At 60.3% G+C, this 69,041-nt stretch overlaps 2 protein-coding genes across 2 annotated transcripts; both read right to left on the reverse strand.

Moving 5' to 3' along the window:
- Positions 1-1,777: 1,777 nt before the first annotated feature.
- On the reverse strand, positions 1,778-33,971 carry LOC144275137 (major histocompatibility complex class I-related protein 1-like). The gene is made up of 9 exons (XM_077834274.1): positions 33,819-33,971; positions 21,204-21,467; positions 6,902-7,177; positions 6,086-6,364; positions 5,656-5,745; positions 4,334-4,366; positions 3,958-3,981; positions 3,102-3,134; positions 1,778-2,662 (listed from the first exon to the last, which is right to left on the reverse strand). Exons 1-9 carry the CDS (start codon positions 33,880-33,882, stop codon positions 2,658-2,660), a joined length of 1,068 nt encoding a protein of 355 aa, XP_077690400.1. The 5' UTR covers positions 33,883-33,971; the 3' UTR covers positions 1,778-2,657.
- A 20,884-nt stretch (positions 33,972-54,855) lies between these two features.
- Positions 54,856-67,174, reverse strand: LOC144274474 (class I histocompatibility antigen, F10 alpha chain-like). The gene is made up of 7 exons (XM_077833320.1): positions 67,006-67,174; positions 64,457-64,717; positions 61,417-61,695; positions 59,294-59,572; positions 58,722-58,838; positions 58,323-58,355; positions 54,856-56,748 (listed from the first exon to the last, which is right to left on the reverse strand). Exons 1-7 carry the CDS (start codon positions 67,064-67,066, stop codon positions 56,711-56,713), a joined length of 1,068 nt encoding a protein of 355 aa, XP_077689446.1. The 5' UTR covers positions 67,067-67,174; the 3' UTR covers positions 54,856-56,710.
- Positions 67,175-69,041: the final 1,867 nt, after the last annotated feature.

Here is a 69,041-nt window from a genome sequence, read left to right on the forward strand (position 1 = left end):
GAATGCTCCGAGGTCAGACCCAGGAAGGTGGAAGCCAGGTGAGCTGTGTGCCCTGCAGACAGGCTGCTCACAGAAAGGCGACTGCCCCAGAGTCCTGCCTGGCTTCATGGGGAGCAGTTCCAGAGCATCGCCCGGGGACTCCGTGACAGTGACTTTGGAAAGTTCACCAAGGCACAGTTCATCGTGCAGCTGGAGGAGGATGACTGCTCTAAGGAGCAGATTCCTGACCCCAAATGGGGCTATAGCAGGATCTGGGAGCAGCTGGAGTGGGAGCCAGGCATCCCCAAGACTCCTGTCCCCAACCAGACGACGGTCTTCACGATCGGGTTCCCCATCGAGGGATCGGAGATGGACGGGATTGGAGCTGAGTCCGAGAGAGCAAGAGGACTGTGAGAGACAGCGAGAGCCCGAGAAAGAGCTGCGGAAGCAGCAGCAGCATGAACTGGCGGTGGTGGAGCGGAGAGGGTTAGGGGACCTCCCCGGGGTGAGTGGGGATAGACCCCGGGGGGCCAGTTCCACAGGGAACCTGGAGACTAAATTGCTGCCCCTGGTTAAGGAGAGGGGGATGTGGATGCCCACTTCACTGCCTTTGAGCAGGCTGGAGATTTGAACCCTGCGGAAAAGCCCCAGTGTCTAGCTCCCTTGCTGGGTCCCAAGGCCATAGACTCCGTCAGCCAGATGGGTGGGGAGGTGGATGGGCTCCCACTCCTGACCCCAACCTATATGTCTGTGTGGAGTTTCCTGGGGCCAGGCCCCTCGGACCCCCAGTGTGGCTCAGGCCTTAGCAGGCGAGGGTTTCCTCACCCCACGGGCAAGCGTCCGTATGAAACCCCCAAGCAGCCCAGAGCACAGCGCACGTCACGCACCGTATTTATTGCGGGGGGGGGAAGACTGGTAAAGGCGAAGAAACCCCCCCAAACCAACATCCTGTGTGAGCTGCCCGCCCCTCAGACCCGTTAGCGACAGGGGGAAAAGGCCACAGAGAGGTGCTGCCCTCTGAAGAATTCATTCTCCCCAGCCGGCCCCAGTCGGCTGTCAGAGCCCCCAGGCCAGCCCCCCAGCCCCATTCCAGGATCTGAACCCTGTCCTAGCCCGGGGGTTACTGTGTGCAGGGCCCAGGCTGCGTGGCCCCACACAGGGCAGACTGGCACTCGGACCCTAGAGCAATGGTGGCTGCAAACAGCCTCCTGCATCTCAGCCTGGCTTAGCTCCCCCGTTCAAAGGGCCTGTCAGCCCCCGACCCAGCTTGGCTGCCCCACTCCCCACCCCTCCCCATGCTCCCTGCTGCAGCTGGAGGAGGGGTTAAGGGGCTGGCTGCTCATTTGAACCTGCGTTTAAAGGGATCTGTGAGGAGGCTTTCCAAAGCACTAAGGGATTTAGGAGCATCAGGTTCATTGCCTATTCCTGGTAGACATACTCCTAAATCCCTTAGGCACTCTGGAAACTCTCCTCCTGAGTCCCTGTAATGTTCCTAACCCATCATCTCTGCCCTGTATCCGATGAGCAGTCAGCAGGGGCAGCCTGGCCTGTCTTGGCCCCTTGGTCAGCTGGTCACACAGGGCAGGGCGGCTCTGGGCAGCTGCGTCTCATCTGTGTTGCTGCTGCCCAGCCCCGCCCCTGCCCAACGCCCATTATTCACCCCCCCAAACACTTCCAACCACCCCAAACCCAACGTACACGCGCCAGCCCCTTCCTGCCAGGTCCCTGCACGCCTCAGCCCTGCGATACACCCTCCCATTCCCTGGCCTGCCACCGACAAAGAATCCTCCAAACGGGCTGACGAGAGTAAAAATCACAAATTTATTGTGTCCCCATGAAAATCGCCAGGAGATTTACAATGTTACTATTTAAAACAGTTGTTAAAACCTTAACAAAAGAAAAAAATTACATCCGTCACACATAAAATCAACCCATTTGGGAGCAGAATCGGAGCCCGCTTAGGCTTTGTCTACACACAAACGTGCACCAGATCAGTGAGCGGACACGGATTGATTCTGGTAGAAGAGGTGTGGCTTTTTCTGGTTTCACTTGTCAGTTTAAATCAAAACAAGCCCCGTCTTACACCAGATTAAGCATGTCCATACAGGGATTTAACTAGCCCACTTTAAGTTCACAGCTTTGTAGTTACACCAGTGCAAATCGCAATGTAGACAAGGCCTTACACTGGCGTGACCATTGCCCTGACAGCAGGATTTATCCCATTACACAGGAAGCTGCAGCAGCAAAAAGAATAATATTTTAATACCTTAATCACCGCAGAAACAGAATCTGGGTCTGTTACAATGGAAGCAGACAGAACAGTGTGTGCTGGGTAATGATTCATTCCAGCCCACGCTGGTTACTCTTCTATACAAACAAGATCCTCAGCGATACAAGTTTTCATTTTGTCAAAAAAAAAAAAAAAAAAAAAGAAAAAAGAGAGAGTTCTGTAGAAATCAAACAGTACGCGACCCCGACCAGCCCCGGCAGTCTGCAGCCACGAAGAGTTAAATTCTCTCACAGCCGGGCGTTTAGCTCGGGTACAATCAAGGCAAAGGGCTTTAAGCAGGCTGTGGAAGGTGCTGATGAGCTGTTGCATGCCCAGGAGCCTGATCTGCTCCGGTCTCTCCTCGCGCCTGGGTCCCCCCAGCAGGCCGCGCAGGGGCCGACGGGCTCCGTCACGCTGCAGAAACGAGACGGGGAGAGTCAGTGCTGGGGTCCAGGTGAGCAGAGTCGGCAGCGCCAGCCACGATACCGGGCGCTCACCTGGCGCTCGGGGTAAAGCCCTGACGGGTCGCCACACCCCGCGCCGGGGGGGGACCGTAAAGCCGTTCACCGCACCCACCGAGCTACAGCGATCACTGCTCCCGGCGGCCAGCGCGGCATCCGTGACGCATCCCGGCCCCTTCCCCTGGAGCCGGACACACCCCACACCCCCTCCCCGAGTCCCTGCCGCCTGCAGAGGGGAGATGCAGACCCGCCCCCACACGCAGCACCCCCTGACTGCAGGGAGATCGGGGCAGGGCTCCCCACGCCTGGCTGGTCAGAGGGGCAGGGCTGGGGGACTCTGGGCAGGGGTCTCCCCCCACGGAACCCCCCTGGCTGGTCTCCCCCTCGCTTACCCTTGATGCCGGTGTGGGATCCCTGGTTGCTTCCTGGGAGGGGAGAAGGAGAAGGGGGGTGTTAGCGTCTCCGGCCCCGATCCCCGCCCGGCCCCTCGTGTCGGCGTTTACCCTGCTGCAGGGCGGGGGTGACGCTGCCCCAGCCGAGCAGCTGCACTTTGCCCTGGTGCGAGGGACGACGAGGGGGCAGCCAGAGGGAGTCAGGGCTGGTCACTGCTCCCCGGGGCTAAGATCCCTGAGCCGCCCCCCCACTGGGGACATGGACATACGGGGGTGGGACTCTCAGAAGCACCTTAGTGACTCGGGAGTCCAAACCCCATTGAAATCAGTGGGGCCGAGGCTCCTACATCCCCCCCCCCCGGTGTACAACACGTCCCATCGGCGCCAAACCCAGCTCCCAGCCGCAGCAGGAGGGGGTGGGGTTAGACCCAGGCCAGACCCTGCCAGGGCGAAATGCTGCTCCGAGGGGTCAGACGCCCCCAACCCCACGGGGAACACACACGGCCGGTCCGGCATGAGGTGTGTGCCCCGCTACCGACTTCACGGGCGGCTGCAGAGCGCGGGCTGGAAATTTCTAAGCAGCCGAGCGGAGTTGGGTGCTGACACTCCCCCGACTCCCCTAGGTTCCTTTGAACTCAGCCTAATCAGGGGAAATCCACCAGCACAGCTGTGACTGAATAATTTAGCTCTGCCGGTCAATCTCCCCATGCAGCCAAACCCCCAGTGTCACCGAAACACCAGGGACCCCCCCACCCCACAGAGGGACCCCGAGGTCCGTTAACACGTCCTGTGCCTCCCCCCGAGGCCTCAGGCCCCAGCACGTCCCCTGGGCTAGCGTCACCCGCCCGTCACCTACCGGAGCTGGCAGAGCCTTCGTAAGCTGTGAGGGAGAAGGAAGCCGGGGTCAGTGTCTCGTGGAACGCAGGGTCCCTGTTCTCCCTGCCCCACACTCATCATATACGTACACAGCCCCGTGACTCTGAGCCAGGTGTTGGTGTTTTACCACTGTGCCCAGATACCATGGTGATGGGCGACCTGTACAGAGCACCCAGGCCCAGCCAGGGCATTAGTGTCACTGCCCAGGACTGTCGCTGGCCAGTCCCGCTGCTGCAGCTCCCCAGCCTCAGAGGCCGTGGGGAGCTAGGGGAGGTCTCTGGGTGCTGGCCCCAGGCTGCCATGTACCGGGTCACCCAGCGACAGGAACAGGGGCACAAAGAGGGCTCAGCACTTACCTGCAGCCGCTTTGTAGCCGTCTTTCTTCTTCCCTGCAGAGACAAGGCAGATTGCAATGAGCACGGCTGCTCCCAGGGCAGGAACTGGCTCCCATCTGTCCCAAGGGGCCCGGCCCATTGCAGGGGCAGGACGACAGGCTCTGTACGGACCATTTTCCGGTGGCTCTGGCCCAGCCAGGGCCACACAGAGTTTTGGGGGGTGTGACGGGGTCTGCTGACCCTGAACTAGCCCAGACAGGGTTAAGCCCGTATTATTGACAGCAGAAGTCCCACCTCCCCAGCGGTGCTGGCATGCTCCCCACGCTCTCGCAGTATAAAGGGAGGGAGCCCAGCTCCTTCTGGGCTGGCGGCCGCAGGGGAAGGACCTGCCTGGGAAGGGCCGGCGGAGGGCCAGCCCACAGCCCTGACTGTGCTGGGAATCAGAGTCTCCCTGGGCCCACTTGAACCCCGGCGATTGGAGGAGCCACAGGCCCGACCCACCAGGGAGAATCCGAAGGCTCATGGGAGACCCCAGCGCAGGCTCCGGTCGGGAGTGACCCAGGGAGGGTGATGGAGTGGTACCTCCCACCCGGGAAAGCTCGGCGTGTCTCGGTAGGACCCCCCCGCTGAGTCAGTGGCAGACTGGGTCGGGGCCCCCGTACTGGGGCTGCACATCCCTTGGTGGGTGCCCCCCCCCACTGAACTCTGGCCACCAGGCCACGCTGCCCTGCTTCCCCCATCACCTGTGTTTTGGACCTTAGACCCTGACCTGGCCATCTGGAAAGCTGTGGAAAGGACTCGTAGGCGGTGCTCTTCTGCCCTCTACCCCCGTTTGTGTGACTGGGGGGGGGCGCACAGACTGTCACGGGGGGCCTGGGGCAGAGTCTGAGGCCCCCCACCATTGCAAGGGTGTCAACACGCAGGGGGAGACCCAGATGGTGAGGGGCAGAGAGCGACCCTGCCCCACACTCAGCCTGCCTCGGGGGCGCCTGTCCTGGGGGGCTGGGCCCGGCTCCCCACTCTGGGCCCTGCGACCTGGCGCACGGGGTCACAGCACAGACTCAGGTGGGGCGCTGCGACCCCACATGCCAGCTCAGCACTCCTCAGCTTCTGCGGCTAGGGGGCCCAGAGCAAACTGCCCCTTTGCTCCCCACCGGGCAGCCCTGGGCCCAGCAGCAGAGCGGGGCAGCCACACAGCACTGACGCCTGGGGCTGTAGGGGCGGGTGCAGGGGCCCAGCCAGTCCAGAGCAGCCCAGCAATCTCCCAGCCCCGGCACCAGGGTGATGGGCACGTCACCACGGCCTGGCACAGATGGCGTGTTGGTGCCCCACCCGGCACTTACTGAGGAAGACAACGGCTCCAGCGACGGCAGCGACCAGCACGAGAACCCCAATGACGATACCCACGATCAGCATCACGCTGGACTTGGGCTCTGAAAAGGAAACAGGAATGGGACAGTGAACGGGGGAACCCCAAACCCGCATGCTCTGTTACATGGGTCAGTCACCTCACCCCACATTGGTGCCCCATAACCCCCCAAAATCCCCTCCCCCCCATTACGGGGGGTCAATCTCCTGGCTCCCCTACTAGTGTCCTGTATCCCCCCCACCCCCATCACAGAGGTCAGTCACCCCAACCCCCCACTAGAGCCCCACAACCCCACTGAATTCCCCTCCCCCACATCCCAGGGGTCAGTCACTTCACCCCCGCATTAGTATCCTGGGTTTTCCCCCCGCCCCCTTCCTCCCATCCCAGGGCCAGTCCCCCCTTACTCCAGGGCACTCTCAGATCCTCCGCCAGGCTGGGGTGCTCCACGCAGCAGGTATAATCGGTCTCTCTGCTGGGGTCGATGTCGATGGTGGCCCGGGTCTGGTAGGTCCCGTCCCCGCTGGGAACCACGGTCCCACGGTTCGTCTCCTGCTGCATGGCCACCCCCTTCTTCAGCCACACGACGGCCACGTTCCGCGGGTAGAAGCCGTGGACCCGGCAGGAGAGGGTGGTGAGACCCGCATCCCGGCTCGGCCGGTCGCTCACCTGCACCCGCGGTGGCTCTGGGGGAAGGAGACACGGAGCTAGAGAGAAACTCCCCGCGCTGGATTCCCCGGGGCGGCAGCAGCCGAGGGGGCTGGAACCCCCCGTGGGAGGCACCGGCTCAGACCCCTGCACAGGGAGACCCAGCACCTGAGCCCCCCCGGCCTCTCTCAGCCCAGTGACCCCAGACGGCTCCCCCTTCCGGCCGGAGCAGGCAGCGCTCGGGCAATGCACCGCAGGGGACAGCACGGCCCCGGCCTGGCCAGAGGGACGGGGCCTGGGGCAGCCGCGCTCTCACGTCAGATTCGGATACACGTGGCCCATGGCCAGGGCGCAGACACCCCGAGGGGCTCCGCTCAGCTGGGGGGGGGGGGCGGGGGCTGAACGGGGCAGGGCGACGAACGGCGGCTCCTGCAGCGATGCTGGGGCCTCACCTCACGGGGGGACAGAAACGTCCTGCCAGGGACGACGCTCAGCACGACGGACGTGGGGGAGCGATCTCTGCAGTGAGGATACATCCCGCTCAGTGAGCCCCGGGTCTGACGAGCCCCCCTCACCTCTCCTCTGCAGCGTCTCCTTCCCGTACTCCAGGTACTTCCCCAGCCACTCGATGCAGGTCTCCTCCAGGTAGGCTCTCTGTCTCTGAGCGATGCTCTTGTCACCATCCCATTTCCGTTTGGTGATCTGAGCCCCGTCATCTGCCGCCACCCAGGTCTCCCGGTCCTTATCCAGGCTGATGAAGTCTCGCCCATCGTATGCATACTGAAAAAACCCCCCTTTGGAGCCGTCACCCCGGAGCTCACAGCCGCACATCAGTTGGAAAGTGTGAAGTCCTGAAACACACGGAGCCGGGGCCCAAGGCTGGGTCATGATTTGAGCCACAGGGAGCAGCTCGAGATTCTCGAACACCCCCAGCCGCCCTGCGATGGGGGCACCAGACCCTGAGACCCTCTGCTCATCACACCCTGCCCCAGGTAAACAGCAGTAGAGGTGAGTCCTCCAAGCTGTCTGGAGAGGCTGGGGGAACAGCCAATCAGAGACCAGCAGGATCCTAAAAAAGGAGCCGCTGGGCAGAGGAGTTCAGTTGCTGGCTGGAGCCGAGGAGACGGGGCTCCTGGCTGGCTGGCTGGCTGCAGGGCTGGGCAGATCAGTGCTGGCTGGAGCCAGAGGAGCAGGCGAAGTCCTGGGGCTGTGGGGAAGGGGCCCGGGGATATGCAATAGCAAACGGTTAAAGGAAAGCAGCAGGCAGCTGCTACTTATCGGGCCCCTGAGTTGGGACCCGGAATAGCGGGTGGGTGGGCCTGGGTCACCCCTATCGGTCACAGCGGGTGACAAACTCTGAGCGAGGAGTAGCCCAGAGGGTGCTGAAAACCCAGAAGAGTCACGACTTGTTAAGCTTTGTTACCCCCCCCCAAAGGCAGCTGAACTATTAACCGTGACGGAGCTGGGGCCCCCGGCGAAGAGCCCCCAGGGAGGAAGCCGAGGGGTCACTGCTCCGTACCAGAGCAGGGGACCACACTTGAGCGAGCCCAGGAGGGGCTGTAAGCAGGGTGCTGTGACAGGCCCTGTTGGACGGCGTACCCCAGAAGGGGGTTAGTTTCCGTGGGTTTCACATACGGACTGAGAGAGACTCGGCCAGAGGGGTGAGTCACTGAAAACCTGCCTGAGAAGGTGAACTGCTGGCCGGGGTCACCGCAAATCAGGGCAAAGTTGGGGAAAAGTGCAGACACACACCTGGCCGGCAGGGGCGCTAACGAGAGGCGAGTGGGCCCCGCCACACCCCCCTACGGTAAGCTGTCTGCAGCCTGGCCACCCTGGGGTCCCCTCAGCCCTGTGCCCACCAGAGCTCACACAGCCCCACATGTACCCCCCTCAGTGGCAGGTGGGTTTCCCAGTGCAGGGGGTGCTCTGGCTGTGGCAGGGAAAGGCCCCCCCCGGCATTGTTCGCATCCCTGGTCCCCTCACACTGCGGTCACTGCCTCTGGCCAGCCCAGTGCCCCACCTGCTCTGGGGGCCAGTCCCTCCATCCCCAGCCCAGCCCCTGCTCTCTGGAGGGAGCCCCCAACACACTTGGGTTGCAGCCAGAGGGGTTGTCAGGGGAGCCCCCCCATGAAGAGAGAGAATGGGGCCCCCCACCCTTAACCCTGCTCTGGCTAGAGCAACCATGCAGGGTCCCTCTGCCCCCTCCCTGTTCACACTGACCCCACCCAGCAGGGCCCCCGCCCCACAAGTGCCCGATGTTCCCATTATCTACTGTTCCAGTTTCTAGCGCAAAGCTCCAGGTGCCGTCCAGCGCTCCGGGGCGTGACCATGGCCCAGGGACCCCCAGGAGCAAACTCCGGTGGTTTCGCTCCTTTTCAGACTGGCCGCCCTCTCCCGCTGCTCTCAGGGCTGGAGCTGCAGGACGCCCTGTGTTAAGGGCGTTTGCCGTCTGCCTGGCTGTAGGGAGAGACACTGCCCTTGGCTAAGGTGGCTCCCCCTGCCCGGGTTGGCCGGGAACCCAAAGCAGGGCTGCCCTTGGAACATGGCTGCACCCTGGGCTGCCAGGAGGTGTGGAGGGACATGGGGCATTGGGGGCAGGAAAGAGAAGCTCGGGGCAGGGAGGGCGACTAGCTCAGCAAACAGAAGCAGGGAGCCCGTGGGTGCAGCGGGGGGAGGGGGAGGTACGAGAACAGCCCAGCCGGGGTCCCAAACACCCTCACACGCCCCCATCCCACCCAGAGAAAAGCACAGTCTGGGCTGCGTGTTCACCCGTGACAGGCAATTTGGGGGAGGGGCCCAGCCCGAGACACTGAAAAGGGCCCAACGCCCAGGCAGAGCAGAGCATGTCCCCCCCCACCACCCTGAACCAGGCCCCTGTACAGCGTCCAGCCAGCCCCCCCACCTCCATGGGTCACTGCGGGGGTTCACGCCAAGCCATTAATGGCAGTTCAGTGCCTGCTGGGGGCGGGAGCCGACCCCATTAACCATCTTCGCAGCTGGCACCAGCCTGAGCTCAGCGCAGGTTGGACACAATTAGCCCCCAGCTGCACAGCGAACCCCAGAAGCTGGGCAGGCTGCCTGGGTCCCCTCAGCACGGCACATCCCACAGCCCTGGGGCCATGGCAGCCAGGGGATGAACTAGCTAAAACGGCCCCCTCTCCCCCCCTCCAGGCACCGGGGTCCCCTCCCCGGGCTCACCCCATTCCCCGGGTCTCTCCTCCTGATCTTGTCCTCCTGCCTTTTGGTGTCTGCTCCCCGTTGAGTCCCACCCAGGGGAGGCTCACCTCCAGCCCCTGCACTGCCCCCCAGTGCACCCCTCTCGATGCCATCTTGGCCCTGCACCCTGTGTAACCCCTCTGCACCCACTGCCACCCTACAACAGCCCCTTCCTCCAGCCTGCTTCTGAAACTGCTTCGTGCCGGTCTGTCCTCCTCTGCCCCAGTCCCCTCCATCCCCTGCCTGCTCTGTCCCCCCCCCCCCCCCCCCGCCTCAGCAGCAGCCCCCTCTGCACCTTCTGTGCCCCCACCCCAGCTCCTTCTGCACCAGCCCCCTCGGTCCCCCAACCCAGCTCCCCTCAAGACGCTGCCCTCCTGGGTCACCCCCACTCCCGGCTCTGCACTAAGATGGGAGCGGAGCCTCCTGCCCTGCAAGGGAACAGCCTGAGCTCGGCACGGCCGGGACATGCAGGCAGCTGGGGGTGCGGGAAGCTCAGCACAGACAGGACAGGGAGAGGCCCGGGGATGTGGGCTGGGGGGGGGGCACAGAATTAATGAATGAGGACGCTGGGTTTGGGGAGAAGGGGGAAGTTCCTGGAGTGGGGCCAGAACCACCCGACTTTGGGCTAGTACGGGGTAGGGGAGCCCTGGGGTCGCGTGTGCATTCCTGGTTACAGTGTGACCCCGGATGCTCTCTCACGCCCTGGGATGGGGGGTGTCCCCCAAACGCCTCAGCCACGAGAAGGCAAAACAAACTATTCCCGCGTTTGAAAAGTGATTCCGACTGACTGACAGTTTCTGCTCCGTTTTACCGGGGCCGCAGCTCTGTCCCCCAAGCCAGGCCGGCTGCAGCTCCATGGGCACGAACAGACCCGGCAGGTGGTGCCTGGTAAGGACCGGGCCAGCTGCCCCCAGAGCCTGCCTGCCGAGACAGCTCCCCACGTACAGGACACCGGCCGCTGTGGGCTGAGCGTCAGGAATGAGCCTTTAGCATTACAGAGAGAAACGGTGAGTTCCTGCTGCAGAGGAACTGGGCTAGGATGGACCCGCCAGGGCTTTTTATCCAGCCGGCCAGAGAAATGCTCCAAAGGGGGGTGGGGGGGGTTGGGTCATGGACCTCGTGACTCAGAGAAAGGAAATGGACAATCTCTCAGGACAGGTTTTCCGTTTCTCTCCCAGCTACACGGGCGCAGACCCGGACCCCAGGGGATTCCCACAGCAGGGAGCTGTCAGGGCTGTTCCGACAGAACGACAACCGGGGTGCTCAGCCCCTTCTCTGCTACCGGCAGACACAGCACAGGGCCCCCTGCCACCGACAGCAGCATGGGCTGGTGCCGGCGTGTCCAGCTATGACACGGTGGGAAGCTCTCACCATACGGGGCAGCACAAACCCGCAGCCCCGGGGCTGCTGCAGCTCTCAGCGAGGGGGGCGGATGCTGGGGCGGCTCTGACTTGTAGGCTGCGGGATGCACCATCTCAGCCATCCTGGCATGGCAGATTTTGATGCTGGTTTTCCTTCAGATGTCAAATGGCAGAGAACAAACTGAGCCCTGGACGCGCACACAGCCCGTGTGCAGTGGGTGTGGATCTCGAGGGCTCCACGAACACCCAGCATTTGCCAGAGCTCCTCCCTCGGTGAGACGGTGCTGGACAAGAGAAGAGGGAAATCGCCATTCCTTGGGCCCGGGGACAAACAGGGATCATCTTTGGGGAAAAAGCCAAGTCTCCATTTGAAGAACCCCCTGATTGCTGGGGAAATAACCGCTACTAACCTTTCTGTAACTGCAGGTCTTCGAGATGTGCTGCACACGTCCATTCCCAGGTAGGGGCGTTTGCACCCGAGCACCGCTGCCGGAATATTTCCCCCTAGCGCTACCCATCGGGTGGGCTCGGGCGCCCCCGTACGCTCCTAGAGCCGGTAGAAGGGGCCCCACCGCGCCCCTCAGTTCCTTCTCATCGATCAGTAGCCGTTGTTCCTGATTCCAGCGCTTGCTCGCGTCCATTCCGATTTCGGTGACTCAAGCCGCGGCACCGGAGGTGGGCCCGGAGTTCAAGGACAAGCCGGCTGCAGCTCAGCGGGGCCAGAGCGTGCGTCGTCTCTGGCCTGCTGAGTGAGGGCCCAGCGCGCTGGGACCGTGCGCGCCGAGGAGCAGGTCGCAGCGCTGCAGGTACCCCGAGCAGGGACTTGCGCTAGAAGGGCCAGTGAAGAGGCCTGAGACACTGTGAAATGAGCAGTTACGTTCGGCAGACGGGGAATCCCCGTGAGGTCAGGACACACCTGGATGCGCGATGTAACCCAAGACGAAATCCTCTGGGCGGAGATGGGGAGCTCCTTCATTCTTCCCGCTAGAGCTAAGAAAAGCTGCGGGGATTTACGGGAAGGGGTTAGTCCCCGAATGTCAAATGCCATCGCCCGTCTGACGTCCAGTGAGCGCAGGCGTTGTCCTTCCCGGTCTGCGTGCAGCTTAGGGTAAAAGACTGGGAGAAAAACCAGCTGGTTCAAGTGGAATTGGGGACCCCACGTTTGGGAGGAACTTTGGAGATGGGCGTAGCTGGACTTTGTGTCTAAAGGAGATCGTGTCTGGGGGCTCCGCAGCGAGGGCTTGGATCTCTGACCCTCTTCTGGCCGACGTGATGGGCGCCGGAAAGGCGACCTTGCCACAGAGGTGCAGCAATCAGCATGGAGCTAGAGGCTTGAAGGCTGAGCCCGTCAGTTTTCAGAGCACAAGGTTCAGGTCCTCAGGGGGGAGCGGTTCCTTCATCTGAGGGAAATACCCCCTCCAGGCCTCTGAGGAAACGAATTACCATTCCCCGGTGAGAAAACCTTTGGACGGCCGGCTGAGACGGCCACTAGCTGGACTTTGACTGAAGGGAAGGCCAGGCCTTGCTGGTTCAGGGATCGGAGGTAACCCAGAATGAGCTGCAGCGAGGACTGCACGGGTGTAATGCCGCATTGGGTGGAGCAGATGGAGAATCATTTCCGCTTTGCCCCATCTCAGTCGCCCTCATGGAGGGTTTCCCACTGCCAAGCAGAACTCTACAAACTGGCTCTGAACAAGCCGGATCCTCAGGGTTTAGCCAGGAAGATTCCAGGCCCGCAGGTGCTGCGAGCGAAGGTTCGGGTGGAGCAGCTGGCCATGGTCCTGAGTGATCAGGTCCGGGTGCAGTGGGATCCGGAGCGGGGCCTCTACCGGAAGGGGTACGAGCGTGGTGCACCAGTGTCGTCTGGGCCACGCTGGGGCTATCGGGATGACCCGGGCTCGGTCCTGCTTGCTCTTCGTCAGACCCTTGTGTATCAACGGAATGGGGGAAAGGCGCAGAACAGGTCAGTTGACCACGTCCGCAGGAAGGCGTCCGTAAGGGGCTGTGACCCCTCAGGGAGGAGAGCTGCTGGCATGGCCTGTTGGCGTGGGTGCAAACAGGTCTACGGGGGAAATCCCCGCCTGTGGAAGGGTCATTGGCGATATCTGGGTGACAGGACCACTCATGGTGAGTGGAAAAGGACCTGCGGAGACGATCCGCAGGCTGGTTCTGCGCCCCTGGTAGAGGAGAGGTTTCGAGGTCGGTGGAACGTGCGATGCAGAAACCCCACGGACGAGCTGCCTCCCGGCATGGGGGGGGAAGAGCGAGCGCCGCCCTGCCCGTTGATGTAGCACGTGGCTGTTGTATTGTCCATGAGAACGGAGATAGTCCGGCTTGCGATCTGGGCCAAGAACGCACGATATGGGAAAACGTGGACTCTCTTTCTCAGAAAGGCCCCTGCTACTGCCATACACTTGGTGAAGACTGCCAGGGCGGACGACAGACCGAATGGCAGGGCCGCAAATTGGTAATGGGTCTAGTTTACCGCAAATCTTAGACACCTTCTGTGGCCTTGGAAAATTGATATGTGGAAGTCTGAATCTTTCAAGTCGAGGGCGGCAGACCAACCCCCTGGATTCAGCCACAGGATGATGGAGGCCAAGGAGACCATGCAGAACTTCCACTTTCTGAGATAGCGATTGAGCCGAGGAAGGTCTAGGATCGGTCTGAGACCTCCCCTGGCTTTGGAGATCAGGACGCAACGGGAACAGAGCCCCTTTCCCCTTAGCGGGTAAGGAACCTCTGCCACAGCTCCCATCCGAAGGAGGGATTTTACCTCCTGCTCCAACCGCTGCTTGTGAGAAGGGTCCCTGAAGAGGGATGGGAGGGTGGGTAGGAAGGTGAGGTAGACAAAAATTGGAGGCTATACCCAGATTCCACTGTGTTTAGGACCCAGTTCTCCGAGATAAATGTGTTTCCAGGCCCTGAGGAAATAGCACGGTTGGAAGATACAGGGGTGACTGGATCCTGGTGTGGAGGGACTGGTGTGGACGAGAGCTTCGAGGTGCCGAAATGACGAGGAGCCGACTGGGATGGCCCCGTGGAGGAGGGGGGCGGAGGGGGCCTGCACCCAAACCCCTTGTTCTTTCTCCTCCGCTGGTCGTGCCTGGGCGGTGGAGAATAGCATCGCCCGTATTGTTGGGGCCCATAGCACCTTCCAGCTTGTGCGGGCAAGTGCAGGCCCAGGGATTTCAGCGCTGCCTTAGAGCCTGTAAGGCCCTGCAGACTAGCATCTGTCTGCTCTGAACAGAGCAAGGAACCTTTGAATGGAAGGTCCTGGGTCGTCTGCTGCACTTCCCGTGGAAATCCCGAAGATTGTAACCACGAGCTACTGCGCATGGTAACAACCATGGCCACTGACCTGGCCGCAGAACCTGCGACATCCAGGGCTGCCTGCAGGGAGGCCCAGGCCACCGCTCTCCCTTCCTGCACAAGGGCAGAGACCTCCAGCCGGGTGCCCTGGGGGAGCATGTCCTCCCATTTCTGCATTGCTTCCCGCCAGGCTTGCTGGGTCGCTATGTGGAGCTGCAATCCCCCGGCGAGGAGGCTTTCCTCCTGAACAAGGCCAACTTTGGGGCATCTTTTGCCTTTGGTTTGGGCCTCAGGGTAGGGGTGTGAGAATAAAATTCTCAGCCCTTGGCAGGTACAAAATATTCCCGCTCCGTTCGCTTAGGAGGGAGGGAGGCTGGGTTCTGCCAGAGCCTCCATGGGCTCCGCGATCGCCGCATGTAGGGGAAGAGCGACGAGGGGCCTGCTGCTGCCCAGATATCCGGGAAGGCCTGAGTGACTCTTTCACCACCTCCGCCTGGACACCCAGATTTGAGCCACTCGCTTCATTAAGTCCTGGTGGGCTTTGTGCTCATCCTGGAGTGGGGGATACCTCTGGGGCCACCAGCGCCTCATCCGGCGAAGAGGAGGAGGTGGGTAAAGCTGGTAAGGCCTCTGCTCTCTCCTCTGAGTGGGGAACCTGCTTCAGTTGCTCGGCACCGGGATTCGGGTCTGGTGTCTCGCGGTGCAGTACCGGAGGGGCGCTGCTCTCTGAGGCCACCGAGTAAGAGCGCTGCGAGCCGGTGCCCTGAGCCGGGGGAAACCCCCACGGGTTCCAGAAGGTCCCCTGCATGGGTGTCGGCCCCCCCGGTCCCAGTGCTCGGGGCACCATTGCACCAGATGTCCCTGTTGTGTAAGGTGGCCACGGAGAAGAGCGTGGATGGTCCTGATGGTGTGAATAACAGGACCCCACGTCCAACTCCGAGGAAGAGGAGGGAGGAGACCATGGCGGTGCCGACCCTCCCGGTGCCGTGCGGACACCCTGGGCGAAGTGACCCGAGGGGGTTTCCCCTGGAGAGCGGTCTCGGTGCTGTTCTACGGCCGGGTGGGGGCTCTTTGCCACCCGATGCTGCTGGCGATGCCAAGTCCAGGACCTCCGGGGACCCTGGTACCGGCAGCGTAAGCAGGTCTCTAGCTGCCGCGTACGCCCCTGGGGTGGCTGGTACCACGAAGTGTCTGATACGCTGCCTGCAGGAGGGCGGCACGTCCCTTGGCGGGGTACGCGGGGCCGGCGTGGGTGTCTTTAGCGGGGGCTGCAGCAGTGCCGGCGAGGGAGAGCAGCCCAGCACAGCTCTCGCACTGTCCCAGTCTCCTCGCCTGGCCCCTTTCAGTGCCGGGGAGCGGCTCTGGTCTCGGTACCCGCAGTGCCGGTCCTTGGGCACCGGTGAAGAGGGGCGGTGCCGCGAGCCCCGACTGGTGGGAGCCACGCTCTGCACCGAAGCGGAGCTGCTTGGTGCCAAGTCCGATCTCGGGTCCGATGCCGGCCTTCACGCTGCCTCCGTCAGGAGAACTTTCGGTCCCACTGCCCAGTCGGTCTTGGTGGGGGGTTGAATTCCCTGCAGATCTGACAGCGACCCATCCTGTGAGCTGCCCCCAACCCCTGAGACAGCTCAGGTGCGGGTCACTCGTTGGCATGGATTTGCCGCAGGAAGAGCAGGGCTTGAAGCCCAGTGAGCGAGGCGTACCCCGGCCCCGGGGAGCGGGCAGCCTCTCCAGCGAGGGGAAAGGTGTCCGAGCACTCGCACTACTAAAAACGACTTCCAACATGACGAATCTAGAGAAAACCACCAGAAAATTGGCCGAAGCAAGGAGGGAAGTTCCAGCAGCCGCCACGAGAGGTAAGAAGGAACTGAGGGGCGCGGGCTTGGCAGGGCCCCTTATACCCACGCTGGGAGCGCACGGCACCGGGGGGTGCCAGAGCCGACCAGCTGGGTACCACTAGGGGGAAATTCCAGCCGCGGTGCTCGGGCGCGCACACCCCGACATGGGAATGGACGTGTGCAACACACCTGCATGAAGAACGTGCAGGACGGATCCTTAAGGGATAAGGCCCCGAACTCCTACACCCCCCGGGGGGAGGGGAGGGCTACGAGAAAGGCCTCCTTGATGGAGAGGAAATACTGGGACGTCGTCCTGAGGGGCTCAAAGGGGCCCCGAGTCAGGGTGGGAGGGTCCCACACCGGCGCCCAACGGGCCTGAGAGGATGAAGCAGGGATGCAGCTGTGAGGAAACGCTGAACATCCCAGTGTACAGAGACCCTCTGCCTGCCTGGGGAGATCAGCCCCCTGACGTGACACTGAGACTGCCAAGCCTGGGTCCGAATTCCAAGAGCTGCATCAGAGCCGGGGAAGAAGCAGGGACGCTACGTCTCCTGCAGCACGGCTTGGGCGGCCCCCGGTTCTGGATCACGCGGACCCCGTGGGCCCTGGATGCCAGCGGAGAGATGACGATGCCTCGTGAGCATCACACGGGGCCGCTCAAAGGCCAGGCTGTCAGTCTGGGGAGCGCTGGCTCTGGGGGACAGAGCGGGCCCTGGGACAGCACATCCTAAAGGAGGACAAGGGGGTCAGACTGAGCCAGGCTGAGATCGGGGAACCAGGGCCCCTGCAGCTTGGGGAGAGGCAAACGGGTCTCTCGGGGAGACTGGAAATTCCCTGGCGAGGAACAGGACCAGGTGCAGGCTCCGGAGCCGGCTCTTCCCTGCGTCGCCCGTCACCCGCCAGGCCTCATTCCTCGACCACGCCGCGCTCGGCCGCGCTGGGGGCTTCGCTCCACACAGGACATCAGGGGGTCGGCTTCCTCCTGCCGGGGCGACGACCCTGTTCCCCGACGCAGGGCGCTGAGCTGTTGTCGGTTCGGAGTCGGGAGCTGCTCGCCCCTGGGGACGGGGCCGGATCCGCAGCCAATCCCCCTGCGCTGCAGCCAGTTCGTGCCAGGCTCCCTCCCCTGCTCCGTACTGAGCTCATCGCCACGCGAGTGCCCCCCGCCTGGCACTGCCCGAAGCGCTCCCCTGTCCGGCCCGGCTGTGGGAAACGACGGGCGCTGAGCCCATCCGCGAGGTGCTGAGGCTCCGGGGAAGCCGGACTCTCCGGTCGGACGCCCCGAGGCGTGAGCAGGCAGGGACAGCAGGACCCACTGGGGCGCTCCCGTGAGCGCTGTCACGGCCGCGTGTCCACACTCAGCACCCCCCAGCAGAGACGCCGGGGCAGGCGGAGACCTCCCGCAGGCTGCTGGCCGTCCTGCGCAAAGCAGGGAATTGTCCCACCTCTCCTGAGCAATAACCCCTGTGGGACCGTGTGCAGCCTGGCTGCACCCGAGCGGAGCCTGCCCGGGGGGCCGCCTGCACCGTGCGTCTCGGCTGGGGCTGCAGCCCCGCGTTCAGCACCGGGGATCATCGCCTCCCCCTCACGCTCAGTCTCGCTCACTGGCCCCGGGCGGCCGCCCCTCTGCTAACCGCGGTGGGGGAGATCTGTGTGTGGGAGACACCAACTGGGAACCTGCCACCCCCAGTCCTGGGGGGGCCCTCATCCCAGGGCGAGGGGTGGGAGTTTGGGAGACTCAGAGGGAGCCCCCCACCCAGGAGCCGGAGGAGAAGCAGGGGGCTGTGGGAGGGGTAGGAGGGAACTTGGGGGGGAGAACAGGGGCTGTGGGGGGGGAGCAGGGGGCTGTGCGAAGGGGTAGGAGGGAACCAGAGGGGGGAGGCAGGGGGCTGTGGGGGGAGCACAGGGCTGTGGGAGGGGTAGGAGGGAACAGGGGGGAACAGGGGCATTGCGGGGGAACAGGGGGCTGTGGGAGGGCTAGGAGGGAACTTGGGGGGGACCAGGGGGCTGTGGGGGGAGCACAGGGCTGTGGGGGGGTAGGAGGGAACCTGGGGGGGAAGGAGGGGGTGTGGGAGAGGGTAGGAGGAAACTTGGGGGGGGACCAGGGGCTGTGGGAGGGGGTAGGAGGGAACCTCAGGGGGAGCAGGAGGCTGTGGGGGGGTAGGAAGGAACCAGGGGAGAGCAGGAGGCTGTGGGTGGGGGTAGGAGGGAACCGGGGGGAGGAGCAGGGGGATGTGGGAGGGGGTAGGAGAGAATGGAGGGAGCAGGGGGGCTTTGGGAGGGGGTAGGAGAGAATTTGGGGGGGGACCAGGGGGCTGTGGGGGGAGCACGAGGCTGTGGGGGGAGGGTAGGAGGAAACGGAGGGGAGCAGGGGGCTGTGGGGGGGTAGGAGGGGGCTGTGGGAGGGAGTAGGAGGGAACTTGTGGGGGGAGCAGGGGGCTGTGGGGGGTAGGAGGGAACCTGGGGGTGGAGCAGGGGGCTGTGGGGGGGGGGTAGGAGGGAACCGGGGGGTGGAGCAGGGGGCTGTGGGGGGGGGGTAGGAGGGAACCGGGGGGTGGAGCAGGGGGCTGTGGGGGGGTAGGAGGGAACTTGGGGGGGAGCAGGGAGCTGTGGGGGGGTAGGAGGGAATGGGGAGAACAGGGAGGCTTTGGGAGGGGGTAGGAGAGAATTTGGGGGGGACCAGGGGGCTGTGGGGGGAGCAGGAGGCTGTGGGAGGGGGTAGGAGGAAACCAGGGAGGAGCAGGGGGCTGTGGAGGGGGTAGGAGGGGGCTGTGGGAGGGGGTAAGAGAGAATTTGGGGGGGGACCAGGGGGCTGTGGGGGGAGCAGGAGGCTGTGGGAGGGGGTAGGAGGGAACCTGTTGGGGGAGCAGGGGAACGGGGGGGGGGGGGAGTAGGGGGATGTGTGGGGGGGGAGCAGGGGTAAGGAGGCTGCAGTGTCACCGTCCCCGAGAGGGCGAAATGGCCGGACAGACCCGCACCCCACGGGAGTGTGTGTGTGTCAGGCCCAACTCCTGCTCCCCTCGGCTCTGAGCTGGGCGCCCGGCGGGGGGGGGGAGCGGCCCAGCGGCCCGGGTGGCGGGGCGGGGGGGCACTGCAGGAAAGGCTGAAACCCACTGAAACCCCCGTGCAGACTAACGGGCCCCTGCCAGGTACTGCTGACCGAGGGGGGGACCCTGCCCCAACACCCGCCCCGGTCCCTGCCCGGGACCTACGCCAGCTCCCTCGCCAGGCACCTCCCACCCCGACGCTGCCCCAGCCAAGCCCCCTGTCGGAGCCGGCAGCAGAGGGGCAGGTGGGGGGTGGGGCTCACTCATGGGATCCCTTCCCCCCCACCACTCACTTTGGGTCCCCTCCCTCTCTCCGGCTGGCAGTAAGTGGGGCCAAGGATCAGGCAGGAACTGCCTCTGGTGCCCCCCCCCGCCACTGTCCCACCAGCCGCAGCCCCCTCTGCAGACACCGCTGCTGGGGGAATCCTCTGCCCCTGCACATGCAGAATTCACGTCCCCCCCCACACACACACACACACACATTCAGCTGGCGAGGGGCTGCAGTGACACCCTCGGCCCAGCCAGCGGCGCCCCCCACAGCACCCCGCCCCCGGGGCCGGGTTGGGGGCTTGCGATATGGGGGTGGGACAGACAGAGCGGGACGCACGGGGCTGCTCGGGGGTCACGGACTGGGCTCAGCAGGGCTGGAGGGGGGACAGGCTGAATGGGAATGGAGGTGCAGGGCCACATGGGGACAGGGGCAGATGTGCCTCGCTGAATGGGAGAGGCTAGGGGGTCAGCTGGGGTCTGCAAGGGGGAGGCTCCCCAGCTCCCTAGTAATCCCCCACGCCCGCAAAAATCCTGATCCATACTTCTCCCAGGCACCCCCAACAACCCTCCCGGTTCACGCCCAGCAACGACCTCCCTCTCCCTCAGCTGCTCCGTTACCCCGACTCCCCCCAGCCATTCCTGCTTCTGAGGGGGGCAGGGAAACCGGTTCCGTACTTTGGTTTAAATGAATTACTCCGCGGTCTGTATCGACAGGCCTAGTGAGGAATCTAGGTGTCAAAAGACCAATTTCCTGAATCTTTGTCGTCTGTACTGTCACCGACATACTTGTGACAAGTATTCTGAACTAAATTACAACAAATAATTGAAACTGGAAGGATAACATTGGGTCATTTTGAGAAAAAAAGTGCAGCATTTTAAGAGACGGCGCGCAGAACGGGGAAGGTTTTGGTGCAGAATCCCCCGGGGCAGCGCGGCGCGGGGCAGAGCAGCACCCCCTGCTGGTGGGGAGAGCCCGAGCAGCGGCCGCTCCAGCCCTGAGCCGCCGGGAACGGGGGCAGGACTCAGGCCGGTGCCCCACGAGCGGGGAGGCGGGAGGGGGTCAATATGGGGGGAGGGGGGCAGTGGCTGGGGAGGGGGCGGCAGGGGCTGGGGAGCAGCCCCCCAGCGCAGGGTTCGGGGCGGGCGAGCAGAGCCCCCCTCTCAGCATGGGGGGGGGGCGGCGTCCTTAGGGGCAGGTCAGGCCTCACAGCAGGGACCAAGGGGCCAGACGGGCCAGGAGGGGGTTAAACCAGCCCCAGAGGGGGAGCGCTAAGGGGGCAGACATGGGGCAGGGCCCCAAAGCACCCCGGGTGGGAACAGGCAGGGAATTAGCTCTCAGGGCTGCGGTCTCGGGGGGGGGGCACCGGGGGGGGAGCTGGGGACGCTCCGGGGCGCGGACCTGGGGAGCCGGGGGGCTGGGCAGGGGCAATCCCGGCTCAGGGCAGGGCGGGCACCGGGAGGGGGGGCCACAGCAGAGACCCCCACTCCCCCGCTTGGGACGGGTCAGCAGCGCCCGGCACTGACCCCTCACGGACCCCAGCAGCGCGATCTGGGGGCCTGGCCTCCGCTCCCCCCACCCCGACCCCCCCAGCCCCCGCCCTGCCGGGCCCCTCTGTCCCCTCCCCCCACGGGTCCCCCTCCGCCGCTCCCCCCACCCCGACCCCCCCAACCCCCGCCCTGCCGGGCCCCGCTGTCCCCCCCCCGGGTCCCCCTCCTCCGCTCCCCCCACCCCGACCCCCCCAGCCCCCGCCCTGCTGGGTCCCTCTGCCCCCCCCGACCCCCGCCGGCCGAGCCCGTGTCCGGTCCGGTCCGGGGCAGGCCGGGCCCCGCACTCACCCGCGCTCTGGTTGTAGCGGCCGCGCAGGATGCCCAGGCCCGCTCGGAACCCGGCCTCCCAGCCCCGCAAGTTCTGCGTCTCCCGCTCCCAGTACTGCGCGTCCAGCTGCCGCCCCGCCCAGGCCGCGCCGGGCTGCGCTCGCCCCGTCTCGCTGCTGTAGTCCATGAAGAGCTCCCCGTCCACGTAGCCCACGATGCTGAACTCGGGCACCCCCGGGCCGGGCTGCGACACCCCCGTGTAGAAATAGCGCAGCGAGCCTGGGCCTGGGGGGGAGACGGGGGGGTCAGAGCCGCCGGCACCGGGCACCGCGGGGGGGGGGTGCCAGGGGCGGGGCCGGCCGCGGGGGGGAGAGGCGGGGCCCAGGGCGGCGGGTGGGGCGAGGGGACGGGGACGGGGCCCGGGGACGGGGCCCGGCCGCGGGAGGAGGGCGGGGGAGGGGCGGAGGGCAGGGGGTTGGGAAGGGGCGGGGAGGGCTGGACACTCCCGGGGGGGGGCAGCAGGGGAGCGGGAAGAAGGAAAGGGGTCCTGCATCAGGGCAGGAGGGCAGCAGACAGAGGAGGGGGTGTGCAGGGGGGGTAGGACTGCAGAGGGGGGAGGGGCAGGGGGAGCAGGGCTGGAGGGGGTGTGAGGGGGAGGGGAGCAGACAGAGGAGGGGGTGTGCAGGGGGGGGTAGGACTGCAGAGGGGGGAGGGGCAGGGGGAGCAGGGCTGGAGGGGGTGTGAGGGGGAGGGGAGCAGACAGAGGAGCAGTGTGCGGGGGGGTAGGCCTGCAGTGGGGGGGGCAGGGGGCACCAGGCTGGAGGGGGGGTGGGGAGGAGGATGTGGTTATGGGGCACAGGGCTGGCAGGAGGGAGAGGTTATGGGGGAGGTCAGCCATTGTGCCAGGAGGAGCCCCCAGGGGAGGGTGGAGCAGGAGGAGAAGGGGGGGGTAGGAGATGCAGGAGCTGAAGTTTGGGGGGGGATTATGGGGTGGGGGGGGCTATGGGGGGGAATGTACCCAAGCTGTGGGGGGGGCTAGGGCCCCAGCTGTGCACACAATTGATCACTGATTCACACTGCGGCTGCCCCCCAGGTCCCCCACAGGGATTGGGGCCCCTGTTGCACCAGGCACTGCACAAGCCCTGCCCCACGGAGCTCACAGGCTGATGTCCCCTCCCTGCCGTCAGGTTCACCCCACAGGCAGGGTCGGGGGGGGGGGGGGGATGAGACTCCCAGACAAAGGGTCTGGTGCTGCAGAGACCGAACCCCCGCGTCCCTTCACCCCTGTGAGTGCCCCCCCCCCCCCAAAGTCAGACACTGCTCAGGGGAGTTACACGGCTGGGGGTCAGGGCCTGGGGGTCAGGCTGATGCAGGCTTGTTTGGTCCCACTAGGTCCTGAGCGTGTCAGGGGCTCAGACCCTGCAGAGTTGCCATGTAGACCCTCCCTCCCAAAGCCCCCCCAGAGCCCCCCTCACCCGAGTAACGTTACACACGGTGTCTGCAGGATCGGGGCCCTGTTCTCTAGTCACCAGTTACAGACCAGAGCCCCCCTGCGCTGGGCGCTGGACACACGCCAGGGACAGCCCTGGCCTACATCTGAGCTGGGGGAGACCAGACAGCGCTAACCGGAGACAGAGCTCCCCCTTTTCTTCCCCTCCGCTCCTCCAGCTGCTGAGTGCCCTGGGTCCCCACCTCAGCGCCAGCCACTTGCCCTCTCGCTCCCCTTTGTTCAGAGCCTCGGGGCCCGATCCGGCGAGTGGGCTGCTGGTGCTGCTCCTCTCTGGCCGACTAGTTATCGAATCAGTGGAGCAGGCGGACTGGACCCACCGTCTCCCACCTCCTCGGTGAGGGCTCCAACCCCGTAAGAACGGCCCCATGGGGCCAGACCAAGGGTCCATATAGCCCAGTATCCCGTCTGCCAACAGTGGCCAGGGCCAGGTGCCCCAGAGGGAATGAACAGAACAGGAAATCATCGAGTGATCCATCCCCTGTCACCCATTCCCAGCTTCTGGCAAACAGGCTAGGGCCACCATCCCTGCCCATCCTGGATAATAGCCATTGATGGACCTGTCCTCCATGAATTTATCTAGTTCTTTTTTGAATCCTCTTATAGTCTTGGCCTTCACAATATCCTCTGGCAAGGAGTTCCACAGGTTGACTGTGCGTTCTGTGAAGAAATACTTTTTTGTTTGTTTTAAACCTGCTGCCTATTCATTTCATTGGGTGACCCCTAGTTCTTGTGTTATGAGAAGGAGTAAATAACACTTGATTTGTTTTCTCCACACCCATCATCATGATTTTATAGACCTCTATCATATTCCCCCTTTGTCATCTCTTCACCAAGCTGAAAAGTGCCAGTCTTATTAACCTCTCCTCTTACGGCAGCTCTTCCATACCCCATATCATTTTTGTTGCCCTTTTGTGGAACTTTTTCAACTTCCAATACATCTTTTTTGAGATGGGGCAACCACATCTGCACACAGTATTCAAGATGTGGGCATACCATGGATTTATAGAGAGGCAACATGGTATTTTCTGTTTTATTATCTATCCCTTTCTCAAGGATTCCCAACATTGTTCACTTTTTGGCTGCTGCTGCACATTGAGTGGATATTTTCAGAGAACTATCCACAATGACTCCAAGATCTCTTTCTTCAGTGGTAACAGCTAATTTAGACCCCATCATTTTATATGTATAGTTGGGATTATGTTTTCCAACGTGCATTACTCTGCATTTATCAACATTGAATTTCATCTTCCATTTTGTTGCCCAGTCCACCAGTTTTGTGAGACCCCTTTGTAACTCTTCGCAGTCTGCTTTGGACTTAACTGTATTAGGTAGTTTTGTATCATCTGCAAATTTTGCCACCTCACTGTTTACTCCCTTTTCCAAGATCATTTATGAATATGATGAATAGGACTGGTCCCAGTACAGACCCTTAAGGGATACCACTATTTACCTCTCTCCATTCTGAGAACGGACCGTTTATTCCTACCCTTTGTTTCCTCTTTCAACCAGTTACCGATCCATGAGAGGACCTTCCCTCTTATCCCATGACAGCTCACTTTGCTTAAGAGCCTTTGGTGAGGGACCTTGTCAAGGGCTTTCTGAAAGTCTAAGTACACTATATCCACTGGATCCCCCTTGTCCACATGCTTGTTGACCCCCTCAAAGAATTCTAGATGATTGGTTAGGCATGATTTCCCCTTACAAAAACCATGTTGACTCTTCCCCCAACAAACTGTGTTCATCTCTGTGTCTGAGAATTCTGTTCTTTACTATAGTTTCAACCAGTTTGCCTGGCACTGAAGTCCGGTTTACAGGCCTGTAATTACCAGGATCATCTCTGGAGCCTTTTTAAAAAATTGGCATCACATTAGCTATCCTCCAGCCATCTGGTACAAAAGCAGATTTAAATGACAGGCTACATACCACAGTTCGTCATTCTGCAATTTAATATTGGAGTTCCTACAGAACTCTGGGGTGATACCATCTGGTCCCAGTGACTTATTACTGTTTAATCAATTTGTTCCAAAACCTCCTCTAATGACACCTCAATCTGGGACAGTTCCTCAGATGGGTCACCTAAAAAGTATGGCTCAGGTTTGGGAAGGTCCTTCCCATCCTCAGCCATGAAGACCGATGCAAAAAATTCATTTAGTTTCTCCGCAGCGGCCTTATCGTCTTTGAGTGTTCCTTTAGCACCTCCATCGGCCAGGGGCCCCACTAGTTGTTTAACAGCTTCCTGCTTCTGATGAACTTCAATTTTTTTCGCTATTACTTCTTGATTCTTTGGCTAGTTGTTCTTCAAATTCTTTTTTAGCCTTCCTAATTACATTTTCACACTTCACTTACCAGAGTTTTTGCTCCTTCCCATTTTATTCAATAGGATTTAAATTCTACTTTCTAAAGGATGCCTTTTTGTCTCTCTCGGCTTCTTTTACTTTGTTGTTTAGCCAGGGTGGCACTTTTTCAGTTCTCTTACTATGGTTTTTAATTTGGGGTATACATTTAAGCCTCTATTACGGCATCTTTCAAAAGTTTCCATGCAGTTTGTAGGGATTTCACTTTTGGGACTGTACCTTTTAATTTCTGTTTAATGAGCTTCCTCATTTTTGTGTAGTTCCCCTTTCTGAAATTAAATGCCATTGTGGTGGCTGCTGTGGTGTTTTCCCTGCCACAGGGATGTTTAATTATATTATGGTCACCATTACCAAGCCGTCCAGCTCTATTCACCTCCTGGACCAGATCCTGCGCTCCACTTAGGACTAAATCAAGAATTGCCTCTGCCCTTGTAGGTTCCAGGACTAGCTGCTCCAAGAAGCTGTCATTTAAGGTGTCAAGAAACTATCTCTGCATCCTGTCCTGAGGTGACATGCACCCAGTCAGTATGGGGATAGCTGAAATCCCCATTATTGAGTTTTTAAAATTTTTTATAGCTTCTCTAATCTCCCTGCGCATTTCGCTGTCACTATCACCATCCTAGTCAGGTGGTCAGTAATCAGGGTGGATAAAAATCCGTGATTTTAAAAAATAATTTTAAAAAATCAGATGTTTTTATTTAAATCAAATTTTTTTGATAAAATGCTTTGAGGAAAACACCTAAATATACATTATACCTCAAAGATATCTCATCACGGAATAGGGATTATCAATTCTAATTCTACAGTACGAGACAATATATCCACGTCATGTTTAAGAAAAGTTTTGTAAATGAGTTTGAATAGTTCATAGATTAGGGACCCAATCTTATGGGGTTCCAGGGGCTTCTGTATAGATTTAGGTTAATCTTTCTATTTACCCAATGGGACTCAGTGCTCAGTCTAGAAGATACCATCACAGCTGCTTAGTTTTGCAGTTCTCAAACTGTGGATTTGTGTCTCCAGAGATAACATGCTTGTTAACAGCAAAAAAAAAAAAAAAAGCTTTTTAAATAAATAGAGAGGTGAGAAATAACAGACCTCAACCCTATTGTCTCTCTGCAAATTTGTGTACACAGAGTCAATCCCTTACCTGTCTCTAAAAGTGCAAAGTTTCAAAAAGTTCAATGAAGAGAAGATTGTTGGGGGCCGAATAGATCTGGACAAGGAGAAGACATCTGGAAATAAATTTGAGAAGGGAGGGACAGGCAGTAGAAACAAAAGTGAAACTGTTTGAGCAGCATATTTCAGAAGGCTTGAGGTCTTTCTGAGTGTAGCCTTCATTGATCTGAGATCTACCATACCATCCTCTCACTAGAAGGGAAAACCTGGAATGGCAGCAGGCCGTAAAAGAGACCCAGTTTGGGAATTTTAATGAAGTTCCTCTACCTGTGGGTAAGACACGCATGTGTGCAAAATGCAAACAGTGCAACAAAGAAATGCACGGCCTGGTTGCCTGAATGAAACATCATGAGAAGTGTTCCTTTCATCATCTTCAACACAGCTTCCTCCTGAGAAGGAACATATTTGAACATGCAGGATCTTCAGGTTGGTAAACTTTTTTATTTCACACTTCTTTCTTAAGGACTGCCTGTCTTCCTTCAGGACTATTCTTGAATTCTCATGGCTGAACATATATACTCTGTGGTCCCATCATTTTAGATGCAGTTGTGATAAAAAAATAAACAGCTGAAATAGGCAGATCCTCCTTTTACAATTTCACCTTTAAAGTAGTGCTGAGTGTCAGTGAGTGAGCAATGAGTAACACGAAATGAGCAATATGGTAACAATAATTAAATAACCGCATTGACTTATTTTGTTTAGGAGAATCAATCCTCAACATACAGGATTCTGAAGACTATCCACCTTCAAGATCACCATCATTTTCTAGAGTTTCAGAGTTATCTGCCAATGACAGTGTTTCAGTCACATCATGCAGGTCACATAGCCACAGTATATCACCTGTAGCAAAAAGAAAAAAAATCTCCATCATCCAGAAACCACCATGGATAAGTTTGTGATAAGAACCAGCAGATTACAAAAAGAGGTAACTGATGAAAAAATTGCCCACTTTGTTTATGCAAACAACTCTCCTTTCGGTATGACTGAGAACCCACACTTCATTAACATGGTTCAGTCATTAAGACCAGGATACAGTCCACACAGCAGAGTAGATGTCACAGGCAAATTGCTGGATAAAGTGTATGAAAGAGAAATTGAGCAGTGTGCAAAAGGTCTAGAGGGTGAAATTGTTAACCTGCGTCTTGATGGGTGGAGCAACGTCCACAATGATCCTGTTGTGTGTGCCTGTGTGACAACAGAAGAAAATGTCTTCCTTACAGAAACAACTGATACACCAGGAAATGCGCACACAGCAGAATACTGGCAAGAAGCAGGAGTAAAAGCTATAACAAACTGTGAAAAAAATTCAAATGTCCAGTATGCAGCTTGGTCATAGACAATGCTGCAAATGTATCCAAGATGAGAAGAAATTTAGAAGAGAGTGAAGAGAGTCCCAAGCTAACAACATACAGTTGCAGTGCTCATCTGATGCACCTCCTAGGCAAAGACTTTGGTGTTCCAGAAATAAAGGCTAATGTTGTTGAAATTGCAAAACACTTCCATAACAATCACTTTGCAGCAGCTGCTCTGAAAAGAGTGGGAGGAACCAAGCCAACCCTCCCACAAGACGTGCGATGGAATTCAGCAGTGGACTGTTTTGAGCACTAGATCAAGAACTGGCCTAATCTGATGACCGTTTGTGAACAAAATTGTGAAAAAATAGATGGCACCGTCACAGCTAAAGGTCTCAATGCTGGGATTAAGAGAAATGCCAAACACCTGCGGAGTAACCTGAAGCCTATTTCCATAGCCTTGAACAAAATGCAGGGAAATCGCTGTTTTATTGCTGACGCTGTTGAAATTTGGAAGAGAAATCTGCAATGACAGAGTTAAATTACAAGCGTTAAAAAAACCAAATGGGACAGGCACCATCTCCAGCTCATCTTCTTGCAAATATTCTCAATACCAGGGTCAAACCTGAACTGCTGAAGAGGAGGAGCTGGCGATGACATGGACATCCAGCAATCATCCCTCCATAATGCCAACTATAATAAACTTCAGAGCGAAGGGTGAACCGTTCAAGAAATAGATGTTCGCTGATGATGTTTTAAAGACAGTCACAGCAGTGAACTGGTGGACGTCACTGAAGCACCTGGATTCAGAGACGGCTGAAGTGATCATCTCACTTTTACCAGCAGTAGCTTCTCCTGCCGGTGTAGAAAAAATATTTTCTTCCTTTGGACTAATTCATTCCAAACAGAAATCGTTTGGAGCCTGACGAAGCAGGAAAGCTGGTTTTTCTTTTCTAGATGATGAGCAAAGAGGAAAATGAAGGTGCAGACGACTATGTTAGCTGCAGAAGCCAATATTTTAAATGTCTCATGTTGACCTGGCTGACATCGTCAATTTAATTTTGGGGTTTTTTTAAAAAAAATATTTCATTGAACTATTTTAGTTAAAAACAATTTTAACAAAAACAAACCTGATTTTAAAAAAAATCGAATGTTTAACTAAATTCAAAAATTCATATGTTTGTTTTGTTAAAATATTATATGTTTGCCATTGGAGAAAAAAATCCAGACTACATAATGTTGTTGTTTTAGTTAAATAAAACAATTTAAATGTCTGTCTGGTGATGTTCTCCTCCTAATACAGAATGGCAAGAAAATCCTCCAAATATTAATGATTAACCTGTTGAACTGGAGATATTTATGAAGTCACTGAGAGGTGAACTATCTGCTTCAATTATCTTTGGTAAATGAAATAACCAAACAAACAATCATTCATTTTCTGATATAGCTGTAAAACTCATCTGAAAAGTTTTCAAAATAAATCACTGTTTAAAAATGTATCATGTGTACCTTCTAAAAATGAAACCTACGTCTCTCTGAGTGGTGAAGAATATGTATTAAGGTTAGAACAACCAACAAGAATGCACTTTTATGCAGAACTCCATGATTAAATCGAGTCTTCCTGACTAGAGATTTAAACTACGATTTAAATCAAATCCACCCTGTTGGTAATATATCCCTAATGCTAGATTCTTATTATTCAAGTATGGAATTGCTATCCATAGGAATTCTGTGGTACAGTTTGGTTCATTTAAGATTTTTACTTCATTTGACTCAACCCTCTCTTTCCCATAGTGCCACTCCCCCACCAGCATGACCCATTCTGTCCTCCTGATATATTTTGTACCCTGGTATTACTGTGTCCCATTGACTATCCTCATTCCACCAAGTTTCTGTGATGCCTATTCTACCCATAGCCTCATTTAATACGAGGCACTCTCGTTCACCCATCTTAGTATTTAGACTTCTAGCATTGGTATATAAGCACTTTAAAAACTTGTCACTTTTTAGCGGTCTGCCATTACGGGATGTAACTGAATGGGACTCTATTTTCATTTCAGTTTCTCATCAGATCCTACCCGTATTTTGTCGTCATCTTCCATCCTCTCCTCCTTACTAGGACAGAGAATCTCCATTAATAGACCCTCCCGTAAGGGATGTCTCTGTCTGAACCACATGCTCCTCCCCACCTGTCGGCTTTCCCCAAGCCCCTAGTTTAAAAACTGCTCTACGACCTTTTTAATGTTAAGAGCCAGCAATCTGGTTCTGTTTTGGTTTCGGTGGAGCCCATCCCTCCTGTATAGGCTCCCCCTTTCCCAAAAGTTTCCCCTGTTCCTAATAAATCTAAACCCCTCCTCCCTATACCATCGTCTCATCCATCCATTGAGACCCTGCAGCTCTGCCTGTCTAACTGGCCCTGCGCAGGGAACTGGGAGCATCTTAGAGAACGGGGGCCCTGGACTTCCATCGGTTACCTAGCAGCCTAAATTTGGCCTCCAGGACCTCTCTCCTATCCTTCCCTAGGTCACTGGTACCTACACATACCACGACCACTGGCTCCTCCCCAGCACAGCACAAGTCTCTCTAGACGCCTCGAGAGATCTGCAACCTTCGCACCAGGCAGGCAAGTCACCTTGCAGTTCTCCCGGTCATCGCAAACCCAGCGATCTATGTGTCTAATGATCGAATCCCCCATAACTGTCACCTGTCACTTCCTAATAACTGGAGTTGTCTGCCCCAGAGAGGTGTCCTCAGTGTGAGAGGACACCACGGCAGCATCTGGAAGGAGGCTGTTGAGATTCGTTCTCCCCTATCCTTAATTCTCTTGACCCTCTGTCCCAGTGCAAGGCTGGCCCCACCAGCCCCCACCCCGGCTCAACCCCAACATCTGCTTCCTCCATTCCTGTCTCGCACTGCGGAGCATCTCTGGCAGAAATCTCACGGACAGGCTGACGTCCTCCATTACAGAGTCGTTCTCCCCTCCCTCACTTCTGCCATTTTCCTTCCTACACACCTCGACTTCTCCAGCCTGGCTGGATCCCCCGCCCACAGTCCCAGCTGCCTCTTCTCCACCTTCGTCTCCCCCCTCAAACCCTCCCCACCTCCTGTCCCCACTGCACTCTGCACAGGATGGATCTCTTCCCAGACAGATTTACACAATTAAACCCTCCCCTCAGCTCATCTTCCCTTCCCACCCTACAATTCCTGCCTCCTTCTCCCTCTTCGCAGAGGTAGACTTTCTCATCTGTGCTCCTCCTAACCCCATCCCATCTCCTGATCTCCTCACCGCACTCCCCTCCAGCTCTTCCCCTTCACAACACAATCACATGTTAGTGTCTTCCATCATACAGACCCTTGACTCCATTTGCCTCTCCAGCGACCGCCCCTTCTCCCTTTCATCTCTCAGCTCATTGAATGTGCCCCTGCAATTGCTGTCTGGAGTTCCTCTCCTCCACTCCCATCCTAGATCCTCCCCACTCCGGCTTCCACCCCCTGCGCTCCACGGAAATCGCTCCTGCCAAAGTCTATAATGACTCTTCCTAGCTAACTTTCACACTAGGTGCTCCATCCTCACCCACCCTGGCCTGCCAGCCGCCTCTGACACCAGTCACCAGGCTCTTCTACAAATCTTGTCTCCTCGGCTTCCTTAGCGCTGTCCTCTCCTGAGTCTCCTCCAACCCTTCTAACCACTCCTTCGCCATGTCCGCCGGAGCATCTTCCTCAGCTCCCCTCCAGCTGTCTGTGGGGCTCTGTCCTTGGTCCCCTTCTCTTCTCCCCCTACACCTTATCTCCGGGCAAAGTCATCCACAAACACAAATTCAGCTACTATCTCCATGCTAACAACTCACAGATCTGCCTTTGTACTCCAGACCTCTCGCTTTCTGTCCAAACGACCATCTTGGCCTGTCTCTGACGTCTCCTTGTGGATGTCCTGTCATCAGATCAAGCTCAGTCTGGTTAAAACAGAGTTCCCAATCTTCCCCCCACATCCTCCCTGCTACCTCTATTCTCAATCACTGGACAACACCAGCATCCTGCCTGTCCCTTAGGCCCATAACCTGGGCGTCATCTTGGACTCACACCTCTCTCCAGGTCCTCGCATCCAGGTTATGTCTAAGTCTTGCTCACTCCTTCTGCAGAGCATCTCGAAGACACGGCCCTTCCTATCCACCCCCACAGCTAAAACTCTCGTCCAGGCTCTCAGCGTCTCGCCTGCTGCAAGAGCCTTTTCTCTGGCCTTGACAAACGCAGTCTCACCCCGCTGAGGTCCATTCAGATCATGCTGAAAAGATAGTTTTTCTAGCTCGTTGATCTATGTCAGCTTTCTCTGTGCATCCCACCGCTGGCTGCTCCTCCTCCATCACATCAAACAGACATCAGCGGCCTGTCTTCAACTGGGAGGCCCTTCGCGGCCTATCGCCACCGGCTCTCATTTGCTACCGAAATGTCAACCCTCACCTCCGATCGGCCCATGATCCCAGCCTCCATCAGCCACTCGTTAAATCTGCAAACAAGCCCCTTCGTCCTGTGTCCCATGCTGCCCCTCACGCCTGCGAGGAGCTCCCCATAAACATCCGCAAAGCTACCTCGTTACCCTCCAAACCCTCCTCAGCGCTCCCCTCTGCCAGGGTGCCTCAAAACCAGACAACGGTGAGGCCACTGGTGCCTCGAGCCCACAGCCGGCCAGTGCTGTCTCCTCATTCCCTAGTAGCTCCCCATTGGTCTATAGTCATCTCTCGTCTCATACGCAGCCGGGACAGTCTCTGTGTTCTGTGTCTGTACAGCACCCGGCACATCAGGGGCCTCGACCATGACTGAGGTTCCCAGCACAAGACAATCACAAATAATGAGGACGATGATAGCAGGGCAGGGAGCTTTACTTTTAAATTGGCTTATTTTTCCCCATTAGAAAGGCCCGTTCTATGGACCCTGTGCAGTCAAATAACGCTCTCCCGCCCACCAAGCTACTGCCCCTCGTTGGGGATAGTTTTCTTGTGTCGTCAGGAGAGCTCTCTCCCGGCAACACAGAGCGGCTACACCGCGTGCCCCACAGCAGCATGGCTGAGCCGCTGTGAGGTGTGCCATGTAAACACGGCCTCAGTGAGCAGGGCCTGGCCAGGCACGGAGGGGAGTTGGCGCTGGATTCAACGTCATTAAAAAAGGCAGAACACTCTGATCTTCATTCGGTCCGTCTCTGTGCACACACCCAGCCCTACCGGCCCCAGGCCAACGCTCTGAGCAGCTGGAGTTACACCAGTCCTGGGGGCGACCCAGGGGACCTCCTGTCTCTTGCCTCCAGGGGCACCGAATGCCAGGACCCCCCACTTCCATTCCTGGACCCTAATGTGACTCAGCCCCGTGGGGCCAGGCTGTACTGGGGCCGAACCCTGTTTACCTCAAACCAAGCCTGTCACTGAAGTGGTGCGAGGGCAACCATGCGCCTGAAACCACTTCAGACAAAGCCCCAAACCCACCCCGCAGCCTCACCCAGCTGGCTACGGGCTCCCGAGCTCCCCGGGGTCTGAGCTGCTGCCGCCCGGGGAACTCTGGGGCCAGGCTCGGGCCACGGGAGAGTCACGTCCATGCCAGGAAAAGCAGGACCTGCCCCTGCCCCTCTCCCCACACACCCCATGGGGATCCCGAAGCTCCTCCCCAGCAATCCCGGGAGATCCCCACAGCACCAATGTTCGGTGCTTTGCAACGGGCGCTCACCCCCAAACTGAGCCCCGCTTAACGCCATTAAAGGTCGGGGAGTCCAAAGAGCCTCTCTCCCCCCCCGTAACTCTTGTTGGGGGGGGCTGAAGTTACTCCCTGTGACTAGGGGCCTGGGCTCTGCAGACAGGGATCGTGGGAAAGCCCCATCCTCTCCCGAGCTGCCGGACACACGCAGCCTGGGCAGCGCCGGGCACGGGGGATCCCCCACAGCCCCGGGGCAGGGCGGGCAGCGGGGACCTGCCAGACCCCAGACACTTTTCAACGCACCCCGAAGTCCTGTTCGTTACTGATCGGCGTGAGCGTTACCATAGGGCCGGGATGGTCTCTGGAGTCTGGACCTTGACCAAACAGAACTGACCTCCCCCCGCCCGTGAGCCCCTCGGGCTGATCGGGGTGCGCAGCGCCGAGCACAACGGGGCCACGAGCCTGGCTGGGCGCTAACACGCGACATGCCAAGAACCAGCCCCTGCCGGGGGGCATCCCAGCCCGGCACCGACCGGACCCCCCGCTCCGGTCCGCTCCGGTCCGCGCGCAGACCCCGCACGGCTGGCACCCCCCGTGTCCGGGCGGACCCCCCCGTACTCACTGGAGTAGCCCCCCTGGATGGCCGCAGCCCCCAGCAGCGCCAGCAGGCGCAGCGCCGTCGCCATCGTGTCCCGCACCGAGCCCCGCACCGCGTCCCGCACCGAGTCTCGCCGCCAGCTGAGCCCCGCCGCCCGCAGCCCGCTACTTATACCGCGCGCCGCCCGCCCGCCCGGATTGGCCGAGCGGGGAACGTCCCGCCAATAGCGACGCGCAGGCCCGGTGCCGTCATCGGTCGCTGGGCAGAACCGGCCCGGGCAGGTTGGAGTTGGGAAAGCGAAAGTCTGAGCCGCGATGAGCGCAGAGGGGAACCCCGGGCGGCGCCCCGCCCCCGCCCCTGAGGCCCCGCCCACTGGCTCGTGAACCTTGGGCAGCGCCCCGCCCCCACCCTAGGCCCCGCCCACTGGGGGGGACACCCCCTCTTTGCCTTTCCCAGTCTTTCCCAGTCATCAGGGCACGACTTCAAACTTTTCTCCACAACGGCAAGGGCTGGAAACGTCCCTTTGAGTGACGAAGGCTGAGAGTCTCACCCGCTCACGTGACTCCAGGAGCTGGGGCTTGAAGAAAACACCAAAGATAGCGAGACTCACAAAATCAGGGGGTAGCCATGTCAGTCTGTACCCACAAAAACTACGAGGAGTCTGGTGGCACCTTAAAGACTAACCGATTTATCTGGGCAGAAGCTTTCGTGGGTAAAAACCCACTTCTTCAGATGCGTGGAGTGAACATGACAGATACAGGCATAAATATCTGCTGGCACATGAAGGGAAGGGAGTTACCCTGCAAGTGGAGAACCAGCGTTGACAGGGCCAGTTCGGTCAGGGTGGACGTGGTCCACTCCCAATCACTGATGGGGAGGGGTCGATACCCAGAGAGGGGGAAATTGCTTTTGCAGTGAGCCAGCCACGCCCAGGCCCTGTTCCAGCCCAAACTGATGGCGTTACGTTTACAAATGAATTGCAGCCCTGCAGTTTCTCTTTGAAGTCTGGTTCTGAAGTTTTTCTCTTGAAGGATGGCTGCTTTTCAGTCTGTTACTGAGGGTCCGGGGACACACTCGGTAACACGCACCCCAGAGTCACGAGAGGGGGCAGCTCTGGCAGTGGGACGCTGGCAGCCGCCTGGGAACAGCCAGGGCCCGGCCTCAGCCTTGCTAAGGTGGCTGGGCGGGAGTCTGGCCCAGCTGAGAACGTGGCCCCAGGGCTTTAGTTACCAGAACAGCAATTAACTAACAAGCAATTAATTCCCTGCCCACCGCCAGAGCTGCCTCTAGGGATTTATTTCTCCTTTCAATTTATTCTACGGCCAGGCGGCACCATTGGCTCATCTCATCCGACCTCCTCAGCACCCGGGCCGGAGAACTTCCAGGTACCTCGGTCTGGAGCCCGAGAACGTGCCTGTCACACTGGGAACTTCAGGCACTTTATTAACGGGACGAATTAAACACACACACACACACCCACCCCGCCCCGTTGCGCTGAGTGACAACACAACAATCCCTAGTGCGTCTACAGCATCACTGCCCCCACTTCATGGGTGGGGAGAGGCACAGAGAGGAAAGTGACGGATTCGCTGTGTGACAACAGCAAAGATGGGAACAAAATCCAGGAGTCCTGGCTTCCAGCCCCCTGCTCTAACCATCAGACCCCACCCCACTGCCCTTCCCAGAGCCAGGGAGAGAACCCAGGAGTCCTGGCTTCCAGCCCCCCCTGCTCTAACCATCAGACCCCACCCCACTGCCCTTCCCAGAGCCAGGAATAGAACCCAGGAGTCCTGGCTTCCAGCCCCCCTGCTCTAACCACCAGACCCCACCCCACTGCCCTTCCCAGAGCCGGGGAGAGAACCCAGGAGTCCTGGCTTCCAGCCCCCTGCTCTAACCATCAGACCCCACCCCACTGCCCTTCCCAGAGCCGGGGAGAGAACCCAGGTGTCCTGGCTCCCAGCCCCCCCTGCTCTAACCACCAGACCCCACCCCACTGCCCTTCCCAGAGCCGGGGAGAGAACCCAGGAGTCCTGGCTTCCAGCCCCCTGCTCTAACCATCAGACCCCACCCCACTGCCCTTCCCAGAGCCGGGGAGAGAACCCAGGAGTCCTGGCTCCCAGCCCCCCCTGCTCTAACCACCAGACCCCACCCCACTGCCCTTCCCAGAGCCAGGAATAGAACCCAGGAGTCCTGGCTTCCAGCCCCCTGCTCTAACCATCAGACCCCACCCCACTGCCCTTCCCAGAGCCGGGGAGAGAACCCAGGTGTCCTGGCTCCCAGCCCCCCCTGCTCTAACCACCAGACCCCACCCCACTGCCCTTCCCAGAGCCAGGAATAGAACCCAGGAGTCCTGGCTTCCAGCCCCCCTGCTCTAACCATCAGACCCCACCCCACTGCCCTTCCCAGAGCCAGGGAGAGAACCCAGGTGTCCTGGCTCCCAGCCCCCCCTGCTCTAACCACCAGACCCCACCCCACTGCCCTTCCCAGAGCCAGGAATAGAACCCAGGAGTCCTGGCTTCCAGCCCCCCCTGCTCTAACCATCAGACCCCACCCCACTGCCCTTCCCAGAGCCGGGGAGAGAACCCAGGTGTCCTGGCTCCCAGCCCCCCCTGCTCTAACCACCAGACCCCACCCCACTGCCCTTCCCAGAGCCAGGAATAGAACCCAGGAGTCCTGGCTTCCAGCCCCCCTGCTCTAACCATCAGACCCCACCCCACTGCCCTTCCCAGAGCCGGGGAGAGAACCCAGGTGTCCTGGCTCCCAGCCCCCCCTGCTCTAACCACCAGACCCCACCCCACTGCCCTTCCCAGAGCCAGGAATAGAACCCAGGAGTCCTGGCTTCCAGCCCCCCTGCTCTAACCATCAGACCCCACCCCACTGCCCTTCCCAGAGCCGGGGAGAGAACCCAGGTGTCCTGGCTCCCAGCCCCCCCTGCTCTAACCACCAGACCCCACCCCACTGCCCTTCCCAGAGCCAGGAATAGAACCCAGGAGTCCTGGCTTCCAGCCCCCCCTGCTCTAACCATCAGACCCCACCCCACTGCCCTTCCCAGAGCCAGGAATAGAACCCAGGAGTCCTGGCTTCCAGCCCCCCTGCTCTAACCATCAGACCCCACCCCACTGCCCTTCCCAGAGCCGGGGAGAGAACCCAGGTGTCCTGGCTCCCAGCCCCCCCTGCTCTAACCACCAGACCCCACCCCACTGCCCTTCCCAGAGCCAGGAATAGAACCCAGGAGTCCTGGCTTCCAGCCCCCCTGCTCTAACCATCAGACCCCACCCCACTGCCCTTCCCAGAGCCAGGGAGAGAACCCAGGTGTCCTGGCTCCCAGCCCCCCCTGCTCTAACCACCAGACCCCACCCCACTGCCCTTCCCAGAGCCAGGAATAGAACCCAGGAGTCCTGGCTTCCAGCCCCCCCTGCTCTAACCATCAGACCCCACCCCACTGCCCTTCCCAGAGCCAGGAATAGAACCCAGGAGTCCTGGCTTCCAGCCCCCCTGCTCTAACCATCAGACCCCACCCCACTGCCCTTCCCAGAGCCGGGGAGAGAACCCAGGTGTCCTGGCTCCCAGCCCCCCCTGCTCTAACCACCAGACCCCACCCCACTGCCCTTCCCAGAGCCAGGAATAGAACCCAAGAGTCCTGGCTTCCAGGCCCCCCCTGCTCTAACCATCAGACCCCACCCCACTGCCCTTCCCAGAGCCAGGAATAGAACCCAGGAGTCCTGGCTTCCAGCCCCCCTGCTCTAACCATCAGACCCCACCCCACTGCCCTTCCCAGAGCCAGGAATAGAACCCAGGAGTCCTGGCTCCCAGCCTCCCCCCTCCCCCCCCGCCGCTCTGAGCACAGGCGGATAACAATGACCTAACCCCTGGGTTTTCTTTGTCTTTACAAGCACTGGGCTGTTTACATCATTTCTGGGAACTATTCTGGGCCAGTCTCCGCGCTCTGGGCCGTGTGAAGTTTGCCCCGGGCTGCAGCACCGTCACTGTGGGCATTGGGAGCGTTGGGGATTGGATCTGGCCCTGGGCCGGTCTCTCCTGGGCTGGGGAGCCAGGCTAAGGGGAGCCGCCCCCAGCTGGGACCTCACCCCACTCAGGCAGGTCAGGGGGGGCGTTCACAGAGACCGAGCCCCAATGCAGCTTCCTGTTTCCCGGCTCCCAGTGCTGTCGGTGGATCCCCCACTTGCTTTCGGTTTCTGCTGTATTACAGTTTGGACAGAGACCAGCATTGCCCCCCCGCCCCCCGCCATGCATGCCTCTCGCCCCCCCCCGCCATGCATGCCTCTCGCCCCCCCCGCCATGCACGCCTCTCGCTCCCCACGGTCCCACTCAGAGCCTCCCCCACACTGGCTGGGGTGACGGTCTCTCACAAGCCCAGTGACTCCCACGCTATCTGTCTCCCGGGGGTGGCTCTGAGTTGCTGGCGTTGACTCTACACCCAGGACATTTCTGGCCCCCTCCTGGGCCAGGCAGCCATTCCGTGTGTCCGACGTGCGTGAGTGAGCACAAGATGGCCGCCCCGATGGGACTCCCCCTTTCGTCTGACGATCGCGCCAATCCGTCTGTGCCGGGCTGTGGATTAGTGGCCCGGGGCCGTGGGGCAGCCGCCCCAGTGCCATTACAGAGACTTGCCCTACGGCCCTGTCACGGGGTCCCCGGGCGATGCTCGGGAACTGCTCCCCACAAAGCCGGGCAGGCCTCTGGGGGAGCCTCCGCTCTCGGCGCCGACTGTCCCCAGGGCAAGACGCTGCCCCAGCTTCCCCCTTCCCGGGTCTGACCTCGGCGCATTCAGCCTCCTCTGCCCCTCCGTGCGCTTCCCACAGCGAGTCCGCCCAGGCGGGGTCCTGGGGAAGCCAGAGGGTCCTGCCCCCCAACTCCGCAGTCAGACGTGACTCTCAGCCAGCCAGTAAAACAGAGGTTTATTAGACGACAGGAACATGGTCTAAAACAGAGCTTGTAGGTGCAGAGAACAGGACCCCTCAGCCGGGTCCATTTTGGGGGGCAGTGAGCCAGACAACCCCGTCTGCCCTTCATTCCATGTCCCCAGCCAGCCCCAAACTGAAACTCCCCCCAGCCCCCTCTCCTCTGGGCTTTGTCCCTTTCCCGGGCCCGGAGGCCACCTGTTCTCTCTGTTCCCCAACCCCTCTAGCTGGCACCTTGCCGGGGAGGGCCCAGGCCATCAGTGGCCAGGAGACGGGGTGTCGGCCAGTCTCTGTGCAGACACCATCCCACTGGCCCTCTAGGGCTCTGCCACCATCCCACCCCCTTAGTGCACCCCCTAGACCAGGGGTCGGCAGCCGTTCAGAAGCGGTGAGCCAAGTCTTCGTTTATTCGCTATAATTGAAGGTGTCGCGTGCCGGTCATACATTTTAACGTTTTTTAGAAGGTCTCTCTCGATAAGTCGATATATTATAGAACTAAACTATTGTCATATGTAAACAAGGGTTTCAAAATGTTTAAGAAGCTTCAATTAAAATTAAATTAAAATGCTGATCTTACACCGCCGGCCCACTCAGCCCTCTGCCAGCCTGGGCTTCCGTTCACCTAGGCCGGCAGTGGGCTGAGCGGGGCCGGTGGCTGGGACCCCAGACTGGCAAGGGGCAGGCAGCCAGAACCCCAGACCAGCAGTGGGCTGAGCGGGGCTGGCGGCCGGGACCCCAGACCGGTAGCGGGCTGAGCGGGGCCGGCGGCCGGGACCCCAGACCGGCAGTGGGCTGAGCGGGGCCGGCAGCCAGAACCCCAGACCAGCAGTGGGCTGAGCGGGGCCGGCGGCCGGGACCCCAGACCGGCAGTGGGCTGAGCGGGGCCGGCAGCCAGAACCCCAGACCAGCAGTGGGCTGAGCGGGGCCAGCGGCCGGGACCCCAGACCGGCAGTGGGCTGAGCGGGGCCGGCGGCCAGAACCCCAGACCAGCAGTGGGCTGAGCGGGGCTGGCGGCCGGGACCCCAGACCGGTAGTGGGCTGAGCGGGGCCAGCGGCCGGGACCCCAGACCAGCAGTGGGCTGAGCGGGGCCAGTGGCTGGGACCCCAGACTGGCAAGGGGCAGGCAGCCAGAACCCCAGACCAGCAGTGGGCTGAGCGGGGCTGGCGGCCGGGACCCCAGACCGGTAGCGGGCTGAGCGGGGCCGGCGGCCGGGACCCCAGACCGGCAGTGGGCTGAGCGGGGCCGGCAGCCAGAACCCCAGACCAGCAGTGGGCTGAGCGGGGCTGGCGGCCGGGACCCCAGACCGGCAGTGGGCTGAGCGGGGCCGGCGGCCGGGACCCCAGACCGGCAGTGGGCTGAGCGGGGCCGGCAGCCAGAACCCCAGACCAGCAGTGGGCTGAGCGGGGCCGGCGGCCGGGACCCCAGACCGGCAGTGGGCTGAGCGGGGCCGGCGGCCAGAACCCCAGACCAGCAGTGGGCTGAGCGGGGCTGGCGGCCGGGACCCCAGACCGGTAGCGGGCTGAGCGGGGCCGGCGGCCGGGACCCCAGACCGGCAGTGGGCTGAGCGGGGCCAGCGGCCGGGACCCCAGACCGGCAGTGGGCTGAGCGGGGCCTGCGGCCGGGACCCCAGACCGGCAGTGGGCTGAGCGGGGCCGGCGGCCGGGACCCCAGACCGGCAGTGGGCTGAGCGGGGCCGGCGGCCGGGACCCCAGACCGGCAGTGGGCTGAGTGGGGCCGGCGGCCGGGACCCCAGACCGGCAGTGGGCTAAGCGGGGCCGGCGGCCGGGACCCCAGACCGGTAGTGGGCTGAGCAGGGCTGGTGGCCGGGACCCCAGACCGGTAGTGGGCTGAGCGGGGCCAGCGGCCGGGACCCCAGACCAGCAGTGGGCTGAGCGGGGCCGGTGGCTGGGACCCCAGACTGGCAAGGGGCCGGCAGCCAGAACCCCAGACCAGCAGTGGGCTGAGCGGGGCCGGCGGCCGGGACCCCAGACCAGCAGTGGGCTGAGCGGCTCAGCCCCCTGCCATTCAGCCCGCTGCCAGTTTGGGGTTCCAGGAGCTTGAATGAGGGAGCGGGCTCAGGGTTGGGGCAGGAGGTTTGGGCGTGGAGCACTTACCTGGGCAGCTCCCATTTGGTGCGAGGGGTGCAGGTGGGAATGTGTGTGGGGGTGTGTGCAGGAGTTCCTGTTTGGTGCTCAGGGTGGGGGTGGGGATGTGGGGGGTGCAAGAGTCAGGGCATGGGGTGTGGGGGGGCTGGGGATGCATGGGAGGTGTAGGAGTCAGGGCAGGGGGCTGGGGGGGCTGGGTATGTGTGGGGAGTGCCGGAGTCAGGGCTGGGGTTATGGGGGGGGTGCAGGGGTCAGGGCACAAGGCTGGGGTGTGGGGGGGTGCAGGGGTCAGGGCAGAGGGCTGGGTGTGTGTGAGGGGGGTGCAGGGGTCAGAGCAGGGGGCTGGGTATGTGTGGGGGGTGCCAGAGTCAGGGCTGTGGTTGTGGGGGGGGTTGCAGGGGCCAGGGCACAGGTCTGGGGTGTGTGTGGGGATGTAAGGGTCAGGGCAGAGGGCGGGGGGGGGTTCAGGGGTCAGGGCAGAGGGCTGGGGGTGTGTGAGGGGGGGTGCAGGGGTCAGGGCAAAGGGCTGTGGGGGTGGGGGGGTTCAGGGTCAGGGCAGAGGGCTGGGGGGGTTCAGAAGTCAGGGCAGGGGGCTGGGTATGTGTGGGGGTGCCGGAGTCAGGGCTGTGGTTGTGGGGGGGTTGCAGGGGTCAGGGCACAGGGCTGGGGCGTGTGGGGGGATGTAAGGGTCAGGGCAGAGGGCTGTGGGGGTGGGGGTTTTAGGGTCAGGGCAGAGGGCTGTGGGGGTGGGGGTTTTAGGGTCAGGGCAGAGGGCTGGGGGGGTGCAGGGTTCAGGGCAGAGGGCTGGGGGTGTGTGAGGGGGTGCAGGGCTCAGGGCAGAGGGCTGGGGGTGTGGGCTGGGGTTGTGGGGGTGCTCCCAGCCCCCTGCTCAGAGCGGCTCACGGCAGGGGGCCGGAGGGGATATGCCCTGATTCCACCCCTTTCCCCAAGGTCCCCGGAGCAGAGAACTCCCTCTCCGTAGCAAGGGCCGCCAGCTGATCGGCCGCAGGGAGGGAGAGGCGGAAGGGCAGGAACCCCGCACGATGGGGGAAGAGATGTGGGGGGGGAGCTCGCCTGCCCTCCAAGGAGCACGCGGGGGGCGGGGGGCGGAGAAGACCGGGCCGAGCCAGGCAGGATTTTTAGTGGCACGGTGCCGGCTGCCCGGATCCCGCAGGCAGCAGCGTGCCATTCAGAATTGGCTCGCGTGCCGTGTTTGGCCCACATGCCATAGCTTGCCGACCCCTGCTCTAGAGACGTAAGAACTGCCTAGGGGAAACTGAGGCACCCCTACAGTATTCAGAGGAGACATTAAGAACAGTCCCGCTCCGTCACAGGCCCACCTTTTCACAATGGCCTCCACAGCTGGACGCTTACATTTTTAGGTGCCCAGCTGGAGACACCCGGGCCCTGACTCTCGAGGTGCGGCACACCCCTGGCTCCCTGGGATTTCCCCCAGCATTGCGGGTGCCTAGCACCCCGCAACATCAGCCTCAGGGGCCTCAAATTGGGCACCCAGAATAGGAGGCACCCAGAATTAGGGGCCACTTTTGAGAGTGTGGCCTTAAACCCCTCACCCCAGGGGCCTCCCAGCACAGAAAGGGGCTCAGCGCCCCCCACCCCATTCTCCAGGGTTCACCCCCCCCACCACTGGGGACCTAGGAGGGGGGTGAAGCACTGGAATGGGTTCCCTAGGGAGGTGGGGGAATCTCCGTCCTTAGAGGTTTTTAAGGTCAGGCTTGACAAAGCCCTGGCTGGGATGATTTTATTTGGGGTGGGTCCTGCTTTGAGCAGGGGGTTGGACTCGATGACCTCCTGAGGTCCCTTCCCACCCGGATCGTCTATGATTCTATCATCTCGTCTCCCTCCCCCTGCTCCAGAGGCTCAAAGCTCAGGGGACGGGACGTGTCCGGGTGGGTTTCTTTGGGAAGCTGGAGTAGGAAAAAACCCTCCCTGAGGCCGAGACGTGGGCTAGAGGGGGCGGTGGATCCAGGACAGTCCCAGGTTCCCCCAGCCAGGCCAGTAATTTACGGTTACCAAGCTGGGAAAGCGGGCTCCCTGCCGGCCTCTGAGCCATGCTGGGGTGGGGCTGTGATCAGAGAGACCCTCAGAGCAATGCAGACAGCACCAGAGCCCTCCAGAGAGGGGGTGTCCTGTATTCCCGGCCCCCTGTCCACAGAGTGAGCTCCTCGCACTGTGGGGTTCATTGCTTTTCTGCCATTTATGTAGTTCCCGTCACCCCCAAGGGCCTCACAGACAATGCACAGCACCTGCAGCCCCATGGAGATGCAGCCAGCTCTGGGGAAGAGCGCATCGGCCAGACACACGGGGAAATGTCAGCCAAGGTCTGTGGGGCAAACCCCTGCTCTAATGGAAAGTGCCCCATGAGGCCTTTATTCTACACCCATTGGACAGGCCTCAGGGTTTAAGGGCTCCCCCAAGCCCCCCACCTGCACGTGATGACCTGCCAGGAGCTCAGTCCAAGGGGGAGGTAGCAGGGATTCTCCCCTGCAGTTCCAGTGTGTCACCCTGATACTCACAGCCCCAAATCGTCCCCTGGCTGCTGCGAATACACAGCACTGCCTGACCCCAGCAGGGGCCCAGCACCCATTTAAACAGACGGCCCTTTCTTCAGCGCGCCTGTCTCTCCCCGTCTCTGCGGGGCTGTTACTGGGAGTCCAGCAGTAAAGATACAGGCTGAGCCGGGGGGATTTCATTCTATGTCCTCTCTCTGGCTCACCCTGCCGGGCCTTTTCTCCGCCGGTCTGGGTTCAGGTCCCCCTTCCCCTTTAATGCAGTGGGGAGAACATGTCTGTCTCTGGGTGGGGGATCCTGTCCCCCATTCTCCAGGGGATCACTTTGGGTTTATGGGGAACTTTAGCCTGGGCACCAAACTGAACCCCTCTGGTCCCCGCTCAGCTGCTCTCTTTGCTCCTGGCCTCCCCATGCCCAGCCAGGTGGGGTTCTCCCCTGGGTGCTGTTAAATGTCCCGGGACCAGCACGGCTGCAACACTGCACACATCAGCGATCCGTCCCCGTCCCACGGCCAGGTCCCCGCGCGCCCAGGGGACAGAGCTTCCCAGGCTGGGTCACACACTCATGTTCCCAGCCAGGGGATTTCCTCTCCCTGCCACCCCTGGATCCCAGCACCCCCCAGCTGCGGCTGAGGTTGTGCTGAGCTTGCAGGGCCCCCGTAGCCCAGGGCGGGGACAGTTCTGCCTCCTCACAAGATTTCCCAGAAGCGGCAGCGTCCGACTCACTGGGGCTGGAATTAAACGGTGCAGCGTTTCCTTGTTGGCTGCCAGCGCGGGGCGTTCCCTGCAGCCGGCCAAAGAGCTCACCTGGCAACTGGGCCGGAGCGGGGCACAGGCAGGCCGCAGGGCTGGGGCTGAACGGCCGGCCGGGCCGGTCCCAAGGGGAATTTGCAAAGTGACCCAGCCCTGCCCTAATCGGTTCCACACTGCACCTGAGACATGCAGCATCCGTCTCCCTGCTGGGGTTACTGCCCCTGTGAGAGCCGGGGTTAGCCACAGAGAATGGCATGGTCGGGCCGCAGCAACCAGAACGGGGTCCCGTGTCCCGAGTCAACCTGGGACTGGCCACCCAGCGTGCAAGCTGATTAGGGTTAGCTGGGGCTGGGATCTCTTTGCCCTGCACAGAGGCAGGCCGGCTGGGTTTGAGCATATCCTGCTCTGCTGTGTACCGCCGAGCGTGTCTCTATTACTCTGGTCTGGATTCAATTACTATTCAATTCTATTACTCTGGTTGACTGTGTAGGATACAAGGGATGCAGCCGATGCAGTGAGCTGTAGCCCGCGAAAGCTGATGCTCAAATACATTTGTTAGTATCGAAGGTGCCACAAGTCCTCCTGTTCTTTTTGTTATCATCAATGTTACCGAACCTCGGACTACTGGGAAGCAAAGGGATTTGCCGCACCCCCCCCGCCATGACGACTCCATTAAATCCACCCGATGGCTGTTACCTGAGACCCCCAGGACCCTACGAGCAGGCTCTGGGGCACGAGCGGATGCCTATTATGAAGTCAGCCGCTGCTGGACCACGGCCCAGCCGATAATGGAGGGGCCGTGTGTGCGTGTGTGTGTTCAAGAGGAGGCACACGTGTGTGCAGGGGCGCTGGACCCATGTGTATAGGGGGGTGCTGAGAGCCATTGAACCGAACCGTGAAGCCTGCGTCCCCTCGCCCAGCCGGCCAGCTAAAGCCCAGGAAGGGAATGGTCCTAAGTTTGTGTGTACTCGGGAGAATGGCCCTGTAATTAGGTCACATCCAGTTAGTGTCCTAGCAAAATCCCAGAGCCCAGACAATTCTGGTGCTTGTATTTTGCCCATTGCTAGTGTGTTGTTGGAAAGGGTGGAGCAACTCTGTCTAATCAGGGTGAGATCCTAGCCAGGGCACAAGGAGAGCATGAAGGTGATGTGATTGTGTTACCTACTGAGGGTGTGGAAACCTGTAGCAAGAAGGAAAAGAGCCCAGCCCATCAGTGGCCAGGAAACAGGGTGTCGGCCATTGTCTGTGTCCAGACTCCTGCACACACCTGCCCTCTAGGGCTCTGCAGTGATCATACGCCCTTACCCCACCCCCTAGATACTTAAGAACTGCCTAGGGGAAACTGAGGCAGCCCTACACTATTCAGAGGGAACGTTAAGAACAGTCCCACTTCGTCACACAAGTTCATGGAGGATCCTTCCATCAGTGGCTATTTGCCAGGTTGGGCAGCGATGGTGGCCCTAGCCTGTGTTTGCCAAAAGCTGGGAATGAGCGACAGGGGACGGATCACTTGGTGATTCCCTGTTCTGCCCATTCCCTCTGGGCACCTGGCATTGGCCACTGAAGGAAGGCAGGACACTGGGCTGGCTGGACCTTTGGTCTGACCCATTATGGCCGTTCTTATGTTACGTTATCTGGAACCCCAGACTGTGGCCCTGCAGTCTGGGCGGCCTGCACAGACCCCGACTGAGATCAGGGCCCCGTGGTGCCGGGCGCTCCGCAGACCCCCCCATTGAGCCGTGTGCTGTATGCGCAGATGGGGAAACGGAGGCACTGAGAGGTTCAGTGATCTGCCTAAGGTTGCACACAGAGTTTGTGGCAGAGCCAGGCAGTGAACCCAGGAGTCCTGAGCCCCAGGCCTGTAGCTTCGCCACCGACCATCCTGTTCCTGGGCCACATTCCCAGAAAGGCTCCTGTAGCCTTGCGGGGAAGGTGCCGTAGAACTGGAAGCCTCCAGGGCACCGTGCGTGGCTGGGCTGGGCTGAGGGGAGCCGGGGTCCGAGCCCGACGGCAGGTCCCATCCAGCAGCTGAGTCTGAGGGTCCAAGGGAGAACGTTCCTGCTTCGCACTGAGGAGCCGCTGGGGCAGTTCCCCCCTCCCCCCGTCTTGCCCCACCCTGGGGCCGGTGCTGCGGACAAGGGGTTCCAGGGTGACCCAGGCCAATGGCTCCCTATCCCCATAGGCCTGGTTCCCCCCGCCCGGCACCTTGTACTGCCCGTGGTACCTCTCCAGCCCGGGCATTGACACCCCCCAGCTGGCATTGCCCACCTGTCACGGAGTCCCTGGGCGATGCTCTGGAACTGCTCCCCATGAAGCCAGTCAGGACTCTGGGGCAGTCGCCTTTCTGTGAGCAGCCTGTCTTCAGGACACACAGCTCACCCAGCTTCCACCTTCCTGGGTCTGACCCCGGAGCATTCAGCCTCCTCTGCCCCTCCGTGCGCTTCCCCCAGCGAGTCCATCCAGGCGGGGCTCCTGGGGAAGCCAGAGGGTCCTGCACCCCAACTTCGCAGTCAGACGGGACTCTCAGCCAGCCAGTAAAACAGGAGGTTTATTAGACGACAGGAACATGGTCTAAAACAGAGCTTGCAGGTGCAGAGAACGGGACCCCTCAGCTGGGTCCATTTTGGGGGGCAGTGAGCCAGACCATCACGTCTGCCCTTCACTCCATGTCCCAGACAGCCCCAAACTGAAACTCCCCCCAGCCCCTCCTCCTCTGGGCTTTGTTCCTTTCCTGGGCCAGGAGGTCACCTGATTCCTTTGTTCTCCAACCCTTCAGCTCTCACCTTGCAGGGGGGAAGGGCCCAGGCCATCAGTGGCCAGGAAACAGGGTGTCGGCCATTCTCTGTGTCCAGACCCCTGCCCACACCTGCCCTCTAGGGCTCTGCAATGATCATACACCCTTACTCCACCCCCTAGATACTTAAGAACTGCCTAGGGGAAACTGAGGCAGCCCCACACTATTCAGAGGAAACATTAAGAACAGTCCCACTTCATCACATCTCTCCCCCCTTCGAGATCGAACTGAGCGGGGTCACTTTACCCGGTGACCTGGGGAAGTTCGAAGCCACCAACATTCCCATGGATGCCCCAGCATCTCTCCCATTCCTTGGTAGGAGTTACACCAGGCCCTTCCAGTTTCACGCCCTCCCTTAGGTCAGGGGTGGTCGATAGCACTCGCAGGCCGCATGTGGGAAGGTTTATGCAGCCCATGCCCTTTGGCCACCCCAAGAATGTCTCCCCATTGACCATCACCTTCTGCTCCCACTGGAGGTCCGAGGGGCCTGGCCCCAGGAAACTCCACACAGACATATAGGTTGGGGTCAGGAGTGGGAGCCTGTCCACATCCCCACCCATCTGGCTGACGGAGTCTATGGCCTTGGGACCCAGCAAGGGAGCTAGACACCGGGGCTTTTCTGCAGGGTCCCCTTGGTTCAAATCGCCAGCCTGCTCAAAGGCAGCGAGGTGGCATCCACACCGCCCCCCTCCTTAACCAGGGGCAGCAATTTAGTCTCGAGGTTCCCTGCGGAACTGGCCCCCCAGGGTCTATCCCCACTCGCCCCTGGGAGGTCCCCTAGGCCTCTCTGCCCCACCACCGCCAGTTCATGCTGCTGCTGCTTCTGCAGCTCTTTCTCGGGCTCTCGCTGTCTCTCACGGTCCTCTTGCTCTCTCGGACTCAGCGCCAATCCCGTCCATCTCCGATCCCTCGATGGGGAACCCGATCGTGAAGACCCCCGTCTGGTCGGGGACAGGAGTCTTGGTGATGCCTGGCTCCCGCTCCAGCTGCTCCCAGATCCTGCTATAGCCCCAGTTGGGGTCAGGAATCTGTTCGTTAGAGCGATCATCCTCCTCCAGCTGCACGATTAACTCTGCTTTGGTGAACTTTCCAACGCTCAACCCTCTCTTTCTGCACAGGGTTACAATGTCCTTCTTCAGGAGACGGTGACAGGCCATCACTCCGCTCCTCCCAAGTTGTTGTGGACTCACAGGCCCATGTGTTCTCAGCTCCCCACGGTTTCCAGGGAGAACCCCTAGTGTGCCAGCCCTTCTCGAGGTCACCACCTCTTTGCCAGGGTCGAGCTGCAGACTCCTTCACCCCTTGGACTGCTCGCTGCAATCCCCTGGGGAACCCTGTTACTGCAAAAGTCCTTCTCTCTTCCCGGGCCAAGCTGCAGGCTCCTCCGCCCCGAGACTGCTCACTGCAGTCCCCAGGGGGACCCCACTACTGCACAGTCCTTCTCGCTGGTCACACACTCCCAGGGGTTAACCGCCCCCCGAAACCGCTCCTCTCTGAGCCTTCAGCAGGCCTGGTCCTCGGCAATCCCCCTTCGTGTTACTGCTCCCCAGTCACTTACTGCAGGAAGCGCCATCCACGGGGTGCAGTACATCCCACTGCTGCCACCAGTTGTCACGGAGTGCCTGGGCGATGCTCTGGAACTGCTCCCCATGAAGCCAGTCAGGACTGTGGGGCAGTCGCCTTCCTGTGAGCAGCCTGTCTTCAGGACACACAGCTCACCCGGCTTCCACCTTCCTGGGTCTGACCTCGGAGCATTCAGCCTCCTCTGCCCCTCCGTGCGCTTCCCCCCCAGCGAGTCCGCTCAGGCAGGGCTCCTGGGGAAGCCAGAGGGTCCTGCACCCCAACTTCGCAGTCAGACGGGACTCTCAGCCAGCCAGTAAAACAGGAGGTTTATTAGACGACAGGAACACGGTCTAACACAGAGCTTGTAGGTGCAGAGAACGGGACCCCTCAGCTGGGTCCATTTTGGGGGGCAGTGAGCCAGACCATCACGTCTGCCCTTCACTCCATGTCCCAGCCAGCCCCAAACTGAAACTCCCCCCAGCCCCTCCTCCTCTGGGCTTTGTCCCTTTCCCAGGCCAGGAGGTCACCTGATTCCTTTGTTCTCCAACCCTTCAGCTCTCACCTTGCAGGGGGGAAGGGCCCAGGCCATCAGTGGCCAGGAAACAGGGTGTTGGCCATTCTTTGTGTCCAGACCCCTGCACACATCTGCCCTCTAGGGCTCTGCAGTGATCATACACCCTTACTCCACCCCCTAGATATTTCAGAACTGCCTAGGGGAAACTGAGGCACCCCCACACTATTCATAGGAAACATTAAGAACAGTCCCACTTCGTCACACCACCGCTCTGCCCGGGCCTGCCGCAGGGCGACAGTGGGTGAACCAGGCCCCGTGTGATGGCTGGGCAGGATCAGAGACACCAGGTTCCCGCATCTCGCCTGGGAGTCCGGCTGGAGACCCCCCGCCCCTGGGTCAGGCTGCAGCACGGCCTGAAAGCAGCAACCGAGGCAGGAACAGCACCATGGGGGGAGGGGAGGTTTGTGACCATATGATTTGTGTCAGCAGCTACAGAGTGGGGCCCAGTGGGTCAGAGCGGAGGGGCTGGGAGCCAGGACTCCTGGGTTCTGTCCCCAGGTTTGCTGCTGAGTCAGTGTGTGAGCAGAGTCAGCTCCCTTTCCCCTCTGTGCAATGGGGACAAACCCCCCCTCCCCCCCCGGGGCTGGGACCCCCCGTGCTGACTGTGCACCCAGCCCCCCTGGGGGGAGGCAGCCCCAGGTGGGCAGAGGCCAAAGCAGCCCCTGGGAACAGAGCCAGCTTGGTGTTGTGCTGCCACCCCGGCCACAACAATCCGCCTGCTCAGGCTGGGCCCTTCGCCCGCTGCGGGACGTTGGCTGGAGATCCCCGCCCTGGGCTGTGAATCATTCGGCCGTCAGTGTCACAGCATTGGGGGCGGGGGGGAGGAGTGCCAGGGAACCCCCCCCATAGCACCCATCCAGGCCCGGCGGCGTTTCCATCCCAGCCATCGCGTGCGCCCCGGGACCTTGGCTGCGCTTACCCTGCCCTGTGTTTACCGGGGCACAAGCAGATTCCTGCCTCTGCCCCTGGCCCTGCTCCAGCCGAGCGGTGACCCTGCCAGGGCCGGATCGCGGTGCCGGCGCTGAAGGTCTGTGCCTCGGGCCCTGGCAGCGAGTAAAGCCGGCAGCGTCCAGCCTTGCCGGCCGCACAGACGCACTGAGAACATGACTCGTGTGTCACTGACGCAGTGACGCTGCCTGAGTCTGCAGAGAGCCTGACCCCATTGCTGGGGGGGGAGCTGCCCTGAGCGTGACGGACTCAGCGACGCTGCCTGAGTCTGCAGAGAGCCTGAACCCATCGCTCCAAGAGGGAGGAGCTGCCCTGAGTGTGCCCAGTGATGCCTGAGTGTGCAGAGAGCCGGAGCCAAGCGCTATGAGAAGGGGCAGCTGCCCCGTGTGTGATCCAGGCAGTGATGCTGCCTGGGTCTGCAGAGAGCCTGAGTCCAATCCTGGGGAGGGGCGGGGAGTTGCCCTGAGTGTAACTGGGGTAGCCAGGCGAAGGAAGGATTATTATCCCATCTTACAGAGGGGGGCCTGAGGCCCACAGGCTGGAAGTTTCAGAGGAACCCAAGGGGCTTAGGCACCCCCTTCCCACTGAGTTTCTCTCAGCCAGACAGATTCAATGATTGGCCCTGGCGGGAACCAAACCCAGGTCTCCTGAGCCATAAACATACACCCGCCAGCCCGGGCTGTGTGCCCCATGGTAACGCAGCTCAGCTGCTCCCTGTGGGGCGTGGGCACAGCAGCCCTGGGCTGGGGCACAAACCAGGAGGCCTGTCCCCTGGGAACGGCTGTGGGGCTGAGGGGCTTTGCCTGCATTCATAGCCCCCCCACCCCTGGCAGTTTAAGGCCTGGGGCAGCTGCTGCAGCTCCCGTTGGCAGGTCTGAGCGAGCCACGGGCTGATACGCAGAGGAGAGCCGCGAACGTGCCCCGGTGTGTGTGGGGTGAGATCCAGGCGTGGGTGAGGCTGGGTGGAGCCGGCTGGAAAGTCCCATCTCACAGCAGCGTCAGGGCTCAGCTCAGACCAGGCCAACTCCTTACAGAGTGTGGGGCACCCCACACATTAGCTGTGCCCCACATTACAACAAAAACCTGATAGCACCTCTGAGAACAATGGGGCAGGGGACACAGACAGATTCCCAGGCTGGACGGCGGGGGAGATCAAGGAAGTACAGAGCTGGGAGAGAACCCAGGCGTCCTGGCTCCCAGCCCCCGGCTCTCGAGGAAGGCTGGCAGGGCTCCAGCTACCCAGCTCCGTGGGCGGTGCCCGGAGCCCCGGCGTGGCCTTTGCCCCGCACACACCGTGCGGCCCTGTGCCCGGGCACACGGCCACGCTCTGCCGGCTGGGCTGAGTCACAGGAAAGTCCCTCGGTGCCCGGGCGGGAACTGGCACCATGCCCCGGCTCACTGCCCGAGGCTCCACCGCCCCCTGCCGGCCGCACGCCGCCCCCTGCCAGGATCTCGGCTGGTTTCCGAGAAATCACCTGGGCACGGGAGGGGCGGTTGGAGCCGGCCACGAGGGCGGAAGGAGCGTGACCGCGTGACCCCCGCTGGGGGGAACCAAATAGCCCAAGTTTATAGGGACAGGCCCGCGATTCGGGGCTTTGTCTGACCCTATCACCCCCGCCCGCCCCCCAGCCTGAGTTTTCACACACTTGCTGTCTGGTCACCCTGCCCCCTGCCGGCCAACGACCCACACAACCCGCTGTGGGGTGTTCCTCCAGGAGCAGCTGGGCCGGAGAGACGGAGCGCCCCCCACTGCCCGCCGCAGGCCATGCAGCAATCTCAGGCCCTCAGCCCCATGGCACAGACCCCAGCCTGGCCCCCAGTGTGTTACCTGCTGTGATGATGTGACGCGGGGCGGTGCGGGGGGAGTGTTGACCTGGGAATGTGCCCTGGGGAGGGGAGACCTGAGAGCCTGTCCCCTGAGGGGGGAGGGGGGGAGAGAGGTGACACCTCTGCCCAGGAATGTGGACGGAGAGTGCAGCAGGGAACCTGCTGGGGGGGTTTAGTTTCAGTTTGGGGCTGGGTGGAGGAACACAGGGAACCCCAGGGCTGGGGTCTAAGCTCCCTGCTCCCCCAGAAGGACTTGACTGAGGGGTCCTGGGTGCACCCACAAGCTCTGTTTTGGACTGTGTTCCTGGTGTCCAATAAACCTTCTGTTTTACTGGCTGGCTGAGAGTCTCAGTGAATCCCAGGAAGAGGGGGGCAGGGCCTGGACTCCCCCACACTCCGTGACAACCCAACAAACCAGAACCGACCCCCGTGAGCCCCACAGCCGGGCCGGCTGGCTGACCGGGGTGCGCAGCGCCGAGCACAACGGGGCCACGAGCGCGGGGGCGGGATGTAATCCCCGCCCGGCACCGACCGGACCCCAGCTCCAGTCCGGACGGAGAGCGCAGCACGGCTGACGCCCCCCCCCCCCAGTCGGAGCCCCCCGAGCAGCCCCCGGGCGGCTGCAGCCCCCAGCATCAGCGCCATCGCCGCCCGGCCTGTGCCGCTGCCCGGGCGGAATCGGGCCCCCTCTCGCCGTCCCGGGCTCGCGCTGTCCCCTCCAATAGCCGCCCGCAGACCTGCCGCGTCACCGGTCGCTGGGCAGAGCCCGGCCGGGCAGGCTGGGGAGGCGAAAGCGAAACCAGATGAGCGCGGAGGGGAATCCAGGCAGCGCCCCGCCCCCACCCAAGGCCCCGCCCCCTGGGCAGCGCCCCGCCCCTGGGACCTCCCCATCTTTGCCTTTCCCAGCCTTCAGGCCGCTCTTGGGTCCCAGCCCCCCCCCCCAAGCTGGGAGAGAACCCAGGAGTCCGGGCTCCCAGCCCCCTCTGCTCTAACCCACCAGTCCCCACCCGAGCCGGGAGAGAACCAGGAGTCCTGCCCCCCCCACCCGAGCCGGGAGAGAACCCAGGAGTCCTGCCCCCCAGCCCCCCCCTGCTCTACCCCACCAGCCCCCCCCCCAGCCGGGAGAGAACCCAGGAGTCCGGGCTCCCAGCCCCCCCTGCTCTAACCCACCAGTCCCCCCCCGCCCCCCGAGCCGGGAGAGAACCCAGGAGTCCGGGCTCCCAGCCCCCTCTGCTCTAACCCACCAGTCCCCACCCGAGCCGGGAGAGAACCCAGGAGTCCTGCCCCCTCCACCCGAGCCGGGAGAGAACCCAGGAGTCCTGCCCCCCAGCCCCCCCCCCCCGCTCTACCCCACCAGCCCCCCCCCAGCCGGGAGAGAACCCAGGAGTCCTGCCCCCCAGCCCCCCCCCCGCTCTACCCCCCCAGCCCCCACCCCCAGCCGGGAGAGAACCCAGGAGTCCGGGCTCCCAGCCCCGCCTGCTCTAACCCACCAGTCCCCCCCCGAGCCGGGAGAGAACCCAGGAGTCCGGGCTCCCAGCCCCCCCTGCTCTACCCCACCAGTCCCCCCCCCCCGAGCCGGGAGAGAACCCAGGAATCCGGGCTCCCGGCGCGGGCGGGAAGCGGGGACCCAGCTCCCGGGGTTTCTTTCCCTTGCCAGGCCCGGGGCTGTTGACCCCGTTTCCGGGAGCAGTTCGGGGCCAGTCTCCGCCCCCGGTGAGGGGCGCGGGGGGGGCTGGGCAGTTCGCCCCGGCCCGCAGCACCCTCCCTGCTGGGAGCGCTGGGGATCGGGGCCTGCCCCGGGCCGCTCTCTCCCGGGCTGGGGAGCCCGGCGACGGGGAGCCGCCCCCACTCGGGGGGGGCGGGGGGGGCTGCCTGCCTGCCCGCCCCTCCCCCTGGGCCCCGCCCCGCTGCCGTTAGAGCCCAACGGCCGGCTGGGCCGCGCGCGCCCGCGACTTGGCGGCAGCCGCCGGCGCCGTTCGAATCCCCACCCTCTCTCCCCATTGGTAGAGAGCGGACACGCCCCTAGGCGCCCGATTGGTAGGAGCGAGGCAAGACCCGCCTCTTCGAGCTAGGCCGCCCCCCCCCCCCCGCTCTTCATTGAAGGAGCCCGCCCCTTTGCCCCTAGTTTCCCGTGGGTTGGGGTGGGGGGGTCCGCCTTCGTCCCTCCCCATTGGCTGGCCGCCTGGGGGGCGGGGCCGTGCGCCGGCTCGCGGCACGTGGCTCGGACGCCCCCTGCCGGCCGCCCGCCGCCCCCAGGAATATGTCCGGCCAGAATTGGCAACCCCGGGTCTGAGACAGGGAGGCCGGGACACCAGGCTGTCCTGTCTGGAGAACTCTGCAGCCCTAAATCACGGTGCCCCGCGTTCTGCAGCGCTTCTGCTTCGCTGTTAAAGTCTATTCTAGGATGTTAAAATTGACACAGTGTAATGCATGATCCTGTGGAACTCCCTGCCACATGATTTAAAAGGCAAGAGCTAAGAAGGATACCAAACAAGTCGGAACATTTCTATCGAATGCTGCAATGTCTGAGCACCTCACAGTCCTTTTATCCTCATGCCCCCTTGGCAACAGGGAAAGGCTATTATCCTGATGGGGAAACTGAGGCCTAGAGAGACCAGAGTCACCCAGGAAGTGTGTGGCAGAGCCAGGTCTCCCAGGCTAGCACCCTAACCACTGGAATGCCACAGGCATACTCAGAACAACCAGCTGTGCGCTGGGATTCAAAGATATTAGAGAGATAAATCCCTAGCTCCAGGGCACAAGCCAGTGAGTAACTGAGGGGGTGGAGGTGTGGGGAGCACAGACTGATTCAGCGGGGACTGATTCACAGACTGATCCACCCTGGGCCCCCCAGCGCTCTGGATCCACGTTGCTGAGGGAAATAAACGATCAACGCACAGGTCAACTTTCCCTCGACAGCCAGCAGCTGCCAGGGCTGGTGCCCGTCACTAGAGGACACTGGGGAAGTTCTAGGGACCAGCCTGCGGTGGGGCAAAGAGTCTCCCCCTGATGTCTGGGGAACAAACAGCCGAGCCGCCCACGGTTCCATGGTCTGTATTTTATTAGCTCAATCACCGAGCAAAAGCATCAAACAAAATATGTAAAAATGAAAGAACATGAAATCATCCAGTTACTTACTGTGCTCAGGCAGGGTCATTAAACCACCCCACATACATTAACCCCTGCTCAGGGCTACGTAGCACCGGGAAGGCGGCGGATCTGGGTCCCTAACGGTACCACAGGCACAGCGCATCCCCAGGGCGAAGCCGTACGCTTGGGTTCCAGCCCAAGGGCGGCTAGAGGGAGGGTCCCATCGCTCCCCGGGGGACGTGAACATTGGCAGCAGAGCTGTCGGTTCCATTAAGGCCGCCTGCCCGAAGTATGGCAGATTCGGTAAGAGCCCATCTCTTCCCCACGTCACACAGAGTCACCGTGCAATACACTGAACGCTCAGACGACGAACGTAGTGAAAAGAACAGGACTTCGTCGGGTTAAATGCGCAGGCTGTTTGACCCAGGGCTGGTGCAGGGATCTGGGCAGCTATTCTATAGGCACTGTGCTCATATAGATTCTGTGGGTCTCTCTCACACACAGGCCAGAACGCTAAGCCAGAGGCGTCCAATGAAAACTAGAAAACACCCCGAGAGGGGGATGCTTTTGCTGGGTGTTTCAGCGCGACTCTCGGGGTCCCATTCAGCCGGCTGGGGTGCGATTAGCCGGTGGCCCTGTCAGCTCACGTGTGTTAAGGTCGATGGCTCTGCAGGCCAGCTAGCGCTTGTACACGTCAGATCTCGACGCCCCACGCTGCTGGATCTTACCCCTCGGTGGCCAGTGGGGGGTGAATGAGGCACAGGGCACTTGTCAGGCGTGGCGACATGATACGGCCAGAGGCCAGCAGCCAGTGTAGGCCGGCCGGCCTGACGAGTGATGGCCAAACCTCAGGCTCCCGTGGCCGATCAGAATGGGGCACTCTTTTTCGGAAGTCACTGGCATCACCCAATGGGGTCTGATTAGGACCCCTTTACGCAAATGAAGGACCTCCTCATTCCTGTAATTTTGGGCTCAGAAAGCCCTCGGATCCAAAAATCGATCCAGTCCGCAGGTCTGTAGGGATCTGAGACAATGGAGGTCCTGGGTCAGCCCCAGACAATATTTGACCCAGTCTGCAGAAGTCCGGGCCTTATTGAAAATGATTTTAAAAAATGCAAAGCCAGCAAGAAGTTGGACCTGAACAGGAAAAACCCCATTTCTGCATTCCCGGAGCCAGGGCCAGAGAGGGACAGGTCCTCGGCCTTCCGCTGTTCCTGCTCCACACGTGCTGAGATTCTGAGACTCAGTGGCTCAGCTTTGTGCAGAATTTGGGGGGTTTGGTGGTGGTGGTGGGGTTTCAGGGCAAAGCTCAGACCTGAACTTGACCAGAGCACAGAGTCTTTTCCTCTGAAAATCACAATTTTGGGATTTGCTTTTTCCAAGTAGGCTCATTTGCCTCTCAGATGGGGGTGGGGTAACCCATAATTCCCCTCTGTGGAGCTCCCCTGCCCCCGTCTTTGCCGGCTCATCAGACTCTATGCCAATTTCTGCTGCTGGACAAGGGGAACTGCCCCGTACCTGACACCGGCGGTGCGGCCCCCGCAGAGACGAGACACTGGAGTGAGTCGGTCCTTTTCGAGGGAATCTGACACAAAGTCCCGGATGCAGAAGGAGAGAACACAAACCCTGCAATACGAGAGCCTAAGGCTCAACACCCAGAGGAGGAAACGGTTATAACGACCAAATGGAAATCTCCCCCTAGAGCAGAAGGGAGTCAGAGGACAGAGATCGCCAGCCAGCGGAGTCAACAGCTGGGCAGGGTCACTCTGCATCTAGCTCTGGGGTCCCACGCTCCGGGGGTCTGTTCCCTATGACGAGCTGGAGGCAGAATCTTCCCCGCTCTTTGCTGCGGAGAGAGAAGAAAATCGTTCAGAGGCGGCGTTAGTTGTGGGGTCCCAGCTAGGGAAGGGGGAGGGGAATTCAGCTCTGGGCTCCCCCCACACTGCGCCCCCCATGCACCTCAGACTAGTCCTCTCTGTGAAGCGACCTGCCCCAGGCTGGGATAGGACACGGGTTCAAACCCCAAACGCAGCGCGTGACCCTGGTCGAACCCGCCCCCGACAGACACCGCCGGGCTCTGGCTTTTCCCCACACACCGGCAGCTCCCGGACGGCTGGCCTGGCCTGTAATGGGTCGTTGGAGTGACGTGTGTGGCTCAATGTAAGGGGACTAGTGGCCCCTCACTGACACTGAGTGGGGGTTTTGGTTGGCCCTCTCCCAGTGCCAGAAGGAAGGGGAAGGATCGATGGGAAACCCGGACCCTGAGACCGACCGTCCCCAGGGGCAATGGGGAGAGACCAGCGCTACAGGTCAGCCTGACTGACAGGGCAGGCAGGCTAATGAGGGAGTCAGGAGGCCAGATGTCCCATTCTCCATGTGAGCTGGAGCTGCCTGGCCAGAGTGGGCAGAGCTAAGGGGAGAGCAGGGGCCCGAGCTGGGCTGGGAAGCAGAGCCGCGCCGAACAGAGCCAGAGGGGCCGGAGGAGCAGCCCAGGGAGCTGCAGGCAGAGCAGCAGCCGTGCTGAGGCAGGAGCTGGGGCTGGGGCTGGGGCTGGGGCTGGAGCAGTCTGGAGCCAGGTGCGGTGAGCAGCTGGGGAGGCCGAGGGGGATCCTGGGCAGTGGGCCCAGCGCAGGGAGACGCCCCCAGCCAAGAGGCTCTGCAGGCCAGACTTGGGGGGAATCATAACCCCGATGGGGGCCCCGATGCTGGGAAGAAGGGTCCTGCCACCCAGAGCCTGAGGGCGTGTGGCCACCGCCAGAGCAAGTGTCCAACCGGCAGCACAGCCAGGGCCTGGGCAGGGCTGGGCCGTGTGAGGGACAGACTGAACTGCCCTGACATCCCAGAGACGCATCCCCCAGGCCACAGAGCAGGGTGATGTGTTTCCTTTCACCTTTCCCATTTTTTCCTTATTTTTTCTAATTAGTTGCTGTTTAATAAATTGTATTTGCTTTGAGCTGTATGTAATGATCTGTGGGTCAGGGAAGCAGCCAGTGCGGAGAGAGCACCCCAGAGTGGGGACACCCTAGCCCCTGTCCTCAGTGATCACAACAAGGTTGGGGGGTCGAGCCCCCCAGGAATCCTGGGCCCAGCCTTGTTGGGGTTACGAGGACTCTGCCACACAGGAGAGTGGAAGGGGAGCCCTTGAGGTCAGCCAGGCCTCTGGGTAAAGGGAGCTGGAGCGAGGACTCAGATCCTTTCGCTAGCCCATTGCACCAGGATAGTGTGTAAGCCAGGAAAGTTCCCCACAATAGTGGGACCATTCCCCTGCTTACATCACACAGCCCAGAACTGCTCCCCTGGGGCAGGGGAAATCGGGGCCCACGTCCAGTCACTGCTGGGCTCCCTTCTCCCCTCATGGGGACCACCTACACACCCATAATGCACTGGGGCATGTGGGCCCCATACCCAGGATTTACTCACTGGCTGCCGGAGCGTAACTGGGTTTGCGAGGACCTGAAACACAAGCAGAGAATGAGGGTCAGTGCAGGGGAGCAGGGTAACCCTTCCCGCCATCCCCCAGACACAGGGCTCCCCGCCACCCCAACTGCACCTCACCCAGGTCAGTCCGATCCCAGTGGCCCCCACAGCAGGGCACATGGCACCCAGCCAACGAGAGAGCCCACTCTGCCCCCAGCAGGGCCAGGTTATGGTGATCCAGGGCTCACGGCACCTCCACATGGGGGCCATTGGCCCTGCCCCATGGCCCTGCCCCACCTCTGCTTGGGGGGCAGTGGCAGGAGCCATTCCCCCTTGGGCTGGCTGGGCCGCCCCGCTCCCCAGACCTCCCCACATCACGGCTCCACGGGGACCGGCTCTTACCTGCTGATTTTCTCCTCCACAGGATGACGCTGGCCCCTACGGCTCCAGCCAGAACCACCACGGCTAGGAGGATGGCAGCCAGGACCCCGGGGGTCAGGGGGCCCTTCTTCCCAGGGGCTGTGGGATGAAGAAGGACCCAGGTCACCGAAGGGAGCAGCCGCTGGGGCATCCGCCTGGGGCAGCCACAGGCCTTTGCCTTGAACATCTCCCCGAGGGCATCTGCAGAGACCTGGCCCCAGGGGAGGGGAAAGGCTGAGCCAAGTGGGGGAGGGCAATGGGTCATAGAGGACAGGCGCTCTGCTGGGCACTGCCAGACATGCAGCAAATGGAGAAACCGAGCCCTTCCCTCGTAATATCATCAGCCTGTGGAACTCACCGCCACAGGATATCACCACAGCCAGGAACTTAATGAGATAATCTGAAGCATCAGCCCTTTTTGTGGGTCACACGAATACCCAGATCTAGACGTTCACTCTGACAATGGGCAGGGATATTGACCTTCCTGTGGCAGGGCTGTCCTCCATCTCTGTAATTCCCATGGGGCTGTGCCCTGCCATTCACCCCCCCCTTACCCCAGATGAGTGGGGGCTCCGGCAGGCTGCTATGCTCCACCCGGCAGGCGTAGCGGTGCCCGTCCTCCTGCTCCGGGGAGATCTCCAGGGACGACTGCGTGGAGTAGGTGCCGTCAGCATTGGGCAGGATCCCGCTGGAGTCCTTCTCCGCCAGGATGTCTTCCCCGTCCCGCACCCAGGAGACGTGGATGGGACGCGGGTGAAAGCCCCTGGCGCAGCAGGAGAGGGTGACGGAGCCATCGGGGGCGTCTCTGCGGGAAACCGAGACCTCGGGGGGCACTGCGGGGAGACACAGCACGTGAGCCACATGCCCGGGGCCGGGACCAATAACAGACAGAAGACAAAGGTGCACAATGCACAAAAAAATGGTGGGTTCTCAGCACCCACTGGCAGCCCCGCTATCAGCTCCTCCCCCTCCCTCCCAGTGCCTCCTGCCTGCCTTGGATCAGCTGGGGGGAGAGGGGGAGGAGCGAGGGTGGGCCGTGTCTGGGGGAGGGGGTGGAATGGGGCAGGAAGAGGGGGACGGGGGCAGGAAAGGCAGGGTGGGGGTGGGATCTTGGGGGAATGGGGGGTCAAGCACCCCGCCAGGAAAGGACAAAATTGGCACCTCTACCGCAGCATGTCAACCTCCCCTATGTATGTGAGACCTGGTGTGCCCCCGTTTACACTGATTTGTAAATGGAGCTAGTTAATCTGGTGTAAAGCCCCTCTGCAGACTCACTCAAACTGCTCTAATCCTTGCTCAAATCGGTGCAGCTGAACTGGGTGGTTGCCAGAACAGGCCTGGGCCCGGGTCTCCGTCGCTGCGTTCGATCTCGTGCTATAACACAGCTACGCCCAGGCAGGCTGTCACTGGGCCGCCCCAACATGTGTGTGCGATTTAGGGGCTAAGGGCCAGATTTCCAAACGTCCCTCAGTGCCTAACCTCGGTGATTTCGTGGGGAGTCAGGCGCCTCCGTTCGGAAATCCCAGCTGGCCCCTGTCTGCGTTATCAGGCGCTTAAATCCCTTTGTCACATGGTCCCTGCCCCCGTCCATGTCTCTGCCCTCAGCTGCAGAGGTGCCAGCTCTGGGCACAAGAACCTCAAAACAAGTTTTTCTTTGTAGAGAGACATGTATCCCCCCTCCCTGCCTCCTTCACACTCACAAAGGGCTGGGCCTTTTCTGGCTCAAACATGCCAAAAAAATCAACTCACAGCCCAGGGCTGGGATGTTTCAGCCCGAAAAGGGAAGTCTGAGGCAGCTGGAAGCCAACGGGAAATGCCCTGCAGAACGGAGACGCCCAGGCAGCCAGAACCGGCTAATAATCTGTCTGCACTAATAACAGCTAGTTAGCTCTTGTCTAGTGCTTGTCATTGGTCAATCTCAAAGTGCTTTAAAAAGGAGATCCGTGTCGTTAACCCCATTGTACACGTGGGGAAACTGAGGCACAGAGCTGGGGCATGACTGACCCAAGGCAGGAGTGCCAGAACTTCGGTAGATGTGGGGGGGGTTACGAAGCCCCGCTCCCCTCCATGGCCTTGCCCCAGCCCCTCCCCTTCCCCAAAGCCCATGCCTCCTGACCAGGCCAGAAGTTGGAGTTGGGCAGCGAGCCCGGGTTGCTGTGGGGAGCCACGGTACCTCCACCTGCCCTGGACGGGGGCTGGGGTCCCCAAGAGCAGCCCTTGGCCCATGTCCACGCCCTGGGCGGCCCTACCACATTCTGGTTTCAGCTTCCAGCCTGGCTAGGAGGCAGGGCCTTGGCGGGAAGAGGAAGACCAGGGGACAGGGCCACAGAGCGGGACGGGACCTCGTGGTGAGGAGGGCTAAGGCCAACCTCAGCTCCGCCAGTGTGAACAGGCTGGTGCTGCCAGCAGGGGCTGCGCTTTGTACCTGCCCGAGGCTTGCAGTTTGCCTCCTGCCCCACAAACTATGCCCACGTTAAAAAGTGGGCAGGAATGGCCCCAGCCCAAGGTCGCCCAGCAGGCCAGTGGCAGAGCTGGGATTAGAACCCAGTTGTCCTGTGTCCCAGCCCGGTGCACAATCCACTAGGCCACACTGCCCCTTCTGATCACGTCCAAGTCGCAGTGGTGTCACTGTGCCCTGTACCCCACTCCCCACAATAAGTCCCCGCTGCTCACTCACCCTGCTGCTCCAGCACCGCCCTCCCCTGCAGCACCAGGCTCCGCAGGGTCCCCAGGCACTCGGACTGAAGATACTGCTGGACAAACTTGGTCCAAGCCTTGCCCGTCGTCTCCCAGTGCTGCTTCGGGGCGAAGGCCGGCTGCAGGGCCGCGACCCACGTCCCTGTCTGGTTGTCAAAGCTGATGAAGTCCCTCCCGTTGTAGGCGAACTGGAACCTCGGGTCCACGGGAGCCTGGTCGCTCAGGGCACAGCCCACGTGAACCTGCTCAGTGTGAATCCCTGCGAGGGAGGGAGAGAGCTCAGACCCTGCACTGAGCTCGGGGAAATGTGTCTGTAGGCAGGTAGGGTCAGAGGGGGGCTCGGCCAGACGGTGACACCAGCACTTTACTCTCTCTGACCATGCGGCTGGCCTCATGCTGAGCTAGCGAACAATCCCAGAGGACGCTGAGAAGCAGGAGGGGTCAGAGCAGATCCACGGGAAGGACTGAGGTGTTGGGATCCTGCCGGACAGTTACTGAGCTCCTGGAGTCTCTCCTCCAGTGAACAAGCCATACTGGGTGAGATCAAGGTCTGACAGTGGCCAATACCAGGGATTCAGGGGGAGTACACAGAACAGGGCAATTCTGGAGTGATCCACCCCTGTCTTCCCCTCCCGGCTTCTCACAGATGGAGATTTAGGGTTGCCCCAGGCATGGGGTTGCATCCCAGACCATTTTTGGTTAATAGCCATTGATGGACCTGTCATCCAGGAACTTATCCCGTTCTTTGTTGAACCCAGTTATACTTTTGGCCTTCACAACATCCCCGGGCAATGAGTTCCACAGGGTGACTGTGTGTTGTGTGAAAAAGTACTTCCACATGTTTGTATTAGACCTGCTGCCTATTGATTTCATCAGGCAGCCCCTGGTTTATTATTGCAGGAAAGAGTAAAGACCCTTCTCTATTCACTTTCCCCACACAAGTTATCATTTTATAGACGCTATCATATCCCCCTTAGCCGTCTCTTTTCTAAGCTCAACACCCCTCATCTTTTTGGTCTCTCCTCATACGGAAGCCGTTCCATACCTGTGATCATTTTTGTTACCCTTTTCTCTGAGCCTTTTCCAGTTCCACGCTGCCCTTTTGAAGATGGGGTGTGTGACGTTGCACCCCATAATGCTTTATAGAAATATGCTTATGAGTGTAAATATGACATAACTGGAATCTGTTTTACGCTACATATGCCATGTAACACACCTTTGCACAGGTTATGTTCTACTGAAGTCTTCATCCTATTGGTATGCATGGACCATGTTTATATCCGAAGTTATGAGCGTTGGCTCTGTGCTTCTATTTAAAGTCAGGTTTCAGAGTAACAGCCGTGTTAGTCTGTATTTGCAAAAAGAAAAGGAGTACTTGTGGCACCTTAGAGACTAACCAATTTATTTGAGCATAAGCTTTAATGATGCATCCGATGAAGTGAGCTGTAGCTCACGAAAGCTTATGCTCAAATAAATTGGTTAGTCTCTAAGGTGCCACAAGTCCTCCTGTTCTATTTAAAGTGTTTGCTGTAGGAAGCACCTAAGGCAAATCTGGTCAACATAGTGTGAGGGGATTATTCAGGTAAATGGAAGTACTTGGTGAACAATGGACCTTGAGAGACACCAACCCACATCTGAGCTTTCCTGGGAACATTCGAACTAGCATGTAGACGATGGCGTCAGGCTGTAGAGAACTGAGTCATACATGGACATGTGACTTGCCCACGTGACTCCAAAACTCCATCTTGTAGCTGGGATTCTACACAGGGGGATAGAGGGGTTTCCACCCACAAGAGAGAGGCTATATAAGCCCCTGGGAAACCCCTCCATTTGGTCTTTATCTGGCTCAAGAGATTGCCTCTGCACCCCAAAGGATGCCTGAAAGAAACTGGAACAAAGGACAGTAACTACAGGGGTGTAAGTGATCCCTGGACCCAGACTAGAAGGAGGCTAGTCTGTCAAAGAAGTTTATTGGAACATCTTTGAGGGTGAGGTTTACCTGCATTTAGTTTCCTACTGTAATAGGCTTAGACTTGCATGTTCTATTTTATTTTGTTTGGTAATTTACTTTGTTCTGTCTGTTATTACTTGTAACCACTTAAATTCTACTTTTTGTATTTAATAAAATCACTTTTTACTTATTAATTAACCCAGAGTATGTATTAATACCTGGGGGGCAAACAGCTGTGCATATCTCTCGATCAGTGTTATAGAGGGCAAACAATTAATGAGTTTATCCTGTATAACCTTTATACGGGGTAGAATGGAGTCATTTGGGATTTGGACCCCATTGGGAGTTGGGTAGCCGAATGCTGGAGACAGGAGCACTTCTTAAGCCGTTTTCAGTTAAGCCTGCAGCTTGTGGGGGACGAGGTTCAGACTTGGATCTGTGTTTGCAGCAGGCAAGCATGTCTGGCTCAAACAAGGCAAGGTACTGAAGTCCCAGCCTGGCAGGGAAAATGGGCTTAGAGGTAGTCTAGGCACATCAGGTGGCAGTTCCAAAGGGGTTTCTGTGATCAACCCGTCACAGGGTGACCAGGTCTGCACGCAGTATTCAAGGTGTGGGCATACCATGGATTTATATAGAGGCATTATGATGTTTTCTCTCCTATTTTCTATCCCTTTCCTAATGGTTCCTGACATTCTGTTAGCCTTGGGACAGGCTGTATCCACAAAATTATAATTTTTCATGAGAAAATTTCAATTTGGCCAGAAAACATTGATTTTCTGTTGGGGAAATTGATCCTGGGGCTGCCTGGCTCCCTGCCTGGGATTCTCCAGAGATGGAATTTCTGAAAAATTTCCTTCCCATAAAAACCTCCCATTTCTGACTTTCCTTCCGATCGGGAATGAAACCACTTCTGGGAATAACAAATTTTCTGTGGAAAGAAAACTCCATTTTCCAGCCAGCTCTGGTTTGGGCAGCACGTAGCACAGCGAGGCCCTGATCCCCAGTGGGAGTGATTCTTAGCGGGCAGCTCTCACGTGTCCATTAATAACAACAACTCTCAGACACTCACCGCCCGTCTGGTTGTACAGCTGCATCCACCTCCTGGTCTCAACTTTAGAGCCCTCCTCGTGCCTCCAGAACTGCTGGGTCTTTTCCTGGAGATACTCAGCGCCCAGGGCCTGTGCCACCCACTCCTGGGAGGGTCTGACCTCTCGCGTGTCGCTTCTGTAGTAGGCGATCTGAACATCATCCACGCTGGTGATCATGGTGAAGTGATGAGTCCCGTCTTCATGGGTGATGGCTGTGACTAGCACGGCCAGGCTGTGGCGCCCTAAAGCAACAGGAGTGAGGTCAAGTTAACAAGCGGCTTCGTCCCTTGCTCACAGGACACCAGGGTCACCCAGTGGGGACCAGCAGAGACCGCCCACCCCCAGCCATGTCCCTCTGCCCTCAGCCCCATCCTGGGCGAGGGACAAGCTGGGGTGTGTGAGTAACTCACACTGCGCGGAGCCGAGGGGGAATCAGGAAGGACGATCTCTCAGCCCGCGCCTCTGAAAGCCGGCGGCTTGTTTACGGGGGTCAGATATCGGCAGGGGGTTAACTGCCCCCTTAAGAACTGCCCCCATGTGCAAATGCCCTGAGGATGGGAGGGGCATTTGTGGCCCATGTGCCTGTCTGTGGTGTGCGTGTGCGTGTGATGTCTGCACGGGTGTACATGGGGGGGGGGGGGAACGTGCGTGTGCAAGGCCCTTCGTTGTCAGTTTTTACTGAATAATTCCCGGGTTTGACAGAAGCCGTTATTTGGTGTTAACTCATTTTTCACCCCAATTTTGGCTCACTCAGGCCCACGGAAATACTGATTTTGGTAAGAAAATCCAACCCCTGACAGCAGGTCGATGTGTTTGTGTGAATAATGAATTAGTCTAAGTGTCAATGCAAGGCTGCCTGTTAACGTAAGGCAATGGAGAGGAAGTTACACACACACACGACACACACACGTGTGTACATACCAGTAAATGCAGTTCCTGAAATAAACCACAACATTAAACTGCTTTCACTTTCACTACTCAGACTTTTCCCTCTTTGTTGTGTTTTTTCTGCCCTCCCGTCCCCCAGTATTAACCCGGAGATTGCCCCAGAAATCTGGGCAGTTAATAGCCGGTGCTGGTTTTCACCCACTTTTTACAAGTTTTGTAATTAGCACTGATAAATTCCCAGGAACATTTAAACAAATTAAAACCTGAAAACAAAGGACCTGGGGCGTGTGGGGTGCATGTGGGTATGCAGAGGTGATGCGTTGGGGGGTGGGGGGGGACACAGGGTCAGGTGCCCCCAGATTTCTGCCAGGGTTTATGTGCCCGGCCCTGAACCCCACTGCATACCACCAGAACCTCTAAATTGTGTCCCCCCACTATCAACAGTTACATGCCATGGCTGGTGGGGTTCACACTCCCCTTCCCAGGAACTAAACAGGCCAGTCCTGCAGGGATGTGGGGTTCTCAGGGGGCCAATCAAGCAGTTCCCCCCCCTTTTTTGTGCCAGAGGCAGGGGACACCAAGCCCCCCCACCCTGCAGGGAAAGCAGCCCCCAGAGTTTCCCTGAGGGTGTCTGCCACGCAGCGTGGCCTGGGGCGGGGAGATGGCTGGTGCAGACAGGCTGCAGGAGAGGGCAGGACTCTCCTTTGCTCCTGGAAACCTCAGTTACTTTCTTTTGTTTCCACCTCAGCTGAGCTTGGTGCAGCCAGCCGGGTTACTGCACAGCGGTACCAGGGGTAGCCCGAACTCACCCACTTCTCACTGGTGACAGGGAGTTTCGCTGAGGAGAGGTGACCCATTCACCACTACCCCACTGCCCGCGAGGGTCGCTGGGCCGGTCCCCCTCTGTCCCACAGCGCCGGCTGGCTCCTCTCCCTGCGCTCAGTCACCCTGGTTTGACATCGCCCCTGGGGGCTGGGGGGCGGCTCTTGGGCTGGCGTGTTGGGGACTCCTGGCAGAGCCCCCCAAGAAGGATGGGGGGACGCGGCTCAGGCCCACGGAGGAGACAGAGCCGAGGGGCTGGACTGTTGTAGGTTTCAAGGCCAGATGGGACCATTCATTATCTGAACTAGCTCCCAGCGCCTAGGAGCCTCCATCCTGGCCCAGGACGCGGCTGCCCAGGTCTGTACAAAGGCAGAACAGCCCAAGGAGCTCGCCCCCAATGGCCGCCCAATGGGGTGCCCCCCGCCATCCCCACCCCAGCTGGAAACTAGCCGTTTTAGTGCCCGGGGGCCAGCAAGCGTCTTTGTGCCCCTACCCGGCTATTTCCTCATATTTCCACCCCCATTACTGGTAGTCGGCATTAATCCGTCTATCGGCGCGGCTGCTGGCGGGGCCCGGCCTTCAGAGCTGGGCGGCCGGAGAGCGGCGGCTGCTGGCCGGGGCGGTGCGGGAGGACCCGTTATCGAATCCCCTCCCGCACCAGTTCCCGCCCCGTTTTCACCCTGCGCCCGCTCTCACGGCAGCGGGATCCCACCCCGAGGGTCACGCCCCCCAGTTTGCGCCCCCCCGTGTCAGAGGGGGATGCCCGGCCTGCTACAGTGACACCCCCAGCCGGGGCTCACCCTGGCCCCCCGGTACTCACCGCCCGCCACGGCTGGAGCCAGGAGCACCCCGCAGAGCGCCAGGAGCAGCCCCCAGGCCATGGGTCCTGGCCGGGGGGGCGGGGAACGGGCGCCTCGAGAAGACGGAGCCCCGAATATCCAGGCGTGGGGACAGGAGAACCGGGCAGCCTGGCAGATGGACCTTCTGTGTCACTATCACTTTCCAAAGTGTCGCAGCTGCCTGTGGCCATCCAATCAGGACGCAGGCAGGGGTTGTTCATCATCGGTATCCAGGCAGAACTAGCGGTGTGAGGTTACCGAACCCAAACAGCCCATGACTGCAGGCCCATGGTGCTCCCCCGCCTGGCCCGCCCCATGCCCTGGGGGTGCGAAGGGCCGGGGCCGCGCTGCGGGCGGGGCGGGGCGGGGACCGCAGGGCCTGGCGGAGCCTGGGGAGCTGGGCAGGGAGGGGCTGGACCCGCTCTGGGGCAGGGCACCGGGCGTGGGTACCATGGGGCACAGGCACAAAGGGGGTAAAGGGGCCGGGAGCGACTCCCGGATGGGAAGGAGACGAAGGTTTCGGATCCTCCGAGGGGCGAGGCTGGAGCAGCCCCCATAGCAGCTGGGGGGCACAAACAATCCCTTCATTTTTACATAGAGCTGGACGACTATATCCGGGGGACTGCCTGATGGGGTTGCTTGTGATGGTGGGTCCAGGCTCAGCAGCCCTGGGGCCCACTTCCCATTTATGAAGCCAGAACCTAACACTCATGCTTCAGGGCTTCAGCCAGCCACTGGCAGCGGTCAGGAAGGGATTTCCCCCCACCTCCCCAACAAAATAATGTGTTGTGGGGTTGTTTGTGTTTTATCTCCTCCCTCTGCAGCATCAGGGCCGGACCCGGCTGGAGATGGGACCTGGGCGGGGAGGGCCAGGTGCTGAGGGGCACCCAGCATTATCTCACCCACGGGTATGGCTGGCTGGTCCTTGGGCCCATGCACAGGGTGTAGCCAGTGGTGAGCTGGAGCCGGTTCGCACCGGTTCACGCAAACCGGTTGTTAAATTTTGAAGCCAGTTTAGAACCGGTTGTTAAACGGGTGGGCAAACTCCGTCCTGTCCGTCCTGCCCGAGCTCTCAGCTGGGGAGGCTCCCCTGAGAATTTTTACTCACCCGGCGGCATCCCGGGCCTTCGGCGGCATTTCAGCGGCGGGTCCTTCAGTGCCGCCAAAGACCCAGAGGGACTGAAGGAACCAGTTCTTCAGCTTCTGGCAGCTCAATCACTGGGTGTAGCTGATCGCTGTGGGTAGGCTCAGGGGGAATTCCCCCCGCCCCCGGTCAGACTGGCAGTGACTTGGGGGTTCTCACCTTCCCCTGCAGCCTGGGAGCGGGTCACTGGCCAGGATTATCTGGGTGTCTCTCACTTAACTCTCTCCTCAGGGGGACTGAGTCATCTATCTGCTGCCCCGACCGGGAAAACCGAGAAGTCTGCTGCTTGCCAGGAGCTAGGATTCACGATGTGACGGAGAGACTGCCGAGACTCATCAAGCCCTTGGATCGCTACCCCTTCCTGCTTCTTCACGTGGGCACCAATGATACTGCCAACAATGACCTTGAGCGGATCACTGCGGACTACGTGGCTCTGGGAAGAAGGATAAAGGAGTTTGAGGCGCAAGTGGTCTTCTTGTCCATCCTCCCTGTGGAAGGAAAAGGCCTGGGTAGGGACCGTCGAATCGTGGAAATCAACGAATGGCTACGCAGGTGGTGTCAGACAGAAGGCTTTGGATTCTTTGACCATGGGATGGTGTTCCAAGAGAGAGGAGTGCTGGGCAGAGACGGGCTCCACCTAACAAAGAGAGGGAAGAGCATCTTTGCAAGCAGGCTGGCTAACCTAGTGAGGAGGGCTTTAAACTAGGTTCACCGGGGGAAGGAGACCAAAGCCCTGAGATAAGTGGGGACGTGGGATACCGGGAGGAAGCACGAGCAGGAGCGTGTGAGAGAGGAGGGCTCCTGCCTCATACTGAGAAAGAGGGGCGATCAGCGGGTTAGGTCAAGTGCCTATACACAAATGCACGAAGCCTG

The sequence above is a fragment of the Eretmochelys imbricata genome, chromosome 14 (assembly GCF_965152235.1).
Source record: "Eretmochelys imbricata isolate rEreImb1 chromosome 14, rEreImb1.hap1, whole genome shotgun sequence".
NCBI classification, from domain to species: Eukaryota; Metazoa; Chordata; order Testudines; family Cheloniidae; genus Eretmochelys; species Eretmochelys imbricata.

Bases quoted from the DNA above. Each gene is read 5' to 3' on its own strand.
- LOC144274474 (XM_077833320.1), bottom strand. From the start codon at position 67,066: ATGGCCTGGGGGCTGCTCCTGGCGCTCTGCGGGGTGCTCCTGGCTCCA. The intron at 59,573-61,416 runs GTGAGTGAGCAG...GTCTCCCCGCAG, and splicing joins GGCGGTGCTGGAGCAGCAGG to TGCCCCCCGAGGTCTCGGTT. The intron at 58,839-59,293 runs GTAAGGGGGGGG...TTCATCCCACAG, and splicing joins GGAGCCCCCACTCATCTGGG to CCCCTGGGAAGAAGGGCCCC.
- LOC144275137 (XM_077834274.1), bottom strand. From the start codon at position 33,882: ATGGCGACGGCGCTGCGCCTGCTGGCGCTGCTGGGGGCTGCGGCCATC. The intron at 3,982-4,333 runs GTAAGTGCTGAG...TCTCCCTCACAG, and splicing joins CGGCTACAAAGCGGCTGCAG to CTTACGAAGGCTCTGCCAGC. The intron at 3,135-3,957 runs GTAGGTGACGGG...CTCCCCTCCCAG, and splicing joins CGAAGGCTCTGCCAGCTCCG to GAAGCAACCAGGGATCCCAC.